This window comes from Cynocephalus volans, chromosome 8 (genome assembly GCF_027409185.1).
Source record: "Cynocephalus volans isolate mCynVol1 chromosome 8, mCynVol1.pri, whole genome shotgun sequence".
Lineage (NCBI taxonomy): Eukaryota > Metazoa > Chordata > Mammalia > Dermoptera > Cynocephalidae > Cynocephalus > Cynocephalus volans.
This window is the reverse complement of record NC_084467.1, coordinates 65,130,149-65,202,237: the sequence shown is the minus strand read 5'-3', so window position 1 is coordinate 65,202,237 and position 72,089 is coordinate 65,130,149. Positions and strand designations below refer to the sequence as shown.

The window sequence follows — 72,089 nt, the reverse complement described above, 5'->3', positions numbered from 1 at the left end:
TCTCTCCTCCACTCCACTGGCAAAGTTGCTGGCCAAGTCTTTCTCTCCTCATCCTCCCTTGCTCCACTGTGCCTGCCAACTAGAGGAGGCAAGTGTCTGACTCTCCAAGTGGACCCTTTAGAGCCCCCTTCCCTCAGATTGGGATGATGGAAAGAAAGGGATCTTTCAACACTTTCCCCAGAAGGTCTTTTCCAATCTCTAAACAACTTGAGCCTTTTATACCCTCTATGTTGCCAACAAGCCTTGTAATGATTTTTCAGCCATATGGTCTGTCTCACATTCATTTTGGAATGTGGCATCTATTGTCAACTGAAAATGAAATAAGAAGACTTCCATGTTAACACCCTATTACCCAAGGGAGGATTTTTTCAGATAAATAGTGCACTATTTATCATGCTGAATTGCAGGCTGGATTCATTTGGTAGTTTTCAAACTCTACTGTGGCCAAGTTTTGCAATTTTATGGCAATGCTTTGGGGGCTGTAGGTGGGGACAAGGGGGAAGCTTCAACTGATGCTCTGGCTCTTCTACCTTCCTTTCAACTGGAGCAGCTCCACTTTTGTTTTTTATGTGTTGAGTTTTTACAAAAGATTTCACTGGGAAAGGGTTATGCTGCCACAAAAAGTCACCTGGTAGAATCACCTTGACTGATGATTCCTTCACTCATTTGCCTACTCTGAGCAAGACACCAGTACAGGAACAGTTTCACTCTGATCCTAGGTGTTCAGAACTGCTATGGCAGCTAATCAGCAGAGTTTCCAATTACAATTTAAAATAGCTCTGTTTAGGTCAGCCACTTCCTCACTGGGGGAGCTTGAGTTACTGAACTTCTCTATATCTCAGTTTTGTCATGTGTTAAATTCCTATCTGGTAGTAGTGTTTTGAACTGTATATGTTAAGTGCCTAACATGGTACTGTAATCATTGTTGGCACTCAGGAAATCACAGCTATGTGGCCTTTCAAAGTTGCCTCCTAAGTTAATGAGCAAAGTTCCCAGAAGCCATCCTCTACTGTGTCGTTATTTTGAAGGACTGTGCTCTGGTGACACCTGTGACAAGGGGACACCATGTGCTTTCAAACCATTTCCTTCTCCTACTCTCTAAGAGAGAGATTAAAACAGAGAGTTTCCTTGAGCCTTTTATCATGGTTATGGGGCACAAAGGGCCCAGCTGGGCAGCTGTTCATAACCAGAATCCTGAGCAAACTTCAGTACTGGATAGCCCAGAGATGTCCTCCCCAACTTGAATGCAGACCAGCCACAAGGAATCAGAAGAAAGCTTTATGATGTTAAAAGCAATGAACTCTTATAGATTCTGTTTGGAAATTGCAGTCACCTCAAGTCTGCCCACTTCCAACATCTCTTAGAGCCTCTAGAAAGTAATTCCCAATGTCATAACTACCAGATGAAGGATGGATCCTGTGATGATTAATTTTATGCATTAACTTCGCTAGGCTATGGTGTCCAGTTGTTTATTCAAACACCAGTTTAGATGTTACTGAGAAGATGTTTTTACATGTGATTAAGATTTAATCGGCAGACTTTGAATAAAGCAGATTATTCTCCATAATGTGGGTGGGCCTCATCCAGTTGAAGGCCTTAGGAGCAAAAACTGAGGTTTCCTAGAGAAAGACTTTGGCTCAATACACAATATATAAATCCTGTCTGGGTTTTAGCCTGCCTGACCTGCCCTGCAGATTTAGATTCAACTCTAGGTAACATCAACTCTTACCTGAATTTCCACCCTGCCCTATAGATTTCAGACTTGCCAGCCCCTATTATCGCATGAGCCAATTCCTTAAAATAAAGCTATCTACATCTCTCTCTCTCTCTCTCTCTCTCTCTATATATATATATATATATATATATATATATCCTATTGGTTCTGTGAAAATCTTGGCTGATGAAGATCCCATCCTAGTACTCTTCACAGTACCCAAACAGTGCTACTGCCTTTTCTTGGACAGTATTGGTCATTCCTTGGACGTGAAATATAGCATAAATGGCCCCAAATAGGGCTCTATCTGGAAAAACTTTGTCCTAGGTTTGCACTGCCATTTACTGCCTGTACCAGGCTCATCCTTTGTGCTGTCCCAAATCTGCTTGGTCCTGCCTCCCCTCTCAGCCAGTAGCTCCACTTCCTGGCCTGAGTAACTTAGCAACGTAATGTCCAGGTCATTCCCTTCTGCCACCACCTGTGGTCTCTGCCCCCACTGAGCTGTCTGTAGCAGAAGCCACAATGACTCCAGCACTAAGGCCCAACTGATAGGACCTATGGAGACTCTGTCTTCCCAAAATGGTTGCTGACAGGGGACACAAACTGGAACTTCAGGAAAATTAACACCACATGGCACAGATGTTAATAAAAAGACAGGAGGTAAGAAGGAGCAGCAAATAAATTGCTCTCTCCCCCTCCCTCGGATGTGTCGTTCCTATGCACTGGGTCCACATGGATGTCTAGACTCTGCAGGGACATCCCATGTGACCAAGGAAACAGCTGTGTCTTCTGGAGAAGCCGTGACCAGCTCACAGCTTTTTGAATTTGCTTTTCCTCCCTTGCCTCGTTTCTCCTTTTCTTTCATTTTTGATTCTCTGGAATTGCAGGGAATTCCCCCCCCACCCCCCACCCCCCATAAAGTATTGGCACATAAGTTTTATCTAAGTTTTATTTTCTAAGGACCTGAGCTAAAACACTAGCTGTGTGACTTTGGTCAACCAATCTAAGCTCCAATTTCCTCACCTTTAACACGGAAACAGTAAGACACCTTCACAGGGTGGTTTTGAGGATTGGATGAGAATGCACAGAGAAGCTTGGGGGAGCTTTTGATCAGCAATGGATATTACTGCTGCTCCTCCATGAGTAAGTGTTACAGCGGCAGCCCCCACATGGGGGAGGGACTAAAGCTTTCCAGTGCTGCCTGTGAATGCAGTCTGTCTCATTCTGGAGCCCACTAATAGAAAGCCTGTTGCTGCTGCACACACAAGCCAAGTTCTCTAATTATGGAATGCCTGCTCCCCAAGAGCAGCTGGCTTCCAAGAGGAAGAGGAGTGAGGGGCTAACCATTCCCAGTGCTCCTCCTAACCTCACTCATCTACAATCTGTATGTCTGTACGGAAGAGCAAAGGGTGGGGCAGTCAGCCAGAAGTGTTTAGGGAAAATTCCTTCTCATGAAAACCAGAAGTAGTGAAGACATATTCCATCTGCTACCATACACTTAACCATGTTCTATCTTGAATAATGAATTGTTGGGTGTGGAGAGATTTCACTAGAGGAAATACCATCTATCCTGAAACAGGAAATAGGATGGATTTTGAAGCTGAGATTTCAGGTCTAGAAGGAACAGTTAGGTGAAGGAGCCCATTCTAGGCTACAGGCCCTTGCAGCCATATCTTGCGGGAAATGGCTGTGTGTGTGTGTGTTTGTAAAACAAAGGCCCTATAGAACTAAGCATATAAAATTATTGAGAGAATGGGTTTATGGGGATAGGGAGGAACTATAGCTGAGTATACCTAGGATGGGATCAGAAGAGAGACATCCTTCTCTATACCTGCAGAGCCCCAGCTGGACCAGAGGCAGGAGAAGGGGGCTGATGTTACCAGAGCCCTTCTGCAGTGGACAGGGGTTGTATCAGACTCCAGGATTGCAAGGCTGGGGGACAGGAGAGCATGGTCAAGTCACTAGGCTGCCAGCATTTTAGAGACATCATATGGCACAAGAGCCAAAAGAACTATGAGAGTCTTCAGCAGAACAAAAAGTATTCTCTCTTCAGGACCAAACTAATAAAGACCAGCTCCTTGGATTAAGGAAGAATAACCGGGATCCTAAAAGCTACCATGATAGGAAGGAAAAAGGATGCACTTGTCAGGATGAGGTTTCAGAGTTACTTCATTAGAATATTCAAAAAATCAAGTCCTTTTTTTATTCCCTGACTTGGTAAATTAAGATGGTTTCTTGATTACACCTTAGATTTTTGGGGATAGAATAGCATGATTAAGAGTATGTATTCTAAAGCTAAACTGCCTGGGTTTAAATCCTGGCTCTGGCACTTACAAGCTTTGTAACCGATGCTTCAGTCTCCTTGAATGTGAAATAGAGATGGTAATAACTCATGGGATGCAGCAGGATTAAAGGAAGTTAACACATGTAGAAGCACTTGGAACACTGCCTGGCGCATACTAAGTGTTCACTAAATGTCAGGTATTCATATTAATATTGCCTTGGTTTTTTTCCCTAGAGATCTTGCCTTCCCCAGTGAAGATGGAGGCTCCCAAAAGGCTTCTAGAACAGGATGAGCATACTCAGAACTTAATGACAGAGCCCTTTCTTCAAAAGAAAGAGACTGAGCTGAAAAGAAACAGAATGCCAGAATTCAGAGCTTGCTGTTAGGGTTTCTAGCTGAGAGTTATTTTAAGGTACAAGCAGGTAGTGTCACAAAGACTTGTGAGCAGCTCAGTAATCCCACAGAGAGACTCCACTGGCAAGCAAATCATTTACCAGAGCCCAGGGTGTTCCTAGGAGATTCAGGCAGGGGGCCCAAACTCGATTATTGCTGTTTCTATTTCTAAGGAGAAGCTGGGGGGGAATTTGGATTGAGAGAGTAAAAAAAAGAGGGAATTGGATGAGATGATCACTAAAGACTGACTGTTCCAGCATTCTGCAAGGCACTGAATCCATGAGCAGGATTAAAAGAAAAGAGATTAAAAAATATTCAAGGCAAGAGAATTCAGGCAGATACTCAGGAAAAAAATGTCTCAACCAAATTCCCCCTGAGCCTAAGAATACCCTGGTAAGGGAAATGATGTGAATTTCATACCTGGAGATATGGAAAATAAAATGAAGCACATAATGTTGGGGGAAAATCTTATACTGGCAGAGATATAAGCTTCTTTACCCAGCGAGTCTCTCATTTCACCATGGCTAGAAGTTAGGTTTTGTCAAAGGAAGCTTCAAAAGGATTTGAACAAACAAGTTCAACAGTGGCTACAATCAAATTATCCCTATTATCTTTTGAAATCTCCTATTTGAGCAATGGTTAATAGGCCCAGACTCACAAGGGCAAAATAACTCATGAATTATACGTGTGTGACTGTTCGAAGATCTCAGGATTAGTGTAATGGTCCCATATGTCTCTAAGAAGCAGTCCAAATAGTCGTGATATGCAGTAGGGTTTCTGTGTCACAAGGTCATGAAATCAGGCTGTAAAATGCCATTTGGTGAATAAGGATATTAAAACGGAATTAAAGTATTATTGAAAGTAAGGAATTCCTGTGCTTCAAGAGATGAAAGATGGGGGAAGCTTTGGCAAGAGCCGGGGATGAGACAAGCAGCTGTGGTGCAAATCTCTTTGCTGTTATTCCACCAGAGCATCCCTGAAGTTTCCAGCCCAGGATCTTTTGCCCTACACAAACACGGATCATTCTGCCATGATGTTGGCTTAGCATTCAATGTAGGGGCTGAAACCACCCTATTCTGTCCATCAGCAAAGCCTTGGGCTCACCATGCTCCTTCTCTCTCCACCATTCAGTCTCTAAGATGGCCTTTGTCACCCTGCTTATCACTTCTTCCTTGGTAGAAAGAAGAAAGGAAGGTCTGAGAAACTTTACAAGGCATCATCTGAAATCTGAGACGGCAGTCTCTCCCTGGTCCCTTCCTGCTAACCCCACGCTGCACCGTCTTAACAGAATAGGAGCATTCATGATATGGCTCTAGCATGGGCAATCTTCTCTTGAGGCACAGAGCACATGCCTATCAGCACTGACTACCTTCATCCCCCGCTGTCAGCTTCTTAGGAAAAGGGATTCTCATATGAGAATGACCTCTGACAACACCCTGTAGACAACACCAAGTATACTGTGTCCTTCCCATTTTGGAAGAAGCATTTGCATCTGTGCAGGTTAGCATATTGGGCAAAAAACAAAAACAAAACAAAAAAATACTCCCCTGCCCTCCCCCGCAAAAAGTTGGCCCCAAATTCCTGGTCACTCAGTGACTCAGATATTCTACTTGAAAATTAGAAAACTAGGCTCAAGCCAGTGTCTGTGACTAGCCAAAATGTCTGAATATTTGAAAATATGTGGATGTTAGGTACCAACTGCACTCATCCACATGAGTGACTCACATTTTGGCAACTGCATAATGCCAAATAGCACTTTGGTCAAAGATTTCATGGAATTAAAAAAAAAATCAGCCAAAGGAATTTTGGTGTAAATAAAATAGATCCAATTGTTTGTTATAATTTTTTGAAACCCCGTGGCTGTCTACTCTCTGAGTGTTGGTTTGCTCCCAGGCCACCTGCCTCGCTCTCAGCCTTCACTGTAACATATGCAGTGAAAGAGAAAAATCAAAGATCTGGGTTCAAATCACAGGCTATTAGGAAAATTATATGGCCACACTGAGCCTCAATTGCATCATCTGTAAAGTAGGAATGAGAATGATTTACCCTGTGTCATGGCTGTGAGGAGTAAATGCAGTACATTTAAAGCCTCTAGCTCACAACAGACTCTCAATAAATAAACAGTAGATTAATGAGGGCAAACACAGTGTGAATTAGCACCTGAAGAGGCAGTCATTTATCACAAAGCAGCTGTTTAAACTCCCTCCTACTGTCCCAGGGCTTCTCAAAGTGTGATCTCTGACCATTTGCTTCAGAATTCCTCCAGAGAGACTTCTAGTCCCCACCCCAGATGTGACAAATCAGAATCTCTGGGAATCACCATTTCTAACATCTCCCCAGTTGCTAGATGACTCTTAAGTATCTTTTTAATTTTAATTATTTAAACATAATTGAATTACACATATTTGTGAGATAAAGAGTTAAATATCAATACCTATGTACAATATGTAATGATCAAGTCAGGATAATTAGTATATTCATCATTACAAAATGTAATCATTCTTTGTGACCCTATACCTTTTTTTCTTTTTTTTTTAAATTGAAACATAGTTGACTGTACATATCTGTGGGGTACAGTTGAATAACAATACCTGTGTGCAATATGTGATGCTCAAATAAGGATAGTGTATTCAACAACATACAATATAATCATTTTTCATGGCCCTTTACCAATTCCTCCCTTTCCCTTTTCTCCCTCCTCCTTTCCCTCCTCTGGTAACCTCAGTTCTGTTCTCTCCTTTTGAAAGTTCAATGTATTATTGTGATTGTTGTATCTTATTTATTTATTTATTTATTTTAGTTCCTACTTATGAGTGAGGACATGTGGCATTTCTCTTTCTGTGCCTGGCTTATTTCACTTAACATAATTTTCTCCAAGTTCATCAATGTTGCTGCAAATGGCATAATTTCATTCTTATTTATAAATGAGTATCCCATTGTGTATATACATTTTCTTTATCCAGTTGTCCATTGGTGGATATTTTGGTTGGTTCCACATCTTGGCTGTTATATAGTTGCAATAAACATGGGAGTGCAGGTATTACTTTGACATGATGATTTTCATCCCTTTGGGTATACGCACAGCAGTGGGATTGCTGGATTGTATGGCAGTTCTACCTATAGTTGTCTGAGAAACCTCCATACTATTTTCTATAATGGCTGCACTAATTTACAATCTCACCAACTGTGTGGGAGGTTTCCCTTTTCTCTGCATTCTCGCCAGCATTTGTTATTCTGTCTTTTTAATAATAGTCTAACTGGTGTGAAATGATATCTCAATGTGGTGTTGATTTGCATTTCGCTGATGCTTATTGACATTGAGCATTTTTTCATGTCTGTCGGTCATTTGTACATCTTCCTTTGAGAAATATCTATTCAGCTCTTTTGCCCATTTTTTAATCAGGTTACTTATTTCTTCACTGTTTTTTAAATTCCTTGTACATTCTGATATTGGATGCATAGTTTGCAAATATTTTCTCCCACTCTGTAGGTTGTCTTTTCACTCTGTTGATTGTTTCTTTTGCTGTGCAAGAGCTTTTTAGTTTGATATAATACAACTTGTTTATTCTTTCTTTTGTTGCCTGTGCTTTTGAGGTCTCATTCATAAGTCTTTGACCAGTCCTACACTCTGAAGTGTTTCCCCTATGTTTCCTTCTAGGAGTTTTATAGCTTCCATTCTTATATTTAAGTCTTGAATCCATTTTGAGTTGACTTTGGTATATGGCAAGAGGTACGGGTCTAGTTTCATTCTTCTACACATGGATGTCCAGTTTTCCCAGCACCATTTATTGGAGAGGCTGTCTTTTCCCTAATGTATGTTTTTGGTACCTTTGTTAAAGATTAGTTGGCTGTAAGGACATGGAAGTATTTCTGGGTTCTGTATTGTGTTTCAATGGCTTGAGTGTCTGTTTTTATGCCAGTGTCATGCTGTTTTGATTACTATAGCTTTGTAGTATAGATATAATTTGAAGTCAGGTAGTGTAATGCCTCCAGCTTTATTTATTTATTTTTGCTCAGCATTGCTTTGGCTGTTTGGGGTCTTTTGTTGTTCCAGATGAATGTTAGGATTGTTTTTTCTATTTCTGTGAAGAATACCATTGATATTTTAATGGGGATTGCATTGAATCTGTAGATAGCTCTTCTATTTGACACAGTACTGGAAGTATTAGCCAGAACAATCAGGCAAGATAAAGAAATAAAGGGTGTCCAAATTAGAAAAGGCAAAGTCAAATTGTTCCAGTTTGCAGATGGCATGATCTTATATGTAGAAAAACCTAAAGACTCTATCAAAAAACTCTTAGAACTGATAAATGGCTTCAGTAAAGTTGCAGGATACAAAATCAACATGCAAAAATCAGTAGCATATTTATACTCCAACAACAAACTAGCAGAAAAGGAAATCAAGAAAGCAAGCCCATTTACAATAGCTGCCAAAAAAATAAAATACTTAGGAATTAATCTAACCAGGGAGGTTAAGATCTCTACAAGGAGAACTACAAAGAAATTAAAGAGGACACAAAAAAATGAAGAGACATTCCATGCTCATGGATTTGAAGAATTAACATTGTGACTCTTAAGTACCTTAAAATTTGAGAACCACTGAATTAGAGCACTACTTAAAACTATTACCGCATTTAGTCATTGGTTTGTAAAGAAATAGATGGCTCATATGTTTCAATGATTTTTAAGCACTCTCTGCAGTTCCTGAGTCCTGAATTCTACAGATCCTCTGGACAACTAGGCAATAGAGTCAATTTTTTATTTTTGTTTTTGATTTCGCTTGACATGCTAGACAACTGAGTGTTATTTAGGCCCAATTCCTTGAGCTATTAAACAGAATTTTATATTATTTACTCATCTAGTTTAACAAAACCCCAATTACCATAGAAGGTGTCTGGTCTGACATCCACTCATTCTTGTACTTGATAGTCCAAAAGAAACTCTTAACCCAGGAGCACTGAAGTCTTAGGCTTTCAGTTGAGTGGGGAAAAATTATTCAGAAGGCATGACACACTGGGCTTGTGTGGATACATATTAGCACAAAGGTAAGAATCCAAACAGCAAATGCTGGCCATTTCTTTGGCGATAGAGCCCTGGGGTACCTGCTGAAAAAGCAAAAATGGAGTTGGCAGAGCTGCCAGGCTGCCAGTGTTCATTTAGCAGTGAAACCAGGGAAGCCCTATGAAGCCTGACAAGTAAGTGAGCCAATTTCACTGGCAGAGATTGGGAGCTCCTCCTCAGCATTAGTGGAGACTTTCTTAAATGAGACCCATGGCTGAGTGGTAACATGGAGAACTTGGACAAGGGCCACAAAAGGCAATCAAGATCAATCAGGTTTCAGAGGAATAAACTCTTCGAGGGATTGGCTCCTTTAGACCAGAGCAACAGAGCTGTGCGCTGGGAGAGTGATGTGCAGGGGAGATTAACAGTGCATTTAGATGGCTAAGGGATAGGGATTTAAATCTCTCTGCTAAGAACATCAAAAGAAAAAGCTCAGGCTCAACTTCAGCAGAAACTGGGCTTGAAATTTAAGTCCTGGTTGTGAGGGAGAGGGTTATTCTGTTTTAGGGAAAGCTCCACGCTGCTTTCCCACTTCAGAGCACCCACTGCGCTCTGCCTCCTACTCTCCACACCCCCCTCACTCCAGCAGCCACCCCATCATGGTGTGGGGTTGACAATATGCCAGATACTACACTAACTGCTTTATGTGTAATACTCTTATTTAATCCTCAGGGTAGCCCTGCAAGGTAGGTAGTGGTGTGCTCATAAGAGAACAGGCTCAGTAAGATTAAGCAACAAGGGCACATGGTCAGAAAATGGCAGACCGGATCTGTCTCATTCCACATCTCATAAACTCTATTTTTCTGCCCACTCACCTGGCATCCAGAAAGCCAGTGTGGCTGGAAGTGAATGAGTGAGTGAGTAGGGGGGAAGGGGCAGAGATGAGGTCAGAGAGTAAAGGAGTGGAGGTGAGGGCTCCACCTATGGTGTTGCATTTACTTCTTAATATGAGGGGGAGCCACTAGGGGGTTTTGAGCAGAGAAGGCTAGCTTAGGTTTTTTTTTTTTTTTAATTTTATTTTGTCGATATACATTGTGGCTGATTATTGCTCCCCATCACCAAAACCTCCCTCCCTTCTCCCTCCCCCCATCCCCCCCAACAATGTCCTTTCTGTTTGCTTGTCGTATCAACTTCAAATAATTGTAGTTGTTATATCTTCTTCCCCCCCCCCCGGTTTGTGTGTGTGTGTGTGTGTGTGTGAATTTATATATTAATTTTTAGCTCCCACCAATAAGTGAGAACATGTGGTATTTCTCTTTCTGTGCCTGACTTGTTTCACTTAATATAATTCTCTCAAGGTCCATCCATGTTGTTGCAAATGGCAGTATTTCATTCGTTTTTATAGCTGAGTAGTATTCCATTGTGTAGATGTACCACATTTTCCGTATCCACTCATCCGATGATGGGCATTTGGGCTGGTTCCAACTCTTGGCTATTGTAAAGAGTGCTGCGATAAACATTGGGAAACAGGTATACCTTCCACTTGATGATTTCCATTCCTCTGGGTATATTCCCAACAGTGGGATAGCTGGGTCGTATGGTAGATCTATCTGCAATTGTTTGAGGAACCTCCATACCATTTTCCATAGAGGCTGCACCATTTTGCAGTCCCACCAACAATGTATGAGAGTTCCTTTTTCTCCGCAGCCTCGCCAGCATTTATCGTTCATAGTCTTTTGGATTTTAGCCATCCTAACTGGGGTTAGATGGTATCTCAATGTGGTTTTGATTTGCATTTCCCGGATGCTGAGTGATGTTGAGCACTTTTACATATGTCTGTTAGCCATTTGTATATCTTCCTTAGAGAAATGCCTACTTAGCTCTTTTGCCCATTTTTTAATTGGGTTGCTTGTTTTCTTCTTGTACAGTTGTTTGAGTTCCTTATATATTCTGGTTATTAATCCTTTGTCAGATATATATTTTGAAAATATTTTCTCTCACTCTGTTGGTTGTCTTTTAACTCTTTTAATTGTTTCTTTTGCTGTGCAGAAGCTTTTTAGTTTGATATAATCCCATTTGTTTATTTTTCCTTTGGTTGCCCGTGCTTTTGGGGTCGTATTCATGAACTCTGTGCCCAGTTCTATTTCCTGAAGTGTTTCTCCTATGTTTTCTTTAAGAAGTTTTATTGTTTCAGGGTGTATATTTAAATGCTTAATCCATTTTGAGTTGATTTTAGTATATGGTGAGAGGTATGGATCTAGTTTCATTCTCCTGCATATGGATATCCAGTTATCCCAGCACCATTTGCTGAAGAGGCAGTCCCTTCGCCACTGAATAGGCTTGGTGCCTTTGTCAAAGATCAGCTGACAGTAAGTGTGTGGGTTGATTTCTGGATTCTCTATTCTATTCCATTGGTCAGTGTGTCTGTTTTTATGCCAGTACCATACTGTTTTGGTTATTGTAGCTTTGTAGTATAGCTTAAAGTCAGGTAGTGTTATGCCTCCAGCTTTATTTTTTTTGCTCAGCATTGCTTTGGCTATGCGTGGTCTTTTATTGTTCCATATAAATGTCTGGAGAGTTTTTTCCATTTCTGAGAAAAATGTCTTTGGAATTTTGATGGGGATTGCATTGAATTTGTATATCACTTTGGGTAGTATGGACATTTTCACTATGTTGATTCTTCCAATCCAAGAGCATGGGATATCTTTCCATCTTCTTGTATCCTCTCTAATTTCTCTCAGCAGTGGTTTGTAGTTCTCATTATAGAGATTTTTCACCTCCTTGGTTAACTCAATTCCTAAGTATTTTATTTTTTTGGTGGCTATTGTAAATGGGCAGGCTTTCTTGATTTCTCTTTCTGCATGTTCACTATTGGAGAAAAGAAATGCTACTGATTTTTGTGTGTTGATTTTGTATCCTGCTACTGTGCTGAAATCATTTATCAATTCCAGCAGTTTTTTTGTAGAGGTTTTAGGCTGTTCGATATATAGGATCATGTCATCTGCAAACAGGGACAGTTTGACTTCATCTTTTCCAATCTGAATGCCCTTTATTTCCTTCTCTTCTCTGATTGCTCTGGCTAGTACTTCCAACACTATGTTGAATAGGAGTGGTGAGAGTGGGCATCCTTGTCTAGTTCCTGTTCTTAAAGGAAAAGCTTTCAGCTTTTCCCCATTCAGGATGATATTGGCTGTGGGTTTGGCATATATGGCTTTAATTATGTTGAGATACTTTCCCTCTATACCTAACTTATAGAGGGTCCTTGTCATGAATGAGTGCTGAACTTTATCAAATGCTTTTTCAGCATCTATAGAGATGATCATATGGTCCTTGTGTTTGAGTTTATTAATATGGTGTATCACATTTATTGATTTGCGTATGTTGAACCAACCTTGCATCCCTGGGATGAATCCCACTTGATCGTGATGAATAATTTTCTGTATGTGTTGCTGTATTCTGTTTGCTAGTATTTTAGTGAGGATTTTTGCATCTATATTCATCAAAGATATTGGCCCATAGTTTTCTTTTTTAGTTGTGTCTTTACCTGGTTTTGATATCAGGATGATGTTTGCTTCATAGAATGAGGTTGGAAGATTTGCCTCTGTTTCAATCTTTTGGAATAGTTTGTAAAGAATCGGTGTCAATTCCTCTTTGAATGTTTGGTAAAATTCTGCTGTGAATCCATTTGGTCCTGGGCTTTTCTTTGTTGGGAGCCTTCTGATAACAGCTTCAATCTCCTTTATTGTTATTGGTCTGTTCAAATTTTCTACGTCTTCACGGTTCAGTTTTGGGAGCTTGTGTGTGTCCAGAAATTTATCCATTTCCTCCAGATTTTCAAATTTGTTGGCGTATAGTTGTTTATAGTAGTCTCGAATGATTCCTTGTATTTCAGATGAATCAGTTGTAATATCGCCTTTTTCATTTCTAATTTTTGTTATTTGAGTCTTCTCTCTTCTTTTTTTTGTTAGCCATGCTAATGGTTTGTCAATTTTATTTATCTTTTCAAAAAACCAACTTTTTGATTCGTTGATCTTTTGAATTGTTTTTTGGTTTTCAATTTCATTCAGTTCTGCTCTGATCTTTTTTTTTTTTTTTGTCATTTTTCCGTGACCGGCACTCAGCCAGTGAGTGCACCAGTCATTCTTATATAGGATCCGAACCCGCGGCGGGAGCGTTGCCGTGCTCTCAGCGCAGCACTCTACCAAGTGCGCCACGGGCTCGGCCCTCTGATCTTAATGATTTCTTTCCGTCTGCTAACTTTAGGTTTGGATTGTTCTTGTTTTTCTAGTTCTTTAAGGTGAAGTGTTAGGTTGTTCACTTGCCATCTTTCTATTGTTCTGAAGTGAGCGTTTAATGCAATAAATTTTCCCCTCAATACTGCTTTTGCAGTATCCCACAGGTTTTGGTATGATGTATCATTGTTTTCATTAGTTTCAATAAATTTTTTGATTTCCTGCTTGATTTCTTCTTGGACCCATATGTCATTAAGTAGAATGCTGTTTAATTTCCATGTGTTTGTATAGTTTCCAGAGTTTCGTTTGTTATTAATTTCTAGTTTTAATCCACTGTGGTCTGAGAAGATACATGGGATAATTGCAATTTTTTTGAATTTATTGAGACTTGATTTGTGACCTAATATGTGATCTATCCTGGAGAATGATCCATGTGCTGCTGAGAAGAATGAATATTCTGAGGTTGTTGGGTGGAATGTTCTGTAGATATCTGCCAATTCCAATTGGTCTAGAGTCTTGTTTAGATCTTGTGTTTCTCTACTGATTCTTTGCCTAGATATTCTGTCTAATATTGACAGTGGGGTGTTCAGGTCCCCTGCTATTATGGTATTAGTGTCTATTTCCTTCTTTAGGTCTAATAGAGTTTGTTTTATAAATCTGGCTGCTCCAACATTGGGTGCATACATATTTATGATTGTTATGTCTTCTTGATGGATCAGTCCTTTTATCATTAAGTAGTGTCCCTCATTGTCTCTTTTTATGGTTTTTAGTTTAAAGTCTATTTTGTCAGATATAAGAATAGCTACTCCAGCTCGTTTTTCTTTTCTGTTTCCATGGTAAATCTTTTTCCATCCTTTCACTCTTAGTCTATGTGAATCTTTATGGGTGAGGTGGGTCTCTTGTAGGCAGCATATAGTTGGGTCCTGCTTTTTGATCCAGTCGGCCAGTCTGTGTCTTTTAATTGGGGAATTTAAGCCTTTTACATTAAGAGTTGTTATTGAAAGGTGTTGATTTATTCCTAGCATTTTATTGGTTGTTTGGTTGTCTTAGGTGTCTTTTGTTCCTTGCTTTCTGATTTACTGTTTGTTTTCTGTGTTTGTTTGTTCCTTAGGTTGTAGATAGTGTTTTTGTTAGCTTGTTTTCTCTTCATGAATGCCATTTTTATTATACTAGCGGGTTTAGATTTTTCTTGGGTTTTTATGGCAGTGGTAGTTATTTTTCAGGAACCAAACCCAGTACTCCCTTGAGGATTTCTTGTAAGGGTGGTCTTGTGGTAGTGAACTCCCACAGTTTTTGTTTGTCTGAGAAATATACTATTTGCCCCTCATTTCGGAAGGATAGCCTTGCAGGGTAGAGTATTCTTGGCTGGCAATCTTTGTCTTTTAGTATTTTGAAAATATCATCCCATTCCTTTCTAGCTTTTAGGGTTTGTGATGAAAAGTCTGATGTTAACCTGATTGGGGCTCCCTTATAGGTGATTTGACGCTTCTCTCTTGCAGCTTTTAAGATTCTCTCTTTATCTCTGAGTTTTGCCAATTTGACTATGACATGTCTTGGAGAAGGTCTTTTTGGGTTGAATACATTTGGAGATCGTTGAGCTTCCTGGATCTGAAGATCTGTGATTTTTCCTATACCTGGGAAGTTTTCTGCCACTATTTTGTTGAATATGTTTTCAACGGAATTTCCATTTTCCTCCCCTTCTGGAATACCCATGACTCGGATATTTGATCGCTTATGGTTGTCTGATATCTCTCTCAGATTTTCTTCAATGTCCTTGATTCTTTTTTCTTTCTTTTTGTCTGCTTGTGTTATTTCAAACAGCCCATCTTCAAGTTCAGAGGTTCTCTCTTCAACTTCGAAAAGCCTGCTGGTTAAACTCTCCGTTGTGTTTTTTATTTCGTTGAATAACTTCTTCAGTTCAGCAAGTTCTGCTACATCTTTTTTCAGGACATTGATTTTCTTGTACATTTCCTCTTTCAGATCTTGTATACTTTTCCTCATTTCATCATGATATCTAGCTGAGTTTTCTTGTATCTCATTCAGTTTCCTTAGAATTATCACTCGAAATTCCTTGTCAGTCATTTCAAGGGCTTCTTGTTCTATAGGATCTAGAGTATGAGATTTATTAACTTTTGGTGGTGTACTTTCTTGATTTTTTGTATTTCTGGTATCTTTTTCTTGGTGTTTATTCATTGTGGCCGGGGGTTTCACAGTTCACCGGTTTGATAATAATGACTAACTAGGATGTTGCTGTGGTTGCCAATTTCTTATGGCTCCCTCCGTGACTGCTCAGTTGGCCTCTAGTGCCTTGTGTGTGTGGTTGTCTCGGGTCTTGGGCTTCTCCGGGGAGCCACTTCTGGTCAGCTTGGACTCTGCTGGGCTGGTGGATCACGTACCACAGGGTGTGTGATCTCTGTTGAGCTTTCACTTCCTGTGCAGGACTTCTCCCTGTTCCGTGTGCTCTGGCCCAGGCTGTTAGATCGTGCAGTGGCGACTCCACCGGGTGTGTGGTTTCTGTCGAGTCTCCCCCTCCCTGGCCGCACGTCTCCCCACTCTGTGCGCACTGTGCTGGGCTGGGGCGTGTCTTCTGCACCCCTGTCTATCAGCTGGGCCTTCAAGACCCTGCTCGGCACCGCCTCGCCCAGGAAGTCTACCAGGTTTCTGCTGGGCACAGACGACTGGTCTCTCTGGGTGCCTTTGTAGCACTATGTAGATCTTTCTCGGGTCTTGTTCACCTTTGTATCCCCCCAGTATAAACCGAGTCTAGCTCCCACCTGCAGCTTGGTCTCCGGCAGGTTCAAGCGGACCTGGGAACTTTCTACCACACTATTCCCAACCAGACATTCGTTAGGCTTTTTTCCAAACTGGTGGCCGCAGAGATGGTATCTGCCTCCCAGTAACAGGGAGTTTACCTGGGGCCGGAGTCCAGGGTATGGTGGAGTGACAGTCGGCCCGCCCGTACTTCCTTGCCGTCCCGAGACTGGCCCGGGACACCCCCTCCACCAGCCCCGCCAGAGAACCGCGGAGGGAGTGGGAGCGGAGGCCCCCGCGCCAGGCCAAGCAAGTGGGAGGGCTCTAGCTTAGGTTTTAAACAGATATGTTTGAACTTATTTTGGGGTAGAAGGGTGCAAGCCAGGAAAGCAGTTGTGTAGCTATTTTCACTGTCCACATAAGAGATGTCAGCTGCACTAGGTATTAGTGGTAAAGATGGGGAAGTGGGTGTACTCTAGAGACATTGCAAGGGTAAAACAAACAGTATGTGTTGAATTGGTAAGTGATGTGCCCAAGGTCATAAGTAAGAGGTTGGGCTGGAATTGGAGCAAGGCTCTGCCTCCCTGGAATCAAACCTTGTGATCTTTCTACTAACTATAGGAAGCTGTGGTCACAGGTTACTGAGAAAGGGATTTCTGATGTCCTCAACCCAAGGCCAAAATATAAAAAGTTCCCAGCGTGTAAAACTTATGACTGAGTGTGTGTTTCCTGTATGTCCATGGCCTCTTTTCCTCTCATACCAAAAAGGGGAGTTGACAGCAGATTATCTAGAACACAAATAAATTGCTTACCCCTTTCCAAACATTTTGGCCCATTTTGAAGATTAATGGAGCGAGGTGAGCTGATGGCCTAGAACAGCTACTGGGGGCATGGTGAAAAGTAAATTTCATGTTTTAAGCTGCATTAGATAGAAAATGGGAGGAGCCACTCAACAGAAATGAAAAGACCCTGTGGCCTCATTTACACAGCAAAATCCAAATGGAAGGTTGAGCAATTACACAGTAACTGCAGGCTGGGGAGTCAGCCAATTTGGGTAACTCAGATAAAAACATGTGCTTTGGCTACTTCTCTCGCCTGAATTACTTGATAATGGCCCAACAGTCTGTTTTGCTTAGTTGAAGAGAACAAGAAATAGGTCTGTTTGAGGCAGAGACCTTCCATGGGCCATGGTTTAGTCCAGGCTGATAAGCCGGTGGGAAAATGCTGTCCCTAAGAGCCTACCTTCAAGCTGGTAAAGTGTAGTTAACCACGGTAAAGAGACTGCTTTGTCAGTGCCCTGTACCAGTTTTAGAGACCCTAAAATGAACAGTACCTGTTCTGATATTTCTCAACGTCTAGTCTGAAGACAAACTTGAGAAAGAAAAATTATAATAAAATCTGCTAAGTGCAGAGTCATTCTCTGAGGGAATGATAGAAACAATAAGGTGGCAACTAACTCATACTGCAGTGGGGAGGGGATGGGGGACAATCAGGGAAGGCTTCCTGGAGGAGATGGTATCTGAACTGGGTCTTGGATAGTGAGTAGTTATTAGCCAGGAAAAGAGAAATGGGGAAAGGAGAGGGAAGGCTAGTGAAGGACGATGGCATTTTTTTCCTCTGGTGGTAAAAGTTAGTTTACCATGGTACATTAATAGATAACATTAAGGGCTTATTGTGTACCAGACACCTTTCTAAGCACTTTATATGCACTACCTTATTGCATCATCACAATAACCTTTGGGAAAGGTGTTATTGTTCCATTTTAAGGGTGAGAAAACTGAGGCACAGAACAGTTCAATAACTTGCCCACAGTCACACCAGTGAAATATGGCAAAACCAAGACTCCAGACTATGACTTCAAAATCTTTGCAAAGCTTCTCCCTGTCTTGGTTTTGTCTGTAACACAGCTTTAGCCTTGGGTGCTGCCAGGTGGTCTCTGCAGGTGTCCAGGACAGATCAGAATAAACTCATGTTTTACAAAGGCTCTCAGAGTCTGCTGTCAGAGTAGAACTCTAGCAGGCCAATGACACTCAGAGGATGCAACTTTGCCTTTGACCTGCCTGCTCCTGTGCCAGCTCAGCACCACCTTGTCCCCTGCCCTACATGAGCTCAGTGCACTCCTCAGAGCCAGTGAATTCTCTGCAGACTGTGGCTGCCATGACTTAGTTTCACCATTGTCTCTCTCCTTCCATCCTCACAGGAGTGGAAGCCCACAATAGGGTTGGATCCATGTCTTTGTTAGAATTTTCCTAATCCCTCTCCCACCTTGCTTCCATTACTGACATCCTGCTAGTGCCAGGCTCTGCTGAGGAGCCTGTGAAGCTAGCTTTGGCCACCAACACTCCTAAGACATGTCTTTCTATTGTTATAAATGCACCAGGCTATGTTCTGAAAGATAAATGATGAACTAGGACAATTGCACATGGTCTTGCTTGGAGGATTTTCAACCAAAGATGAAATTTATGGTTCAGAACCATGCTGGCAAAGTAGCAGACTCTTTCCAGTACATCTGAAAGAAATGAGCTAATAATTTGTAGTGGTTCTCTGGAGACTTCACCCTGGTTCTGGGAAGTAAATATTTTGAAATTTAATTTGTAATAATGGTTTCCAATTTCAAATATGGCAAACATTCAAATTACCTCTGCAAGCTAAATTATATGGAGACTTTCTACACTTAAATCACAGAAGATGACACCTCTACTTGACTGCATAACTCTTTAAGATCTAGAAAGGAGTTTATGTAGACAGAAAATAAATGTTATCCACTTACACTGAGCCTGGAGTAAGAAAACTTCATTTGAAAATGTTGGACTCAGTTCTAGCACAGATGCTCCACTTCTGACTTCATTTAAAGAAATGGATAAAGTGCTGTGTTCCTGGGGTTACCTGGTATAGGGCAGTACTTGCCAGACACCAGCCCCACCCTCCTAAATGAATAGATCATAATTTTATCATGTCTTTTCCATTCGTCATCCCACTTCAGCCTCATAAAAAATCTTTTACTGTTGAAAAAACTGGCATCCAGGGAGGCTAAGTGTCCTTGTTATACAGTTAATTGGTGTCAGAGAATGTGCTAAAATCCAGGTGTCTTATATCCCATGATAAATGGTGTAAAAAGAATACAAATTGTCACAGGTATGTAAGACATTTGCTTAAGGAAGGGAAGGAGAGTATTTAAGAATTTGAGTAGAGCTCTTTTGGAATTTGAAGTTATCCTAGGATGATCAAGCAGGAGTATAATTCTGACCCTCATGCAATCAACTGAGTGCTTACCTGGTGCGTACTCTGTGGCAGGAACTGTTGAATGCAATGGAAAGCAAGAGAGATATTATCTCTATCCTTTCCAGGACTCACTACCCCTTCTTTAATTAACATCCTTCTTTCTTCCTCTGATACCCCCACCACACACACATGCACACACACACACGTATATGTACACAGTCCACCCCTAAACTCCACTCTTAGCCTATCAAGTTCAGATCCTTGGTAAATACTTGGTAAGTACTGTACTTGTTGACACTATTTAGAAAAGCAGGGGCTTTCCTACAGTGGTTTTCCCATCCTGTGGGCCTATGAAGTCCACCTTTTTCATTTTTCAGAATTTCTTACAAAACTCAACCAATTGGGACTCACTTATGAATTTAGTCTCCTGAGATCTCTATACATTTATAAAAATAAACAGGTGCTCTGGAGAACTCTTATATATTAAAACCAAAGGCCTAACTATGTTAAAGTTCTCTAAATTTGAATTCCCCCATCTGTTGAATGGGGATATGAGGATGTACAGAAAAGCACTTGAAAAGAGTTAAGGGCTAAGATACTGCTATCATCATCAATAAACCTAACAGAATGGTATAAAGTGTGCCACGTACTAAGGTAAATGAAACCTCAGCTGTCCAAATCCTAAAGAATGTTCACTTTTGCTAGATATGCAGAAAAACTAAAGGAAAAAAAGTCATGAAAGTGGCAGCTTATGTTTAATTTTGCCCCTTTTACAAGAACCTAGTTCTCAGAAATGCAAACTAAAATTTCATATCAGGTAACAAATGAAATATAAAGTTTTTAAAAAATTATCTTTTTGACTATAAAATTAGGAAAAAAGTAATTAAGATATTTACCACTGGTAGGCAGGATAGACAAGGGTCTGGAAATACTTCAAACACTGCTAGTGGGGATGTAATTTAGTGCAACGTTCTGGGGCAGTGAATGCATTTCAAGAATCTTAAAACTATGCGTGCACATACATTCCACTTCTAAGAATTCATATTAGGGAAATAAGGATGTGAATAAAAAGGTAGCTATGAAGATGCTCATCACAGTGTTGTTCAAAATAGAGAGTAAAGCACAGAGATTACGAGTGTGGTATCTGAAGTCACTGAATTGCTAGGTTCAAATCTTGTCTTTGTTACTTGTCACTGAGATACTGGACATATTAACTTTATTTACTTTTGGTGGCTGGCCAGTACAGGGATCTGAACCCTTGACCTTGGTGTTATCATTGCCATGCTCTACCAAGTGACCTAATCAGCCAGCCCTATATTCTTTTTAATTTCCACATTTGTAAAATAGAAATGATAATAGAACCTGTTTTGTGAGGTTGCTGTGAATGTTTAACAAAATATATCCAAGGCACTCAGAACATATTGAAAGTGCTCACAATGTTAGAGTATATTCATCACAATGAAAAATTAGATACAACCTACATATCCAACAAGTTATTTCATCCAAGCAATGTAATACTATATGTCTTAGTCCATTCAGGCTGCTTTAACAAAATATCTTAGACTGGGTAATTTGTAAACAATGGAAATTTATTGCTCACAGTTCTAGAGACTGGGAAGTCCAAGATCAAGGCACCAGCAGATTTGGTGTCTGGTGAGAGCTCATTCCTTGTATCTGGCACCTGCTATGTGTCCTCATATGGCAGAAGAGCAAAGGGACAAATAAGCTCCCTGAGGACTCTTTTATAAGGGCACTAATCCCATTCACAAAGACTTTGCCCTCATGACCTAGTCACCTCCCCAAAGCTCTACCTCTTAATACCATCACATTGCAGATATTTCAACATATTAATTTGGGTGTACACATTCAGATCACAGCACTATGTATCAATTAAAATGATGTTGTAGATGAATATTTGACTTGGAAAAATGTGTATTAAATGGGAAAAGCAAGCTATAGGACAGTATTTACTATGTGATTAGATGTTTATTAGACGTTATCCAGTACACCTGAACTTGTTTTAAATTCAAATCCATTTCTCTAAAAATTTAGTTGTATTTCAAAAAAGCAAAAATCAAATAGTACCAATTTCATTTCCATTACCTCCTGGGATGAGCACCATTTAGAATTTTTCCTGTCTAATATACTTTTGATGCTTAGTACATTGCACCCTAAATGACTTCTGTTCTAAATAAAATAGAAGCATTTCTTTTCCTAACTGGTAAAGTCCTCCATGCCATAACAAAAGTCCCAAGATCCCACCTACTCTCATAATGCTACTAAAGTAATTATATACATAATGTGCCAAGAAATACTACTGCTATCAACTTTCAAATGCTTGTAACAAATTTTAAAAGCATGAATTATGATTCTACCTAACAGTGTTTATCATGGGATACTCAACAGATGTACTTTTGATTTATAATAAGTAATGTGGAATTTTAACAGTGACATTTGTAAAATGTAAAATTACTGCTAAGTGTTAATGCAACCTTGTCTTACCAACAAGAATCACGTAAGGAGTATTCACTTAGTGTGACCTTAGTTTCAATGTTTGAATAGGATTCTTGATTTGCATTGCAAAAAACTTATCCTACCCTCTCACAACCCAAGAATCCCTTAACACCTAAGCAATAACTACTTGTTACCCAGGTCTTAGCTACTCCAACAATAAAAGGTTTTCTTCCTCTAATCCTCACAAAAAACTGTATGACCACCCCCAATTTCAAGCAAATAAGCATAGTACCCACATGCTTACACTGAATATTACTAGCCTGGAAATACTTCAGTTCTTTCCTAATTTTAAGTTTTAAATTAGGATCTCTGACTTCCACAAATAGAAATGAGAGCATGGCCATATGCCTGTTATCACATTTTTTAGTATTTTCATCTCTCTATTCATTATTAACCATTTTATATGCAAGATATATAAATCACATCAATTTCAATAGCTTTGAATCTCTGTTATGAAAGTTTTACTTCAACTTTGGGTATTCATCTTTGGAACTAAAAAGGGTAGTGATGTGGTTTGTAAAAACTGTACAGAGTCAGAGGGCAGTAAGCACAGGAAAAAAAGGGCAGAGAGAAAATGAATACTCACTACGAGGCACCTCCTAAACTAAAGGATGCCAATTAGATCCAGCTGGGAAATGTTATAAGCTGCTAACAGTGTAGAGCTTGGCTAGACTACAAGATCTTTCCTTGACATCTGATAAAGGTAAAGCTGACCTCACCACTTCATGCCTGTGACAGGTAGACAAAAACCCGGGGAGATTAACATCAATCTCATAACATCAGATAGAGTGACTTTTGGCTATGTTTTTTGTTTTTGGTCAAAGGAATTCTAAATGGAGTACCAGATTTTTTTTTAAAAAAAATTCTTTTTCCTTCTTTCTTCCATAGTGAAGCTTAGGTTTGTTGCCTCTGGTTTGAGGCAGATAGTAAGTTACTTATGTCCACATGATTGCTCTCTGGTTGCATATGTGATTACTAGAATAGAATTAAAAATACTTCAATATTACTTCCAGTCCTCAGCCAGATGTAAATCTCACAAAGACTTAAGATTTTCAAAATTTTTTCTCATTACCTTTTCTCCCCCACCCCCCCACTGGTATATGAAAGATAACTGAATACTGATTAAGTTCTTTAAATCTAAAAATTAGTGAGGGTGTACTATTCACTTTTGTAATTCAGAGACAAGTGTTTACTGTCACATAGGATAAAGTCCTGAGGTTTACATTTCAGCTGTCAGAATCACAATCCCTATAAGGTATTCACTAGGAAGAAAAAACAGAGTTCTTGCTCTAGAAACCTCCCTGATAAACTCCAAATGCTTATAGTTCTCCTTTTTCACCCATGAAGAAATAAATTCTTATGGCCATACTTTATTTCTGGCTTGGGACACCCCAAAGGTGATTGTGAAAAGTGTTCTGCCTTTTCTTTCATGTTAATTTTATTAGCTTGTCCAAAAGAGATTATCTGCCAAATTAGATATTTTCATGTTTTTTTGTTAAGTGCAATCATCTACAAATAAGTTTCCTATTCAAATGTACTAACAACACAGCTCAAAACAGTGACTTTTTAAAATAAAAAGTTGTTAGATTCTAAAGAGACTAATGTTAACTTACTGCTGAAAACACACAAAAAGGACAAATTGGTAGAAACTTTCACAAGAATGGAAAATGTTTAATAAACCTAAAATGGTGGGCTTATTAAACTATAGTGTTATTTACAGCCATAATTCAAACACAAACACAATGTGTTTGCATGGCATGCTACAACAGAAGCTTTATTCAGTTCATTCAGAAAACATTGGCAAAATAAATTTCAGTTGCAAATTCACAGATACAAGCTTCAAAGTATAAAGTTGTATATAACAAAAAATACAGATAATATTTATAACAATAACTTACAGATACAAACTAATGATAAACTACAATTTCACGAAAGATTGTAAACATTTTGTACACTTGTCAGTCCTTTCTTTTAGGCAAAGTGCTCTTTCGATGACAAATAAATTAACAGATACACACTAGAGTGAACTATCCCCAGACAATACAAAAAAAAAAAAAGGTTTTGATTTGTTTTTTTCTTGTAAACATAAGTTTTACAAAAAATGAAGAATCAATAAAAGTGTCTTGCAGGCCAACTAGAGATACATACCTGGGCAGCAAAGTGATGTTGGAAATGCTTTGGGTGTTAAATAAAAAATTAACAGTAATATCTTTTGAATGGTATTTTATACATAATAAATGACAAGTTTATATTTTAAATCATTTCTATCCCTGAAAAAAAGAATTAGGTATGACTTATTGGCAGTTGTGTCATTGAATGGGGTAACAAGGGCTGGAGTCCAAGAGTTGTTGGTGAATGAGCTACAAAATAGAAAGAAATTTGTGCATCAGTCTTGTGGGGTGAATAAAACTGATTTAAAAACAAACAAAAACAATCCAAAGCAATATGATTTCAACACTCACTATAGCTCACTATAATGAGTGTATAAGTTACACTCATTCCACTGACCTCAGCAGGTGTATTAACTTATTCAGCATAGTAAGAATAGAATCTGGGAGTGGTTGTATCCTCCTAAATCTTTACTGAGGGCCACAAACTTTTGCCACTTTAATGTCCTCCATCCATACCCTATTCACTGTACAGCACCCTGCAGCTAGAAAGACATGGGAGCATTGTCTGCAGATATAGTGATAGCTTTCACATGAAGGTGTCTGTGTAAGAATGATCTCCCTCCACCAAGTTCTTTTTATAAATGCTTAACTAGCCCCTCCCTAAATACACATCAATACACATTTGACTCAGGCAACACTCCAGGCTTTCATGTGAACACAAACAATTTTGATACTAGTGTAAGTAAATAGCAACACAGGCTCTTTTTAAAAATATATATATATATTTTATTTAAAACTTAAAATGAAGCTTCTGCTTTCAGCAAGGGCTATGTTGCTTCAAACCAAGCCTCCCTCTGAGAGCAACTAGGAAAGCTAGACAACATTTTTAAAAAATCTCCAGGAAGCCATCTGAAAGATATCAAAGTAGTGAGCATTTGCAAAATCAAGTCCCAGAGGGGAGGGAAGGAAAATGAGGTTGCTTTTCCCCCACAAGGATAGTGATAATTTTAAAACAAAAGGAATGTTTGGCAGGCTGAGAAGTTTAGAAGATCTTTCAGAAGTTAGACTTTGGGTGGTTGGGGAACAAAAATTACAGATAAGGGCCCACCGAAGAGGAGAAATCTTGGTTAAAAACACCACCACCACCACCACCACATTTTCATTTGGGATCCCCAAGGGTTAAATCCAAGGAGTAGGGAAACAAAAATATACCAGCCCTCATGAAGACTGATACATAATTGGATTAAGTTCATCTTCCTCCTAGCATAACTCCCTGCCATTGGTAAAATTAAATCCTCTTTGTGGAAGATATCACCTAGAACTAAATTAAATTAGTTTTAATTTTTCATATCCAACATCTGACATGCCATAAAAAAAATGAGGCAAATTAAAAGATGTGACTGAAAACAAAGAGGAGAAAACAGTGAAACAGAACAGACCCACAAAAGATCCAGATATTGGAGTAACCAGACATGACTTTTAGTATAGCTATGGTTTCAGCATAGAAATGAAGATTTTAAAACTGGAAAACACAATAACAAATTAAGAAATTAATGGATAAGTTTTATAGGATTATTAGATACAGAAAAAATTAGTTAACTAAAATATAGGTCAGAAGAAATATCTAGAATGAATGAAGCATGTAAGGTCAAAAGGCTGGATAATATGAAAAATTTTTTTCAAAGCAGCAGAAACAATATTTGAAGAGACAAAAGCTGAGGATTTTCCATAATGAAAGACACCAAACTACATATTCAAGAGCACACCTAGGCACATTATAATAAGACATTTTAAAACCAAACACAAAGAGAAAAGTTGGGGGGAAGAAGTCATTCACTTTCAAAGAAGCAAGAAGATCAACAGCTGACTTCAACAAGAAATGTTGCCAGGTCTATTAGCTATCCATACATGAAGCAACAGAAACAATGGAAGTCAGGAGACAAAGTAATCACATGTTCAAAGTGACGAAAGAAAGTAACTGTCACTCTAGATTTCTACACACAGAGAAAATACCATGTACAACTGCATCAAAAGAAATACTTAGGAATAAATTTAACAAAAGATGTGGGAGACTGCTAAACATAAAACTCTAAAATATAAAAGAGAATTTAAAGATGACCTAAATAAATGAAAAGACATACTAAAGTTCATGGTATGAAAGAAAATATTAAGATGGTAGTGTCCTAAAATTGGTCTGTACATTTACTGTAATAAATTGTATCAAAATATTGTTTTCCCTTTTTTGGGTGGAAATTGACAAGCTGGTAAAATTTATGAAAATACAAATGGTTAAGTATAGGCAATACTAACTTGAATAACAACAAGGTAAGAAGACATACTACTGAATATCAAGACTAATAGACTCAGCATAATTAATATGGTTAGCTGCTAATATAAATAAATAGATTGATAAAACAGAATAGAGGGTACAGAAATTGACACATACAATATGTGCACACTTGACATGACAATGTGGCTCTGCAGAGGAGCTGGGAAATTTGCATTTTCATCACTATAACAGAAAATCCTATCTCACACCACACACAAAATTCAATTCCAGATGCACCATAAATCTAAATGTCAAGGGTAAAACAAAGTTTCTAGAAGATAAAATAGGAATCATTATCTTTAAGTAAGAACAATTTCTTGAACGGGTCACCAAAAAAGCACTGCCGGTGAAGGAAAAAGAAAACTGATGAAATGAACTACATTAAAATTAGGAACTTTCACTCAAAAAAACATTCCATTAAGAGAGTAGAAAAAGGCAAGCCACTGAGAAGATATTTTCAACACATATCATTATCAAAAAGCTTCATATGCAGATTACATCAAGAACTAAAATCAATAAAAGACAAGCCAATAGACCAACAGGCAAAAAACATGTACAGGCTCTTACAAAAGAGGATATACAAACGCCCAATTTTTATATGCTCAATCTCATCAGTCATGAGGGAAAAGCAAATTAAAATAATGAGTTAGAGGTACACAATCATTAAATTGGCTAAAACTAGGAAGTTATACCATACCAAGTGTTGGCGAGGACATGGAACACCTTGAATACTCACATGTTGCTGGTCAAAGTGTGAACTGGTTCAACCACTAAACTGTTTGGCAAAACTGACTAAAGCTATAGCCTATGACCCTATGTTCCACTCCCAGGTATATATAAAACTGTGAGTTAATATATGCCAATAGGCATGTACAATAAGGTCCATAGCAGCATGTCCAGAAAAGCTCAAACTGGAAAAATGCAAATGTCTATCAACCATGAAATGGATAAATTATGGTATATTCCCATATTACAATAAAACAAATCTCTGATTCCTGCAACAATACAGATGAATCTCAAATAATAAAATTGAAAGAAGTGAGAGATACAAGAATACATTCTCCATGGTTCAATTTACACAAAGCTCAAAAATAAGGCAGAACTAAAACATGGTTTTAGAAGTCAGGGCTAAGTTGTTTGGAAGAAAAGGATAATAATTGGTTGGAGATATAAGAGAGGCTTCTGGGAGGCTAATTATGTTATACTACTTCATCTGGGTAGAATTTATACAGATATGTTCACTTTATTAAGTTCATCAAGCTGCATACTTATTATGTGTGCACTTTTCTATATGTATAATCTGCTTCAATAAAGAATTTTCTTTAACAAAACTTCGTAAATATCAGGGCTGGCTGCTTAGCTCAGTTGGTTAGAGCGTGGTGCAGATAACACCAAGCTCAAGCGTTCAATTCCTGTACCCTCCAGCACCAAAAAACAAACAAAAACAATGACAACAAAAACTTAGTAAACCCCAATCTAAGGATCTGTGTGTGAATACTTTCTGTTTATAGGGAAATAAATTATTTAAATATTTATCATCAGGCGAAAACCAAAACATTTTTTTGTAAGTAAAAATCAAGCACTCAGTCATTATTATGAATATTTGTATTTAGTTGTAAAGTGGTGTTAAACTTTTTCCTTAAAATGTAATCAGAAATAAGAATACATAGTTTTGCTCACTACTGCACCCTCCACAATATTTTTCAGCTACTACTGAAGTAATATTTCAAAATGTGAGTCAAATCAATAACCTAATATTAGAAGTTACCAGTTACTGATTGCTTGGTAGATAATTGTTAAATGTTGGTGTACCTACCATCCATATAACTATGCAGCGCAGTTAACATCGTCCCATCCTGGGGCACGTAGGCCGAATAAGCCATTTCTTCTAACATAGGTGGAGACAGCCTGGAGGGTGGGACTGCTGTGACTGGGGCAGAGGAGGAGTGATTAGGACTGACATGTTTCTTGTGGCGTGCTCTACAATTCTGAAACCACACCTGATGGGGAGAAAGGCAAGGGAACTAGGTCACACCTCAGTTTCTGAGTACATTACCAACTCGATTTAAAAATGAATGCAATCTCAATCACTCTACCACACAAGCACAGTACAATTGAAAATAACCTTTTTAAAAAGTTCTGTAGAGAGAAGAAAAACATTTTAGCCCAAATAACAATGGTCATTGATCTTGCTCAGATAATAGCTCTCTAGCGATTTACTTAAAAGCCCAATTCTATACTAAACCAGTGTCTTCCATAAAAAAAAAATGGGGGTAGGGGGGGATAAGGGCTCAAGAATTCCAGAGAAGTCTCCTTGGCTTTACTACAGGCATTTGGAATAAAAAGAAAAACAGAAGAAGCCCTTTTAGTCAGAACATTAAATACGTACACACCTAAATGTATGCTTAGACACCTGCTAGACTTATGTCAAATCCTTGCTCAAATGACTAAAATCCCTGCTGAGAACTTAAAGCTTTCTACAAACCTCTTGATTCAGTTATTCCAGTCACATTTTAACCTGCTGAGTTCAATTCCTCTTAGTAAGTGCATGTAGGCTATTCCCCAAGAAGCATGTTAAGGTCATGTAATAACAAAAAACTCATAATATTTAAGTAGAATTAAATACAAACACCTATTGGTGAAAGAGTTCACCAAATGTAAAGTGCTAACCACCCTCTTGTCCACTCTGTTGCAGAAATAAAGAAAGCAAATTGAGGGCAAGCACGACTTTACATCCAGGTAAGGGTAAGGCAAATTGGACTGCCCAGAATGCTTCCAGTAACTAACCTGCCTAAACCTGCCTGTGTTTGAATTCTCTGCCATGAGACAAAACTTGACCATAGAGTGTTCCTTGATAAAAATATTATATCACTTATTTTCCATCACTCCAAATGATTCTGTCCTTTAGAAGAAAGAGAAGTGAAGGGATAAAAACATTAAGGGAATTAGGACAAGAACATTTTGAGATCAGGGGAGAGGGGAAAGGTCAGGGACATAAGTCTCTGTTAAAGGCTGATGGGTGGTAACTTGATGGCACAAAGGAATCAGGGCTGACTAATGGGGAACAGAAAGAAGCTGCAAAGAATTTATAAGATAAAGTTGGCCTGAGTTCAGCAACACACCCTGCCCCCGGGACTCAAAAATAGAGCTGGCAAAGTATAAACTCAAGTGATTAAAACTAAATGAATAAAAATTAACAATTTAATGGGTTATTCAGCCCTGATCAGGTGGCTGAAAGGTAGCACCTAAGGAATGTTCAAAAATATCTTTTTTATATATAAATTATATATTGGATGGAACCTACTCCATTCAACCTACTCCACTGTTTGTAAAAAACAAAACAAAAAAACCCCAAAAATACCATTCAGACTCTGCATATAAATACTAAGATGTGACATAAAGAGCAGAATAACTACTTTCATACTCATTCAAATAGCTTCTTGGAAAGATCATCTACAAGTAATCATGCAGAGAGAGGTTTGCAAACACAAGATGTCATGTACTTGCACAGCAAAATATAGCTGAGGATTCCACATATTAGAAAACAAATTTTAAGGGCTGGCTGGTTAGCTCAGTTGATTAGAGCGTGGCCTTGTAACACTAAGGTCAAGGGTTTGGTTCCCTATATCAGCCAGTAGCGCCCATTCCCTGCCCCCCCGCAAAAAGAAAAGAACTTGACATAAATACTATTCAGCTTCAGAATTCAAATACAAGTCCTCTTAGCTCCCCTCCCTGACTTAAAGTTTTCTCCTTAACTTTGCAAACCTTCGACAGGAGTTAAAATTTTCTCTGAGTAGCATACTTTAAAATTTTTGAGTTCTAAATTATGAATTACATAAGCTGAAAGCAGGTCATGTAGACATATTGGAAATGAAAAAAAACCAAACATAAAATGAAACCTTTGGAAAGTCCAGACAAAAAGCCAAATAAAAATTTAGTGCATAAAAAAATAGAATTTTAAAATATTGGGAAAGCATGGCTTACTGATTTAGGGAAAACTGGTTAATCATTGGAGAGAAAAAAATTAGAGAAATCCCCACCTCATTGGAATCAATCCAGACAAATTAAAGTTTAGGTGTAAATAATTAAAACCGTAAATGTTTAAGTAACAAAAGCCAATATTGACATGTTATTTAGACAGAGAAGCATAACGAAGGCCAAAATTAGCAAAAGATTGAGATACCTGAATACATAAAAATATGAAAGTTCTATGTGGAAAAAATAAATGAAAAGGAAATTGATGAACCATAAAAATTTGATAGATAGGATTAATAAAATCCATGAAGATAGAAAAGAAATAACCCAACAGAAAAGTGGGCTACAAACATACAGTTTTTTAAATTATAAAATAAGCAAACATATTCAAGTTAGTTGATTATAAAAGAAAGAAATAAACACAATAAGATTTTCTTTTCTGACTACCAAATTGGAAAGGATGTAAAAGAATGACAGTATTCAGGATTCTTGAGTTGAAGAAAAAAGAACTCCTGCATGTACCTACTGGCAGAACAAATTGGTATAAACTTTCTAGAAGGCAATTTTTGTATAAAGGCCCTAAAAATGTTTTATCTTTTGATTCAACAGTCTCGTTTCCAGAAATCTATGCTAAGGAAACTATTGAACTAGCATGATAGATACGTTGCTCATGGCCTTGTTTCTATAACAGTGAAAAATTGCAAACTAAATAACTTGCTAATCTCAATATATGCACCCATATAGAAATAATGTAAATCTTGGGCCGAGCCCGTGGCGCACTCGGTAGAGTGCTGCGCTGGGAGCGCCGCGACGCTCCCGCCGCGGGTTCGGATCCTATATAGGAATGACCGGTGCACTCACTGGCTGAGTGCCGGTCACAAAAAAACGACAAAAAAAAAAAAAAAAAAAAAAAGAAATAATGTAAATCTTAATATTGAAGGGTATTCCCAGCATACTGACTGGAAAAAATAGCAATGTTTTACTTTGTTTCTGTAAAACATACAACTCATAATTCTTAAAGGACATGTGATCAATTATTTTATTTGGATGCAGAGTATTAAAGAAAGGTAAAATCACCCATCTTTTCTTTGACTTCAGTACAATGAAAATCTGTTCTGTTACAAATGTCTCACTAAGCAGACTTGCAGCTAATAAAAATGAGACTTTCCACTGTTTCCACCTAATCTTTGGGTGACCTAGTTTGCATATCAGAATTGAGGCCTAATAATCAAAACTCTTCTCTTTAACCTTTCTGAACTGTTGTGCCTACACTAGGAAGGAGGTTAGGGGAAAGAGGTTATGATTACTATATGAAATCCCAGTAATTAATTCTTCAAAAATACTATGAAGGGCTATATATTTAAATTACATACACATATGTGCATATATATGAATAATATACATTTGTATGCTAGTACTCCTTTGTCATCAAAAATATTTAACATTTATTTACTTATTCAGAAAAGCATTTTTTTTTATTGGTTATGCAGAAGAATGAAACTAGATATGCACCTCTCGCCATATACTAAAATCAACTCAAAATGGATTAAAGACTTAAGTATATAACCTGAAACTGTAAAATTACTAAGGGAAAATATAGGTGAAACACTTCAGGAACTAGGTCTGAGCACAGACCTTATGAACATGAGCCCGAAAGCATAAACCACAAAAGAAAAAATAAACAAATGGGACTACATCAAATTAAAAAGCTTCTGCACGGCAAAGGAAACCATCAACAGAGTGAAACAACAACCTACAGAGTGGGAGAAAATTTTTGCCAACTATACATCCAACAAGGGATTAATATCTATAATATACAAGGTCCTCAAGCAATAACACAGTAAAAAATGAATAATCCAATTAAAAAATATTTAATATTTAATCTTCACATATCAAAAGCCAACATCCAAAAATATATTCTCCAAGTTTTACTGCTTGGGATCAAGTTAACCTGCTCATAATACTAGTGACCTAAATACCTGGAAATTACATGACAGATGTCTGTTTGGGGTCCTTACTCCTTCAAATAATAAGAAAAGCTCTAAGAAACCCCTCCATTCTCCTTTGTTTCCAACTTCAAAATAGTCTAAAATGTAGTAGTCATGGATCTGACTTACGTACAGCCATCACTGCCATGAATGTACACAGGCTTATATTTGAAGGAACCCTCAGCCCATTGAATCTGAACTACCTCACCAATGAGACTCCACTTCCAGGCACAGGAAACTCACTATCTTCAATGGTAGTCCATGCCATTTTTGTAGCTTTTCATACTGAGAAAGTTCATTGAATGAACACCAGTGCCTTTTCCTATGTTCCCTTGCAGGATAGCCTTTTGCACATATGTAAAAACACCTACTCGGTATATACAATTCCTTTCCTAACCATGTCCTGGCCTTACCTCTGGATAAATATCCCTATTCCTTTAATAATAGGACGTGATTTCTAGATCTTTCATGACCTTAGTAGTCTTTCTTTAAAGGCAGCACTCTTTTTAGATTGGTTCCTTCTTAGTCCCTTTCTAAAATTTTGCCCTCTGAAATAAACACAATACCCTGGACATCCGGAAAGTGCTGAGCTGAGCTGGTGGGACTGGCCTCCTAAGAGAGCCTCATTACACTTCAGTCAACCAAAACCACTGGGAGCTTAGGACTCAGGAGAAGCTGCAGTACCATCAGGCTTTTCGCATCAGCTTCTTTGTGTAGATGACTGGTTAATAATGAACTACTTCAAGCTTAAAGAATAAACACCTGGGTGTCAACCGCCCAACTTAAGAAACAAAATATATGTACACTGAAGAAATTTACCTTTTTCCCCCACTGAATTTTATCTTGCTTGTTATGATTACTTTCATTCCTTAAACTTTTTTTGAACCTTGATCATTATTTAAAATTATTTTCCACTTCCCTGGTCTCTTCATAACATCTTGACACAGCTGGCCACCTCCTTCTTGAATCCACCCCAGTTCTTTGGGCTCCATGCTGCTTCTTCACCAGATTCCTTCCTTGAATCTAGCTTTGACTATGTCCCACTCAAATAGAACCTCTTACCTTGCTTTCTTCCCGAAATCCATTCTTCACTTTTTGCACTCTATGATCTCTCTCTAAAAGATCTTACCCAAATTTCATAGCATTGGATCTCTTTGCTTGAGTCCTTCCAAATACCCGTTTACATATTCAACTACCACTATCACTGCATGATGAATGCTAAAAGGATTTCATTCTCCTCCCAACCACCAATCCAGCTTTCTTCTGACTTTATTTCTGCCAATGGCATCATTCCTATGGATACTTTGACTATGAATCTGAGTCATCTTTGACCCCTCTCTGTTTTCCCTTTACAGTCTCCAGGTCCTTTTCTGGTCTGTCTAGCAACCGGTACCTGCCATCAGTGTGCAGTCCATAAAGTGTTTCTGGAATGATTTCTAGGTCTACCACCCCACTTAAGTCTCAAGAAATCAGGACTTTGGTGAGCATCCTTACTAAGCTGTGTACTTCTATCTAGCCTTTCCCAACTCCAATTCTTCCTATGTACTGTCACTAGCCTTTTCTTCCTAAAATCACATCATGGCTTTCTTCTGCTTAGGAGAGAACTCTGCATTCATAGGCCTCTCTGACTTCAACTCCAACAATTTCATTTCCCACGCTTTCCAAACATAAATTCTACATTCCCAACAAATTTGCTGTAACTCATCTCTCCCTACCTTTGTTCACACCACACCCTCTTCCTGGATCTTTAGCGAAGGCCATCAACACCCCCCTACACACACACACGCACACGCACACGCACACACACACACCCCAACACCTCCTACACACTCTCATACACACACTCGCTCTCTCTAGTAGGAAAAAAAAAAAAAGCACTGATCTCTGAACCAGATTTAGCTTGGAACTGCACTTGTCTTTTTTTAGCCTGAGGATCTTAGAGTTGCTGTGAGTATTAAATGAAGTAAGATGTGCAAGGAGTCATTTGACAAATTGCAGCCTAGCCCAAGCAAGCCAATTCTCAGGTTTTTAAAAACCAATTTAGAGTGTGAAGAGACCTAAAATGAGAAGCTAATGTTTTGACATTTCTTCACAAAAAACAATGTACACTCATAAAGATCCAGAATTTAAACTTTGAATAACTCTTGATTGACCTTTAAAATAATCACCTGTATCACACGTCTGCTCAAGCCTGTCCTTTCTGCCAGTTTTTGGAGGGTCTGTGCATCTGGGTTGTTGTCCTGAGCAAATTGTGCTTGCATAACCTGTTTTATAAAAAATACAGGTAGTAAATAGCTAAAGATAAGCAGCTCAGTGGTTCTGTATTTTCATAACAGGAGAAATAAGACATGCACAAGAAAATGGGCACTTGTATTTTATTACTTACAAATATAGAAAAGTATGTGTAAATGAAATAGAGTGCCTACTTTATAAATTTACATGCAAGTTGCTATGCTGAAATCTTTTTTAAAAATCCATTTCAACATAAATCTTTGCCTCTCAACTATGCCATTAAAAATAAGCTCACCTTTTCCTTTCTTCCATTCTTATAACACACAAATGAAATATATAAATAGTATGAGTCTTATCTATTATTTTTTCCATTTTTGCTAAAATTGCCAGCATTAGAATATTTAATGAAATACAAAAATTATATCACATTTATCTCCAGTCTCTACTGATCAGGTTCAAGGTCCCTAGTACAATTTCATTGGTCTGCGTACACAGCTCAACTGATGGATTCCACTTAATTGTAATGACTCCATAATTTTTCTGAGTACTTGCTCTATTTAAAAGAATATCTGGGATCTTAAAAAGAGACACCCATCAGCCCCCTGAATAAGAATTTACCAAGGTCTAAATATCTATATACTGAAAAAGCTCACAGGTGATTCTGATGTGAACCTTTGGATTGGAACCATTGTGCCACATGCTATACATACAAACTACTATACATAAACTGTCCCTGGTCTTAATTTTCTGGGAGAAAGATACAGACATGTTAGTAACTACCTACAACAAAAGGTAAAGGGAGAAGAGTAGGGGAGGAGAGGCAGTACCAGAATAAAAGCACAAGCCAAGGGCTTTGGATTCTTTCAGGAAAGGAATCATTATGGGAATGAAATGAGATACTTAAATTTTATTACTAAAAGTCAATCAATGCAGGGAAGTAGTAAAAAACATAAAGTTTGTATTATAAAGAATGAGGGAGGGCAGTTGGGCATCCAACATGACTGTACTTGTTGTTCAGAGGCATGGGATGTGGGTAACCAACCTACTTAAAGACCTAGAGCACTGCTGGTCTCTACACCCTTTCCAACAGGCAAAACTCACTGCATTCTCCACTATGGTCCTCATATAATACTGTCTTCTGCCACTGCACTTGTCACAGGGTGGCTAAATAATTCATTTGCAAGTTTACTCTCCGTAGCAGAAAGTGAGTTCCTTGAGGGGAAGGGGGATGTCTTATTCTTCATACACCTAGGGGTTAAGCTCCCTTCCTGTCACATAATATGCTCTTAAGGAAACTTGACAATGTGAGGAAAATCTGAAAAAAGTGTAGAGAAAAAGGCCAATGTCGTTCCAGGAAACATTATGAAATTTACAAATTATATTTTCAGTTAAGTTCTCTCTGATTAGTGACTCTTAGAATTAAACATTCCTGGCTTCCCATCTGGCTATGTTATATTGACATACTCACTGTAAACAGAACATAGATTTTTACTTTTAAAAATGGACAAAACTGGCTTAAAAGTTTATAATCTCACTCAGTTCACTTCATTCTTCCTTTCCTACTCCAAATGTGTTATTTAATATCTTCCAGTGCAAACAGAGTTGTGTTTATAAGTAGTTGAACATGTAACATCCCAAAGAAAACAGAATATGCAAATAATGCCTTTGTTTCTTAATTTTCAAAATAGAAAAACTTGTAGTGTCATTATCGGTCATTTATAGAACAAAAACAGCATGCTTTTCACAAATGCATTTCAGATTCACAAATTTAATAAGGGATTTCTCATCAAGGAATAAAGCAAAACTGATAATTTAGAATCGGAATATTCTAAAGGAAAAGATGTGTTCATCGATCTTTAATAGTATCAGTATTTAGTCCCACCAAAAAAAAAAAAAAAAGAAAGAAAGTGACCCTTTTTTAAAAATTTAATTTCACTATTCTCCAGTTACTAATACTGCTGAAATCCAGCTCACTCCTTTTCCAAGCTCCTCTAACATGGTCAAGGAGTGAGCCTCTGTAGACAGTCATCATTTTAAGGCCAGGAAATCTACCAGAAATGTCAGGAGTCTGCAGAGTAGCAGCTGACCAACGTGATCTGAAAACAGATTAAAGTAGGAGCTAACTTTGGCATGTTTAATATTAATAATCATTGAGCAAGTACTCCTAATTGTAAAAACCAAACCATAATATTGCCAGAAACTTCTAAAATATAGTTCCTAAAAATGGGACAATATTTGAAATATATTTACTAACACATCCTCTGGGTCTTAATTTTTTCTTCCCATAAGCTTCTAAAGAAGAATTTCTGAAAATCATCTTACATATTCCTTTAACTCTCCTCTGTCTAAAGCAGGCACTACATGGATAATCTTGACTTACTCACTGGTCACCTATAATATTTTATTATTTTGCTGAATTCAAGCACTATGTGAATATATTCAGCTTTCTGAAAGGTAGGACAATTTGACAATGAGTATATATTCCCTGATTTATTATATGGTCTGGCGAAAATAAGTGATTAAAGGTTTTTTAAAAAAACTTTACATGTATCCCAGATTCCTAAATTATAAAGAACCACTTGAGGTCAAGGATTGTATTTCATCTGTTTTAGCCATCTCTGGCATAAGATAAATGTTACTAAATATTGAATAAATAAAGACATGCTTTGAAAGCGTATCGCTGATACTTTCATTTTTTAAAACCTATGATTCTGATACACATTTTTAAAAACATGATTCAGATCACATTTTCATACAGTAATGCATAGATTAAATATTTTATGTGCCTTTGCAATTTAAAACTGTAAGGCAATCTACAACATTCAGAATTTCACTCTTTTGTTTTAGCTGCTGCCACTGCCATTAAGCGGAATTTTGCTAAGGCATAGTTCAACTCATGATCTCCTGGGAGGCCAAGCAAAATGCAAAGACCAGAGGTTTGGGGAGCAGGGTACAAATCTCCCTTCTGCCATTCCTTGATGGTCTGCCTTGAGAGGAATTCCTGCATCTCTTGGATGAGGCAACCTACATCAAGGAATTATTGTTAAGAGTTAAAGGAGATAATGTAGACAAAATGCCTGGCACAGGTCTTGGCACACAAAGATCTCCACAAATAATATTCCCATTTTGTTTAATTAGTATCTATAATTATCTTTCTATAGGATATTGTATATCTACCTACAGTGATTTCAAATTTTAACAACTATAGTTTTAGTAATAAATTTTTACATCAAATTAAAGTTATCAATCTTGTCATTATTAAAATTATAACCAGTGCTTCATGGAAACAGCCTGTTTCAAAAACAGAATATATTTATACTAGAGATTTTATTTTAACCCAGACACCTTACTGCAACTAGGTGTTTTTCCAGGTTTCCCACAAGTACTCACATCCTCTACCTTAGGGCATTGTGTGATCTTCATTACAACCCAGTGAAGCACCCAGAAAAGCAAGGTTCAAAACAGAGATATTTCTTTCAATTGCCTAATCTTTCATTTATTACTTATTGACCATGTGCTTTATGCCTAAATTAAGAAATCCAATACAATCATCTATTTGGATAATTTTTCAGAATGGGTCTAGGTTTTAATGCTAGAGTGCTTTCCAATGCCAAGTTCCCTTGGAATGTTTGTGTCACATCAAGGTATCTTTCTTAATCATTCTCAAAAATTTTTGGACCACTTTTATTGTATCCATCTTAACTACTGGCAGGTCTTAGAAATATTCCCCCCCCCAAAAAAATCACTTTCATTTGTTAACATTGCATAAATGTCCTTTAAATTCTGAACTAAAATGGACACTATGTGTAAAGCACCCAGCAGTACATGGTAGGTGCATAATAAATGTTACTTTACCTTAACAGAAAACAAATACCTCAGCCACATTAATCTTTTAGAAAACATGATTTTGTTATGTGAAAAAATGCCAGAAAGAAATGTATATGTGTAGACTTAAACATAAAGGAAGGAGTAATTATTTTCTTGATAATTTGTATAAATCATGCTTACAACAATTACATTTAGGTCAACTTAACTGAAAATAATCCCTCCTTTTTTAGGGGACATAACCTTTAGCATCAAATTATAGAATTACTCCCTCCACCCGCTTTAAAACAAGAAAAGGTCCACTCGATTGTAGTCAATCAGCAGATTCTTGTTTACATTAAGGTATTTCCAATTATGTCCTACTCAAAAACATACAATATTGTCTACCAAAAGGCTCATTATGGTTTGTTAAAGATAAACACATTAGTGTCCCATATATCCACATACTGTATATGTCTCTTTCTGTTAAGAGTCTCAAAATATTTTGTCTTCCATTGCAATTATATATAGTAATATAAATGCCTGGGTTAGATTGATGTTATCAGGAAATTAGGACAGATCAACATTTTGTCTCTACTCTGATGTTGATACCAATGCTTGAATGACTAGTTAATATCACATCATGATGCTGGAAATACTGCTAAACATTTAGGGCAATAAGTATGTTTTTTATACATTCACCAAGTTAGTTTTCACAAAAAGCATAGGCCAATTTTTAAAAAAATATATATAAATGCTCTTAGGCAGCATGGAGATTGTTTATTTCCTTTTTTTTCTTTGGCAGAGAGAGGCTTCAAAAGTCATAAATTAATTTCATATCTACCTGGAGTTGATCTGCTGTAAAGCTGGTCCGAGCTCTTTTTGCTGGTTTTGGATGATTAACATCTTGCTCTGTGAGGAGGGCGCCTTCCACACTAATCCCATTACCTGCATTTAAAAAACATACTATACATGTTGGTAACTCAAATGGATCCACCCATCTTGCAATAATAGGTTTCTTGCATCTCTCGGCTTATTGTGAAACTGTATACATTTTCTAGATTGCAAAACCCCTTGAGTTAAGTTTTAAAACACCCTATAAATATATTGTACAAGCAATATTCCATTTATAGGCTTGTATATTTAGTCAAACGTGCAAAAAGAAGTGCACATCTAAGGCCCATCCTTAGAAAGGCAAATACAGGGAAACAACTATTTACAAAAAGAATAGCAGAACCTTAACTCAAGGCTGCTGCCTGAGAATATGGCACAAAGCTAACACATACACCATGGCTTTCCCTATAAATAAACAGACGGAGACTGTCACTAACGGTAGAGTGCTTAATGAGTTTTACTACAATTACACTTTGCACAAAATAATGAATTAAGATGACCTTAGTAAAAATCATGTTCATCCCTGTATTCACTGCCCCCAAAGTCTCAAAAGTACTTTAAGTACATATTTACCATTTTCCACTTCTCTTTTTAAATTATCCAGCATGCAGTCATAATGCACTCTGCAGAGGACTTTTTCTTCCACCAAAGCAAACTCCTCTCCTGTGGAAAGTTGCCTTTTGCAAGAGAAGCAGGCAAAGCACGCTAAGTGATAGACATTCCCCTTGGCCCTCCGGACCCAGTCAGTAGAATGGATGTGCCTTCCACAACGAGAGCAGCGAGTTCCATACCTTCTACAGAAAACAGAAGGGCATGAGGTGAAGATTTTAATGCATGGTGAGCTATTCATCAGTCTAAGGTTAAACTAACACATTATGTTACTCCACTGGAATAATTTAAGTATTTAAATATTTCAAAAACAAATCAATTATTTTTCTAAAAGTCAATATAGTAAGGAATCAAGACTTGAGATGGTCACAATTCAAACCCGTTTATAAAAATAAAGACTTCCCATTGTTCCTTGTAAAGAAGATTGAATTTTTCTTTTAAAATAAATGAGAAATGAGTTTCTATATCCCTCTTGTATCAAATATGAATGCATTTATATATTTAGGTAGAGACTCAAGAAAGAAACGTACACTCTCCAGACTGAAAACCTACACCAACTGAAGATATAAGTAATGACTTCTTAAAACCAAGTTGAGGTTATTAGAAAATGCTTTAAATATTTTTTAAAATGTTAAAACTCTTAAAATGAAAATGATCAAAGAATGTGTAGAACAGAAATTTTTTACCCTGGTGGGTGAGGAAGGAAAACTCAGAAATGTTTCCCTTGGAGAAAAAGCTATTACATTGCTATGCACAGGAGAGAGAAAATATTATCTAGAACGTTCAGAGACATATCTGGACATTTAATGCAGTTCAACCTTCACAAAATGCCAAAGCTAGATGTAAATATTTTTCTTCTTCCAGTCTAAATGACAGGACACTGTTTGCCACATCTCCTGCGACAATCACGGTAATGTCCTGGCATGCCCAGATCACACTAGATTAGCATATGTGTCTATGCCTATTCATCAAGAGATACATCTTTAGAGGTATTGCCAGCTTGATTTTTAAAGTTACTCTCGAAAACTAAATCCTAAAAATAAAGTTCAGAACATAATAAAATATGAAGTATTAAAAAAATCCTAAAGAACTAGACTTTCAGTAAATCTTTAAAACTAAATCTTTCAAAGAGTCTTGAGTTACCATAAAAATTAAGATTAGCATATCCTAAGTAAAAGAGAAAGCACATTGTTACTATTGTTGAAGAAATAGAAAGGAAGCTGAATGAGAAATGTACATTTTTGGTAATTATAAAATTCTGTGATTTTATAAAATAAAGGTCTCTGGATTTCATGAAGTGCTTTAAATGACCCAGAAATTTTATTCAAATCTATCACTAAACTCTCTGAAAACACTTTTTGAAATGGATTATAAACATAATTACTATTACAAATTTCATTGTATAGTTTTAATTTCCTAGTTTCACAATGAACATTTTTTCTTCATTTAGAAATGTAAATAAAGAAAAAAGTATGATAATTTTTAAAGTCATACTTAAGAATGATTTTCAATTTTTGGACAGCTGCTCATAAAGAACTGAATCATATTCTAGAAGAAACCTCACATTTAAACAATTATAAAGAGACTATGCAGAGTAAATGTTACATTTAATATCTTATGCAAATATAATCTTTAAAGACCAAAAAGACAAAAGAAATAAGATTTTTAGGCAAAGTAATTAGATTTAGTATACTTATGATATTGGAATTGTCAATTCTTCAGAATAATATGGTTTAGAACAGTCTCCAAACTCCTGACATCTTATAGGTGTATGCTAAGGGTCATTCTATGGTAAATTGGCAAAAGCTTACCAAAACCTTGATTTATTTTCCCCCATAATGATTTTATTTCATCTTCCCAAACAAAGGGCTTTGTCACAATAAGTCATCTTGTATTTCATACTTTATACCTATGCTCGGCAAAAAAAGTTCCTTGTTTTCAATACCTAAAACTTTTAAAGTGGAAGTATTATTTACAATTAACTTTTATATACTGAATCCCTAAATGAGGCAAACACACTTATTTTGTTTTAATATTCATTATACCTCAAAAATATGAAAGCATTCTCATTCTGAAATCTACTACATAAGAAAAACTGGGCTTCAATAAATAAAACTGGACAAGAAAAAGCTTATCGCAAAATTCTTTTGCATAGTAATTTCTTGAAGTGTCTATTTTATTAAGAAAAATCTTCATAGTGTACCTGAAATAATCAAGTTTGCAGAAAATGTCTTTGTCTTTAATATAACAGCTGGTGTGCCTTCCTAAGGAGGTTCTGCAGACGCTGCAGGAGAGACACCGGACATGCCAGCACAGGTCATTCACCTGTGAAGGGAAGAGGGGCAGGGTGAGGCACCATTCTAATACCACACTAAGGACAGTATTCACTGGTTTTGTGTATGAGATAATTTAAAAAGCTGACCCCTTAATATTTTAATACACCTTCTGAATGTTTTCATCCAAGGGGTGTCATTTATATAAATATGCATCTGGATATATTCTCTTTTAATTATAACCAGAAAATCATAATGGTATATGCCTCATTTTGTGTTTATCTTTTCTTTTTTTTTAATTCCTTGGGAAAATTCAAGTTTTGTTTTGTTTTGTTTTTTTTCTTTTTTTCTTAAATTGAACCTCTATAAACACAAGGGAAATTTTGGTCACTTTAAAGTCCTACATACAGGTTTTTTGTTTGTTTTCTTTTACCAAATTCTTCCCATGGTGAAACCTGTTATAGAAATCAAGACACACAACTTCTCAGCTTACTTTTTGGTCAAACAATTATAAATTGTACACCCATTACATAGAGCAATAAAGAAACTGAAAAAGTAGCTTTGTAAGATATTTTTCCTTATAAAGAAACTAGGTAATCCATTTCCCTTACAAAACATAAATTGCTAAGGTAGATTCAAATGTTGACACAGCTACAAAAACACTAGAATCAAAGAATAAAGTACTGATACACCTACTTAATGATTTGACTACTGGAGAAAAAAAAATCAATCTGATTATAAATAGTTCTAAAAAGGCACCCAAGCATTGCTTTCTGTTTATACTTCAAGTAGTAAGGCATAAAATGGTGTTTAATAAAGCACAGCACTTTATACTTAAGTAGGAACGTGAAATATTGTCATTTCAGGAAACAAATTATAATTACTCTGACCTTAAACTGTTGCCATCATACTATAAGCACCACAACTTTAGCTTTCGAGAATGAGGATATATATTGGTCTGCAATGTAGGCTCCTAAAGTTTGCTCTTCTTAAATGGATACAAGGACTAGGTTTATGCATAATTAAATTTCATGTAAAAGAACAGCAATATGCATCAACACTAGTTACACTCTACAAATGGATCTAATGACTAAAATAGGAAAGTAAATGACTGAGAGATATGGTTTTTGCTACACTATTTCATAATAAACACTATCCAGTGATTCTATCAGATTAGAACTACTGTTGAACATGTTATTCTGTGAAATGAAATATAAAAGGTACTTCAAAGCTGATAGAAAATGTTTTACTAGCTTCTAATTATACTTATGTGCCTCATTCCAAAGCATTAATGAGAGTCTCATTTTTGATGAAATTTAAAAATTTTAAGTTTTGGTCTTTTTACAAAAGAACTACATGCTAACAATTAAAAAAAAACATTGAAAACAGCAAAGAAATAATAGAAAAAATTTGAGGAAACAAAAAATATTAACAATGGTGAATACCGTACTGGAAATAAAGATGTATTTTCTTTACTTTTTTCCCTAAAATGGATCCAACTAGTATAACGTTTAGAAATACAGGCTTCCTTTAGGATTCTACTGTTTAGAGCCTTTGGTATTTCAATCTTACCTCTGGTTTTCTTTTTTTTTTTTTTTTCCCAAAGCAAGGCTCTAGGCAAAGCCATGGCCTCCCTCTCTCTCCTAAATGGCTGGTTTGCCACCTTTCCCCAAAATTTACGTTCTCCCCCAAAATACTCCTTAATTTTCCATTTCTTTGCCAGCGAGTAAAGCAAGGTGAAGAGAGAAGATTCAAGAGACTATAAACCTTCCCTGATGGCTGGTATTGATCCCCAGTCTGTTTGAATATATGCCTGAACATATGGTTAGAACCAAGCAAGAAAACTACCCAAATGACAGGACACCGAAGCATTAGATGGGGCAATACATCTCACTTCCCTCATCCTTTCCATTTTAACTTCATTTAACTTGCCTGTTGAGCTGTTTTTCTATTTTAGCTATACACTCAAATGCTATTTCTTTACTAGGCCTAACTATTTTTCTTACCAGTGACTCAAATTGAATTCAAACTTATCTGAAAGAATAAGTACTCAAAATGGAAAATAAAAAGTTAAGAACTCAGAGTTTTTAATATAATGATATAGTACCAAACTTCAGTTAGAGCTAATGTACACGAATTGGTAATATGTAGAAGACTTCATTGGGATGACTCCTGTTTTTTATATAACTCACTTAGACAACTTAGATATTTTATGTACTACAAAGACATAATATATAAACACATTTTAATTTATACAAGATTACCACTAGAAACTATTTCAGAGGATATGTTGTGTCACTTCCCCATAACATTTTTTCTATATCTTCTATGCTATGAAGTTAGACTTTATAAATCTATTCAGAAACATTCTTAAAGATTAAGCTAATTATCGAGAGGGTTCATTGAAAAGTAAGCAGCTATTTTTGATCCCAAAGAGCATTTTGAAATATCCAAAAGACTCAGGTTTAGCAATATTGAAAATGGAATCTTAAGAATGCAGATTTAAAGAGAAAGCCATGTTAATTTACCAGCTTTAAGAATCAACCACCAAGTAAAATTAACTTAGTCATTTTTTAGTGTTTTCACCAAAACTTCTTTTGGTGCTTTATCCGGGTTGTATCCATAGGGTATCATTCCCATTTTACAGAAGCAGCAGCTTCGTATGTTGAGGTAGAAACTTAAAGAAACCCACTAACTCCCTTTTTGAACTTATACTCTCCATGATTCTTTTTAAAACCTAAGCAGAGTGGAGAGGGAATAGAAAGTGAACTGGTTTGCTACTAATTCATTGTAGGAGAGTCCATTATTTTAAATAGTGTTTTAAAAAAGCTATTGAAGCTGAAAACCCATGGTATTAGGATTACAACACATGGGACCATGATCCTGCCTACAATGACATGGAAAACTGTGGCCTGCCAGAATTTCTACTCCAAAATTCTCTCACAATATTCTAAGAGAAAAGTGAAACAAATTAAGACAGTCAACTCTCAAAGCAGTACTTAATGCACTTCATCCCAGGCATTGATGCGTTCGTTTGTGTGTGTGACTTTAAATAAATTTCCATTTTTTTCCCCAAGCACTGGAAAGTACAAGCACTGGGTGGCCTTAAAGTATTAAGCCTTCATAAGAGCAGGAAGGTATATGAAGCGGTTTTTATTTAAATGCACCTATGAACTTTTACTTTGGAAAAGCCTCAGATAACTGCAAATAAGAATAAGACTGTACGTGTGTGTGTGTAATTATTATTTTAATTGGTCCAGAAAAGATCCTTTATGGCACTTTACAGTGGCTGTCCCCAAAAGAGACGTTGGGAAGGAGAATCAGTTGACATACACCGACCTGGAATTCTTCTAAGCAGACAGGAGCGTGGCGTTAATGGAGTGGAGGGACCAGTCAGTTTGGAGGGGACAAAGATTTTTAAGAAAGTAATAACCCAGGGCTCGGTAAAAACCGCTCGGGCAGGTTTCTGTTACAGAGCGGGTAAGAGTTTCTCTACTTCCCTTCCTCTACAAGTCTGTGACTGAATCCAGTACATCCACCCGGGGGAATGGCATTCTAGACCACGATGTGTCACACATACCCTGTTCTGCGAGAATACTGGAGATTCTAAGATTTCTTTCCACACTTTGTCCCACCTCATGAGTTGCCCTAGACTGGGCTGGTTTACTGAGAAAGCCTACAACCTCGATCGAGAACGTGGGTGGAAGAGAGTGAGGGAAACTTTTCTCCTTTCCCAGAGTTCGCGCCCGCGGCCCCGTCCTACCTTGAGAAGGTATTTGTCCACGATCTCCAGGCCGCAGCTGTTGCACACACACTTGCCAGGGGGGCAGCCGGAACCCGAGGCCATGGACCGGGGCGACGACGAGGGGGACAGCGGGGCCGAAGAGGAGCACGAGTCCTCGTCCCCCGCTCCCTCGGGGCTCACCTGCAGGAAGCCGCGAGGCGCAGGCGATTCTAGACCCCTCCTCCCCTTCGCATCCCACCTCCCCACAGGGACGCCCCCGTCGCCTCCCCTCCCTTCCCTCAGGATTCCCCCCCCCGCCCCCCCGCTCCGTGAGGTCTCGCTTCTCGCCCTTTCCGGCGAGTCCAAGCTCTGGCCACGCACCCGGCACCCGCCGGGGCTGCCGAACCTGACCTCCAGGAACCCGGGAACCTTGCGGCCCTGACCGCTACACCGGCCAGCTAAGTTTCCCACTCCGCCCCGCCTTCCACCCGCTCCCGGAGGAGCCAGTTGGACCCGGGAAGAAGCGCGGGGACAGCGGCCCCCAGTCCTGAGCCGCCTCCCCACTCACCAGTCCCTCTTCCCCCGGGCCTTTTCGAGTCCTCCCGGCCGCCAGGGCTGCTGTCCGCCCGCAGTCCTCCGACATGAGCCCCGCGCACTGCGGGATAGCAGTGGGGAAAGTGGGGGAGAAACAGAGATTACAAGTTCAGAGCGTGCACGCGCGGCCCGGAGCCTCGACACGGGGTGGGGGTGGGGGTGGGGGAGAGCGCATGAAGGCCCCCGGCGCGCGGGGCAGCGCGTGCGGCGCTCACGGCGCCTGAGCCCGGGCTCCGCGGGCGGGAGGGCGCGCAGCCTCCGTCGCCCGCTGCCACCCGAGCGCCGAGGGCTCGGCCGGCGCGCTGCTGCGCTCCGGGTCTCCAGCGCTCACCGGAGCACGTCGGTTCCCCGCCCCCCACGCCGGGGATAACTAGTTAATAACAATCGTCCCCGCACAAAGCGTTTTCTTTCTAGACGTCAATCACCGCGAAGCCGGGAACACCGGGCTAACGGGGGTGCGGGGCGGGGGGAGGTGGAGTGGGAAAGAAGAAAAGAGAATTGAGGAGGGGGTGGGGAAAGAAACTTGATTTCTTTAATAACCTCAATTAAAAGAGCAAGACACATATATATTTTTTAAAGGGGGCTTTTTGAATAGGATAACCCAAAAGGTGAAGAGGTTTAATAGGATACTTGAAAGCTAATTACAGCAGGATTTAAGAAGCCTGGTGTTTGTTCCGATGACAATTTGAATGAAAATGCTTCAGATTAAACCGAGCCAGCAGCTCTTTCGTAAACTTACAGCAATTAGAACCACGAGTGATTTACACTCGTTTCTTTAAGGTGTAAATTGCCACTTCTCGCTCAGTAAGTCAACATTTGAGCTACTAAAGGATTATTTTAAACCAGCGCAAAAAGCGGGTCGAATAATGGAAAATATCCAGCTGAATTTAATTTGTGCCATTAAAAAAACTCACCCAGCCTCGGTCAAAATGTTTTAAAGCAACAATGCGCGTGACTCAAGTGTTTCCAAGCCTTTGCTGCAGTTTTGTTCTTAAACGAAAACGCGGTCTTCTCTGCGCTTTCTCTGCCTTCGTTTCTGAGAACTCTAGCTTACGGGCGGCTGGGTCCCCCGAACTCCAGCAGCCTACACCTCTGCATTTCTGACTCTTCACCTCCCCTTTTCCTTCCTCTGGAAAAAGGCAGATACGGCCCGAACCTGGGGGTCTCCTAGACCCACTGCACTGAGGCCGTGTCTTCGCATACACAAAGGGTTTAAGCAGAAAAACTGCGCGTTCGCCGGGTGCTCCCAGCCAGCGCTGGAGCACAGTCAGCGGTGCACGGTGCGGGGTCTGCTCAGGCCCTCAGACAGGCTGCAGATGATTTTCAAACTCAAAGCACGAGACACGCACGGGCTCTGCCTCCAGAGTGAGGAGACAGCTTGTCAGGCTCCCTCTATCTACTCAGACGCAACGCGTGACTCCTTTTGTGCCCTGGGGTTCGCTTTTGATATTTTAAGTAAAACGGCCCTGCTGGCCTGCCCTGGCATCCCGGAGGCCTTCCTGGAGCCACGTCTCCCTCTTTCTCGCTGTGTGCCCGCGGCAGCGCGGATCGCCCTGCGGCGGGAGGCGCGCCCTGGGCCAGCGAGTGTCCGCGGGCAGCGGAGCGCCGGCAGCTGAGCCTCTGTTTGTTTCCACCCGTCAGCCGCCCGGGCCTCGCGACCCGCTCTCCCGACCGCCACGATCACCACGGCAAATAAAACGAAAGCATGACTCACATGGACCCGAGAGCGCCTTAGGCTCGAGGCTTCGTCTCCCAAATTACAGTCTCCATGCCTCAGGTTAAGTGAACTTGTGGGGGGGGGGGGGGGCAATGATTACTAACGCTACTACGTAATAAAAAAAAAAAAAAAAAAAATTGCCAGGTCTGAAGATGAGGCCGTTACAGGTAGTTTCTGAACCTCGTTTAGGAGCACAAACAACTCGAGTTTCAAGAAAATGCGATTCAGCTGGTCTGGCCAGGCGTGGGCTCGCTCACCTTCTCAGGGGCAACCGCCAGCTCCGGCACGTCCTTTTCTTCTAGTTTACACACAAACATCTGATCGCTCTTCCAATACATGGCACTGCTAGGGCTGCTTATCACATATCAACTCCAGAGGGTCAGAGGCTGTCCGTGCCTGCCGGTCTCCCCTCCCCTCCCCTTCCCCAATGCACTGATAAAAGCTGACACCGAGAAGGATAGGAATGCTACAAGTGAGTCTTCGTCCTGAGGCGGCTGTGGCCGTGACCACCGTCTCATGGACTGCTCTTGAGATGCATTTCCCAACTTCGCCGAGGTCTGTCCCTCCAGGAAAAGGAAAAAAAAAAAAGTTTTGTTTTCCAGAGGGTGGAACCTTACGTAGGGGAGGGGGGTGTGGGGGATGTCTTCCTGGAGGAATAGCCTCACCTCCTTAAGAAAAACCCGCCTTCTCAACATGTTAAGATCTTTATCAGGACAAGCTAACTTACTCTAGGTTTAGTATTGAAAAAACAAAACAAACGAAACCGTCGTTAACCGCCTGTTAACTGGACTTTGAAAAAAATCTGCTTTCTGCATTTGCCTTGGCTTTTAAATTCTCGCTCCCCAACCAGAACCTAAACAAAGATTCAAGTTACATCTCTTTCTGCAGCGAGCAGAAGGGGAAGCGGAGGTCTGGGTGACTTGAACGTTTTAGTCAGACTCTTGAAACGCGCAGCTCTCGCGTCCAGCAGAGGATCGCGACCGCTCCCTAGCATCCTGGGGTCTGACTTGTTTAGCGGTTCGCGCTCCCTTTGCTAAAAGTTTTCTCATTAAGATAAAGAAGGAACATCTGAGCAGCACAAAAGCTGTGATTTGCGACTAGATTTGAAATCAAGGCTACGAGAAAGACGAAAGTATGTTGCTAATGAGTATTGCTCTTTCATCCCGTCCTAGACAAAACTTAAGCCCTAGAAGCGGCCAGCTGCTGCCTCAAATTCTGGCTGACGACTGGGGGTGGGGTGTGGGAAGGGAGGTACTCGGCAAACTAATTTTGACTAGGATCGGAGGGTGTGTTTGTATAAACAGCTTCTTCCTGGGATAAATTTTACTTCATTATTTAGTGTACAAAGAAGAATTTGGTGAGATTTTAAAGAAAATTTTTATTTCCAATTTCCCCTTTTTAAGAAACAAAAATCTTCTGAAACATAAGTAATGTAAGAATATCTGGGAATCTCTTTCTTAAAGGCCTTTAACAAAATCATGTGATGTTGCTTCAATTAGACAGAAATATATAAGAGTATATATAAAACATATATATATATGTGTGTGTTTATATACACACACATACATATAATCTTATCTCCTTGCCTTATTTGTCTAAAGGAAGATTAAAGTGATCTTGCCCAGACTGGTTAGCTGAAGGCTGTTTAACAGAGGAGAGAGGTAGAATCCTCTGTGGAGTGAGCCTATGTAACAGTCTGGGGCTGAGTAACAGCAAATTTTTCTCAGTTGCATTTTTCTCTCATAAACATGAAGGTCTTCAGAGCATTATCCTATCGCCATTCTTTTCCTTTTCAGGCAGCTGTGCACAAATTAATATTAGCCATCCCCCTGCCAGTCCTCTCTCAGAAATCTTGCTTAAATCTGTGGAGTGGAGGGAGGGGATCGCAATGATTAATCTGTGCCCTGTTAGAGAATTGAAAGCTTGGGGTGGACGGCTTCTCATAAAGCTAACTTGTGTATGGGGACCAGGAAGACTTGTGTTTTTCATCATGTGCAAAAATCAGTATTTGGGGGGGAAATCCACATAATGCATTTTCCATGAAATAGCATTGGTTTCGAGATAGCTCTTCCGAATGGAAAGACAGAATTGTGCAGAATGTTTGGCGCCATTAGGCCATGTATAGAGCAGGATTCCATTGAAAGTGGAATTAGAAATAAAGATCCAATAAAGGAGATTTAATTACAGTTTCTTTGCGTTAGGGTTTGCAAAGTGAATCTGGGTTACTGTTTGGCTACTATAGAGGAGAATTAATCGCGCGGGTCATTTGGAGATCCGGAGAGCGCTGGATGGGCTTGGGGAAGTAGGGCGGGGGCGCGGGCGTTTATGCGGTCTTTCCACCCACCCTCGCCTAATCAGGCGGCTCTCAATCAGGTTTTCAAAATACTAATCTTGATCTAAGAGCTCCTATCTCTGCATAAGTAGAGGAAATGATTCATTTTTTCAGAGGCTTCTGGGCTTGAGGAGGAAGAATGGTCGTCAGATCTAAGCAGAAGACCTAAAAGACTGGCGGGACACAGATGTTTCCCGCGATATAATTGCGTGCGCCGAGCCTTGCGGTGAGTCAATTTGTGTCCCGGGTGGTGTAAGACTTTGGCTGGGTTTGCGTGTGGAGGTGGGAGGAGTGGGATGTGCTGGTAGTTGCTATGAATGTGGGGCTGTGCACTTCGCCGGTCTTGGTCCGAATGACCTCCTGACCCCTTGTCAGAGGCTACCTTACTGAGGTTTAGCTCCTGCATAGTGGTACCGCTCCTTGGAGCTCGCGTCAGACCTCTTACCCACGCTGCTCCTCGGCCTGAGCAAAGGAAAAAGTTCACCTGCTGCTTTGCAGAGTACCCCTCTTCCTACCTTAGGTGCTTGGGCTAAAAATCAAAAGGGGTGTGTGTATGTGTGTGTGTCTTGGGCTAAAAATCAAAAGGTGAGTGTGTATGTTGTCTTCTTAAGGGGTGGGGGTGAGCTCAAAGTCCAATTGAGACCGATTTGGGGCGAACAAGGACAGACCATAAAACATCATCTTACGTGTCTGCAGATGGGACAGGAATCGCCAGCATCGTGGCAATTCTTTCCTACAAAATCGAAATTTCTAGATGGCCACCTCTCCTTAAAATCAGAGACCACAGGCCCATCAGGGGGACTACCAACACCCTTGGACCACAGGGCTCTTTGCAAGACGGGGTGAAAGAGCCAGAGACATCGAAGTTCGTTTTGTCCCCGGCTGTGCTCCTCCCCACCGACTGGAACTCTGCTCAGTGTGTCTCCCTAAAACCCGAGGGGGGCGGAAAAGGGGTTTAGATAACGTAAAGCCAGGACTTGATTGGAGGTCCAGGGCTAGAGAGAGGGAACACCAACCCTCCCTGACCCCCGCAGCTTCCACTCACCGTGAAAAACTGCCTAATTGGGCTGCAAGCAGCTGCGAAATTTGTAATCGTCTAATAAGCCTTCCACCTCGGTAATTCTTATCAAAAGGCATAAAACTGATATTTTCACACTCAGCTTGCACGGCAGGCGCCGTTTATAAACATCCTTCATCAGTGGGATGAAATTAAGCCTGCATTGACAGAGGTCTCTGGAACTCGATATTTAAAAGCAATAGATCCGAATTAGCAAATTATTAGTTTAAGTAAGGAAAGTCCCCACCAACTTGACTATTGAACTCTTTGCCTCTGAGCACCTCGCGGTGAATAACCATATGTTTGAGGGAACTTAATCTGGAGGTTTCGCGGTGCTCAGGCAATCTTAGGAGTCTCGGCTCCCTGAATCGCTGCCTGTTTCGGCTTCTATACCTCCAGGCTGCCTGCGAGGACTCTCCTGGGTCAGACCTGTGGAGACCTGGGCGAGGCACAGCTGGGACTTGGGAGCAAACGTGGTAAAACGGGGCGCATCCAGGACTCTCGGGCCCGCAGGCGCAGCACCAGCGCACGCCCTTTTCGGCCCAGCGCTTTTCCCGGCCCACGGCCCTAGGCCCTCGGTGTCCACTTCCCGGGTACTGGAGCCTGGGGCATAGTTGGCCCGGGGACGGCCGGGGGAAGTGGAGGTGGGGGAGACCTCCGCGCCCGTAACAAAGTGCAGCTTTTGGCTGATTCTGGTGGCGACTTCTGAAGGTGACAACTCAGCCAAGACCACTCTGAAACTGGAGATGTCACACTTAGTTCAGGGTTAGGAGAGGGTATCTTTGGATTTTTCCCTACCCTTTCTAACCATTATTAATATTAAGCTGGAAAGGGACTGAAGGAGATAGCTTCTAGAGGTTCTTTACACAAACTTGGGCTGCTCAGAATCCGCGTCACTACTCAGAGCAGCAGCTGGAAAAGCGCTCACTTTGGGACTTACTAGTCCCAAACTCCTTGGACTTCGTCACCCACAGTTTCCGAGGGAACGAGAGGGGAGCGTGTATTCACTCTAGCGGAGGTTGCGGAAATGTGGCAAGGGCCTCAGTCCGGGCCAAGATTGAGGCATTACGGGCTTCTTCGCTAGGCGAGCGCGCTCTGCGCAAGACGCCCGGGAACGCACCCGCGCGCAGACCCGGCCTCCGCCACCCTGCCCCGCCGGGCGCCTGCATCGCTAACTGCGGTCGGTTGCGCCAGCTGGAGCCTGTTGTGTCCAGCAGTTTTGGAAGACCCAACAGCGGAAAACCAAGTTCTGCGCTCGAGAGCGTGTACGTATGAACTCGGTGTTTCCTTTCAGCTGGCGTGCTCACCCGGCAGAGCTCAGGTAAACTTTCCCAGTTCGCAGCAGGAGTGAGGGGAAGTGTTTCCCGTTTGATAGGAGAAAGGGTGGGAGAGTTAAAATTAGGAGCCACAAGGATCCCCAAATTAGGAAAGGGGCAGTTTGGAACACTCCCGAGCGACACGCTACTGCGCAATACGCCAACTCCATCACACGGTTTACACATTGTGACATTTCCAATCTGACAATCTCGCTTTAAGCATGCTTATGGTTTGGAGCTATCGGTATTATAGGCTTTTTATCGTTTAGAATGAGCAACAAAGCAGCACCGACCGAAACCTGATTCTAATCTCTTACTATAGAGCTCTATCCTCACAACTCTGTAAAAGCCAAAGTACAAGGTGGAGAAAAAGAAAAATCCAACTCTTTAATTGCTTGCCCATCCCGCTTTCCTCACCTAGGCGCACCAGGCTGATCTAGCCAGGAGCTCAGTAATCTAGAAAGACGAAGGAAACCCAATCCCCACAGGCTTCTCCTCCACTTTCCCATCCCCACTTTCCCATCCCCCCTTTCCCCCAGGGATCCCTGAAAGCAGAACTAAGACATGGCCAGGGTAGAGGGAAAGCCAAACATGATGTGAGTGCAAAGACGCGGGCGCCAGTGTTTCTCGGGTTTCTGGGGGGAGGGGAGAGATGGGGCTGTGTGGTTGAGGTTTTGATAAGGGAACACGCAGCTCCGGTTGTTAGCCGGTGTGATTGCTCCCCACACAAGCCCGCGACGTCCCGCCCTCAACTTTGGTGTTTTCGGTTCTCCTCGGGGACACTTACATGTCCCGTCGTTGCTTATGCGGTGTATCTTGTAAAATGATGCTTTTACAAAAATGTCTGTGAAATGATCTTGAGCCATAACTTTTAAAATATCATTTTACATGGGTTTCTGCTACGGGTGACTGTGGCAGTGTTTTCTTTTTCTTTCTTTCCCCTCCCCCCTTCTCTTTTCCTCTTTCCGTACTTGCTTGCCTTCCTTCCTTTTTTCCTTCCTTCGTGGGAGTTCGGGTTTAAGAACTAAGCAACGTGTTATTTGTTATAGTAAGAGCACAGGATTTGAAGTTAGTCAAGCCTGTAATGGAATTTCGATCGATATAACTTCTCCACACCTCGTATTGCTCATCTGTAAAACGGAGGTGATACCACTTAGAAATTGCCATAATCGCCATGATATTGAAATAAGTCTTCACCGACACAGTAGACTCTAAATGAATACAATCCTCCCCTGCTCCTCCTGCATTCTCCTTCGCCTCCCTAGAGAGGTCTGGATGTAGAGGTGTCACCAAAGGTCTCTTTTCCCAGGTAAAGGGGGCAGGCCAATTCTCTTGGGTGTCGATCTTGATTCCGGTTGATCATTTCTGGTGCTGATGCCCGACGCGCCTCGCTGGGCTGCGGAGGCTCCGGAGAAGTGCGGCGCAGCCTATAACCACCTCTATCGCGGCAACTCGGCCCAAGGATGCACAACGAACAACTTTCCTTTCTCGTTTATCACTTTTTTGGGGGGGGGGGGTGGTAGTTTGGCTATTTAAATGCTTGGCACCCTGACTTCTGTCAGTTTGAGCAACCTTCTGAATATTGCGAAAGTGGCAGTAGTCATAGCCAGTTGCTTATTACTTGTCAAACGCCCCACTGACGCTGTGACATACACCCCTACTTAAACTTGTACAAGGCCATATTTTATCAGGCCGGGTCAGAATTCGAACCTAGAACCCCGAAGCAGAGGTCATACTTTTAACCATTCCGCTACGATGCCCTCTTTACAATGAGTTCTGAAACAGACACTTTCAGTTAATGGATTCATGAGACGGTTCTTTACAGAGTCCCTTCGACCTGGGTTGCGGCCCCAGCACAGGTGGTCCAGCCGCCAGCGTCTTGCCTCTGCTGTCTCCCGGTTGAGCTGCAGGCTGCTGGGCATCTTTTACTCCGTGGGGAAGAGCGCCTCCTTCCCACTTCTACACTCTCTCTGGGCCGAGGTTAAATAGAATAGAATGGGTTGTAGTAAAACACAAAAGGAATCGAAAATTTAAATCGGCGGTAAAGCCTTTCTCCTCCTTTTCTTTGCAGATGACAGAACCGATGTCTAATAATCAGCGAGGATCAAAACCCGGATTCAACAAGCAACGATTCGATCTCTGTACTGCCTGAGGTCCAAAGGCCTGCTCTCACCTGCGGAACTTTCTTTTCAACGCTGACCAAAACTCCAGTTACTGTGTCGAGTCCACAGAGGCTTTGGTGCCTGGCTCAGGCTGTGCCCAGGTCATCGCATCTTGCTCTCTGTCACCATTTGGGAGAAGTCCAGAAACAGTTTTCCCGAAACAACAGGTGAATAAAGTCGACCCCAACAGGTCTTCCCACAGCTCTAGGCTACTGGCACCCTGGATGCAGGAACCCTGCACTGTTCAGACTCTCTGAAAGTTAGTCAGTGCCTGGCACCAAAAAATAATGGTTTGCTTTTTGAGTGAGAGAAAGAAAGTATGTGCTGGCAGGCACAGAGGGTTTCATACCTTTCTCTGCCTTCTTAGTTCTAGCTTGTCCTACTTCTTTGCACTGGCATCTTCTTGCCCAGGACCTGCATCTTTTTAATCCCTTGAAGAGCTTAGGCAAGGAAGGGTGCAGAAATCTTGACATAATAATGGAGGGAATTCCAGGGCTTTTTACCTAGGGTGAGGGGCTTATAACCTTAGGTGGATCATCTGGCGTCCTGGTTCATTTGGGTCTCTCCCACAAGTTCTTCAGACCTCAGTGTTTGCAATTAACTTGGAAAACCTGCTGTGGGTGCTTAAAAGTCCATCAGGGCCTGGCCTTAATTTACGGAGACTATCTGGGACCGAAGTAGGGATTGGGAGAAGCCTGGATAAGATTCCATGAACCCACTCTGTGCACATGGAAATGCTGTGTGTGTTGGCCGGAAGTTGACATAGGTTTTGGCTTGCTCCAGCGTAAGAAGGTGACACAGGATGGACAGTCAGGATGGGAGTCGAGGTCATTCGAAGCCAGGCGCAGCTGCACACGGTCTTCTTGTCCAGGAAATGAGATGCGCCCTCGTTTGTAGTCCACGAAATGAAGGAGAACTCGGAGGAAACGCACCGACTGTAGATGGAATTTTACTTCTTAAAGGCCGACAGGTGCCTGCCCTGTCTCTTAGGTGCCTTGGTGGCTCCGCCCAAACTCTCCCCAGACCCAGCTTATCCTGAGCAGGAACAGGTCCTTGTCCTGGACTCCCCATGCGACTCGATTGCTGGGTTCCCGGAGTCCTGGAAAAGGGCTGGAAGAGGCCTCGAGACCAGGAATGGTCGCATCAGCCCCTGCGGTGTTGAATTTACTCAATAATAAGAGGGAAAGAAAGCACTGGGGCTTTATCTTAAAGGCTCGGGATTCTTGGCAGACGCACCAAGATTTTCAAACTGAGTCACAGCAACTCCAGGCTCACAAACGTGTCAAACATCATTTTAGAAGTGGTGAACCCCACTCGGTTCTCTTAAATAGCCGTCCTTTCCTTAAGAGAGACTCCTAAGGGCGTTTTTAAAAAGGACGTCTTCAGTTGCACCACCTTTCAGGGATAACTTCCTGACCCAGCTCAGTGCTTTACAGTTTACACCATTATTGCTTTTGAGTCCCAAAGTCATGAGAAACAATAGGCAACAGTTCCTTCTGAAGCTTTTAATATACACGATGCCTTTTCAAGGTTTCTCCTTCCCCACTCCCCATATTTCTGCCCTGTTTCAGTAATTTTAGGGATATGATGGGGGGGGGGGCTCTCGTTAAACAAACAAAAAACTGGATCAATCCAAGTAAATCTGTCTTTTAAAGATCAGGATTAAAAAAATAGGCAAGTAGTAAACCAAGCCATAATTTCTACTTCTTTAAACCGCTCCTCCCCCAAGGCTGAGATAACATTTCCTCTAAAAACACTATTTTTAGAGATTAATGTGCATCCTTTTATAAGTACCATCCATTGTTTAGCATTACTCAGCTTTCACACATGTCAAATATATTCCCCACAATGCCCGATTTACAGATGGAGAACCTGAAGCTCAGAGAGACTACCCAAATTCTCACAACAAATTAGCGACAGAGGCTGGACGCAAACCCATTCCAAGGTCTTAATCATTGTGCATACAGTATATAAACAGTATTTTGTGAGCCTTGCATGGTATGAAGCAAAGTCTCCCTTCCTGGCTGTTTGGCTGCGTGGCTTCTCCCTTTCTCCTGGAGTAAATATCTTGGGTGTGGCGGGACTGGAAGGGGTCGGGGGAAGGAAGGGAGGGCTGAGGGAGGGACGGGTGAGGCGTGAGGGACCTGAGCTGTCAGTTGTGTAGGAGCTCAGACGCACGTGTGGAGCCCGGGACTGGGCGCTGGGAGAACGGGCTCGAGGGATGGCAAGCTGCCAGGGGAGGGGGTAAGATCGCGTGCTGGACCAACACTTTCTCATCGCCTGCTAGTTATAAATATTGTTGCATTTCCTTGGTAACCCCCACGCCCGAGGCGCGGAGGCCTGCAGGCCACCTCCTGTGGGAGCTGAGGCCTTTCCTCACGCCCGGAGCCTGCCTTTGGAGGTGACCTGGGAGAAATGCCCTAGAGCCGCGCAGGTCCCCCAGACTTTCCGGCCCCTGTCATCGACCCCCGTCATCAACTACCTTAGCCTTTACCCCAGCCGGGGGCAGCCGCGGGGCAAGCCGGGAGCACGCCCTCCGCGCGGTGCACTATGGGAGGCGCCGAGGCCTATGGGTACAGGCCCGGGAGACTAGGGCTAGCGCCCCGGAAGCATGCTCTGGTCCGAAAGCAGCCTGGGGACCCTGCGTGAGCCCCCCCCCCCACCTTATCACCAATCCAAACTCAGGGATGGTGGCCGCGGCTCCGAGCGCCCGGATGTCTGTCCCAGGCCAGGCTCTGAGTCAGGCTGGTCGCGTCGCCCTGGTGGTTTGACAGCCGCCCTCCTCGCGCCCTTTTCCCTGGGCGACCCCAGGGCGGAGGTTTGGGTTTCAAATGGGAAACATTTGTCTCCTGGAATCAAATCTGGCTTCCAGAGGATGTTAAGATTTTTCTTTCCTGAGAAAGTCAGCGACTGGAGCAAGACCAAGCCCTTCTTTCCCTCAGCTGTATCTGCCTGTAAATAGGTAGGTAATTCTTGCTCAGCACTTCAAAAGCCCCAGAGTGTACATCCTAGTACCCCACAGAAAACTGTTCAAAGAAGAGGGAAAGCCAAAAACCCAAGCCAACGCCAAATAACAATGCCAGGGTTGTCAAGGCCTGACGAGGCCGGAACAACGTATGCGTGAGCTGCCCCGTAAAACACACAGGCTCGGGATCCCGGAGTCGAGCGGGAGAGACAGGGCTCGGGAGACGGGATGCGGATTCTGACTAGCGTTGCGGACTCTCCTTCCTCCAGGCGCTGTGTCTACGCAGGCAGGAGGCAGTGCCCTGGAGGGCGAGGCGCGGGGGGCATTGGGCCTGACCATCACTCCGGAGGGGCGCGGTTACAGCCTCAGGAAGGGCCTCAGCAGGGACCCGAGTTTCTTTTACTCCGCCTTAGTTCCTGTGCCAGCCAGAGCCGCTTGGCCTTTGGTACTTTTAATGCTGTTGTGCAGTGCTTGGGCAAATACTTGTAAGTGATCAAGCACGTGGGTACAGCTCTTCTAAAAGGTGTGTGTGTGATTGTTCTGGGCTGATAAGAATATTTTCCTTCTAAATGATGGATGGGGGGGGGGGGGGGGGCGGTCCTTAGATGCCCTGAATTTCTTATGTTAAATCAAGGACTTATTTTCTTTTCATATGATTAGTTTTTTTGAACGTGCATAAAATTTATATTCTTAATTTTGCACCTTGGTAGAAGTTTAATATCAACGCATAAGAGGAATCCAAAGGGAAAATGTTTGTATGCCAACTTTAGTCGGAAAAATATCAGTAGCATCTCTTATTTGACAAGGACACGCTTTTATTCATTTTCTTCCCCAGTTGGCAAAGGGCATCATTTTAAATGTATATCTCATGTTTATTGTTTTTGTTTGGTACTTTGGTCATTTGGAGCACATCTGTTTCTGATATTGTTCCTGTGTTAAGCACACACTATTGGGTTTGCAAGATTTTACACCATCTGTTTAAGAAAATTCTTGCCAGTGTTATTTGATGCCCAGTTGAACTTTAGCCAAACGTCTTCATTTTATAATGTTCTCTCAGTCCTGAGCATATATTATACTCTTTAATGAAATTATGCTTTTGTATTGTTGACAGTCATCAGAAACACATTTGTCCAGGTTAACAGCAGTTCTGCTAAGTGTTAGATGGGAGGAGCAATATTAAATGGTAAAAATGTTGAAAAAGAAAAGTTTTTGGAAACAAAACTATTAAATTAAAGTCAAATAATCACCCAAATAAACAGCTGCTCCACACTTACACAGACACAAACACATGCAAGTGAAAAGAATTTGGATGTAGCTATTGGGAGTTCATGTGTAGTTTTTATTTATGTATTTTTTCATTATATATATTAAATTTAGGAATTGATATTTTCAACATTATTCCAAGGGTATAATAACTGGTTTAAAAAATAATAAAGTAGAATAACATTGTACTGTGGTTGTATAAAATATATTTTAAATGTGACATTTATAGATAATCATTGAGCCTTATCTATAGTTTTTTTTTTTTAAATCTTGTGGCCACTCATAAAGGTTTTCCACCATGTTATCAAAAGCTAACACAGGCAATGTTGCCCACTTCTGAGCCCTTTGTGACAATTCAAAAAATATTCAAGTATCTATTTATTGATGCTTAAGCATATATATATATATATATATATATATATATATATATATATATATATATAAATGGAATAACTTCAAGGCTGGAGTTACCTAGAAAAAGTGAGTATTGGCTGTGTGTTTTTAAATATCTTCTGGAGAACCCAATACTTCAGTAGATACATTGACCTATTTTGTTTAAACCCAATGTGTGTATGCCAGTGTAAAGCTTTAAAAATGCTAATTTCTAAAGATATTTTAATTATAAGCCCAGAAATATCAACCTTGACACTTGGGTTAATAAGCTTCTGACATTCATTCCTGGAAATCAGTATTCTTCAATTGACAAAGGAGTTTCTTTTGATTGAGATCTACCAAAAACTGGTTGTCATATTCTTTCAGTTGTTACCTGGACAGACTGCTTTTATTACTGTTTAATCAGATGCTATGATTAAAGATGTGTCTATTAAATAAACACTTAGGGATGTATAGTCATACTTTCTATTTGTTTAAGAAAACATATCTTTTTTTAGTGTATTTAATTTCTAAATAAAATGTATCCATGGTCATGTGGGTAATTGACATTATTTATGGAAGGCATTTGGAAGTGAGTATCTTGTTATTGTGAGATAAATCTAGTTACGTAAAGGGAATGAGTCAACATTTTTGCCTATGTATACTTATTAAAAATTATCAAGATCTATATTTTTCTTAAACTATTAGTTTGTGTTGAAATGTAATCTATAAATTTCTTTTTAAATAACTGATGTTACTAAAAAGCAAACCTTATGAATCTTCACATGTCTGGTTCCAGTTAATCTGCTTAGACTATTTAATGGATAAAATAACAAACCTGATTTAGTCAATCTGGAGTTCTGCAACAATTTTCTATGTGCCTCTTTAAGGTCTAATGCCTTTTCCTGCACATATTTAGTTCATGGTAATACTCTTGCAAAATCTGGGATCGGAAGAATAATTAACTAGATGCATTTTCTTAAAAAGAATCTTCTCCAATTACATCTATGTAAAAGGGAGTATAAAAATGAGTGTCAATGATTATTAAAAGAAAACTATACGTTTTCTTGAGTTCAGTTTATCAAGCATATGTTGAGCACCTATGATGTACTGGATGCTGGGGATACAACGAAGAATAAGACATGGGTGGTGATCTCATCACAATTCTTTGTATATATTTTAAAAAGTTTAATGGCTGTCATTGTATGAAAAAAAAGCAAACTACCCTACAAGGCTATTGGTCATTAATTTGTGGCTTTTGAAATAACCTACATTTTCTGTACTATTTCAGGTGTGGAAAGGGGACAGCATTAACTTGCTGTTCCTGAAACAGCTCAATTGTGTTGAGTCTTGTGTCACAATTATTCCTTTAATCTGTTGTAGAATCTATTGAATGAGTAGTGATTGGGTGCAGTACTGAGGCTAGATAATTTTTTGGTTCGTTAAATTTTAAAATCTGAAACAGAGCAAGCTTCATAACACCAAGGTCAAGGGTTCGGATCTCTGGACTGGCCACTTGCCAAAAAAAAAAAAAGAAGAAGAAAAAATCTGAAACGGCTCTTTTCCTTCCATCCTCTTACAAAATAATTTTATATTTTTATTACTAAGAAATTTTACAGATGATTGGGGAAGGAGAAGAGGATTCTACAGAAATTGTCATTCAAGTCTGTAGATGATTGAAGTCATTATTTGCTGTTTTATCCCCCATATATTTGTTAGCTTTGGGAATTAATTATCCCAAAACTACAAGGCTGAATTTATTTTTCACACCAACAACTTGGGCTTAAACTGTTTAGTAGATGCTTTTTAAAAAGTTGGAAGTTTTTTTTTTTTTGATACAAATTTTGGGAATTTAGAGTAACAAATGTAGGTGATATAGGTGTAAAGTTTTTTTAGCACCTGTAAGAACTACAGCAAAGTTAAGTTTTATCTTTACTATCTTTAGTAATTTTAGAGATCAAAGTATAATTTTCTTTTTCTATACATCAGTGGAAAATATCAGGAGAGAAAGGAGCAATCATTTGATTGAATTAATTGAATGCCTTTTACCCTTGAGGAAACATTGCATTTTAATTGTCTTCTGTTTTATTATGGTTTTTGGAGTAAGTCCATATTGTGCTTTCCTTTTAGAGGATATGGTGTCTCATTTTGCCTAACCATAATTACAGATCTGTTTGCATGATCAGTTGATTCCTACTGGCTGTGTAACACATTTTATTTCTGATTTTCTCCATTTTCTTCAATTCCTTGTTTCTTGAAAGGCAGAATGCTGAAGTGAAAGCTGTTGGAGTCTGCTGACTGTATTTCAGTTTCAGCTCCTTTTGTTTTTAGTTGTGTGATGACCTTGGGGAAGTCACTTAACTTTCTGAGCCCCAGTTTCCCCGTCATTTTGGGAGATAAGGGTCATCAGAATATGTTACCATTACCCTTTGAAAATCTTTCTTTTTGTGGTAAAACACTATTCACAGATTTTCAAGAGCTTTTCTCAAACCAGCTTGAAATCTTATTTATGACATACCTTCAGAGGGAAATTTTTCTTCAGTTTATATCCCTGTTGTTAGAGTACCAGCATGTCATAGTTTATTTGCTGAAACAAAGTTAAAGTTGAAGTCTGGTCTCTAGACTAGCAGGAGTTTCTTCTTCAAAGCTAGTCAAAATTGTCTTAAGAGGAGTTAACTCTGACTCTGGCTTAGAGTATGAATGCAGATCTAACAAAATGAGAAATGGTGATTGAGCCTTAGAGTTTGGTGTTTAATAAACCCCACTAATGATGCTAATGAGGCAGAGCTAGAAACTGGTAACATGATCTAGAGGTCATTTGTTAATAAGCTCATTATATTCTATTTTGTGTCCTTTATTTCAAGGAGACTTCTCACTTATCATGAATATGACACATAGACTCATATAGAATTGTATATAAATTGATCTAATTGATTATCCACACCTATCACCAAAATATTAATAGATAAGTGTAATAAGTGAGAGCATTTTTGTTTATTTGTTTTCTGACAGTCATAGTGGATTTGGACTGAAATGGCTATTCTCTATACAGGTCTCCTTAGTGGATATTTACATGGGAGTAAACTAAAGTCATGGATTAAGGCTGTGGCCATGGAAGAAACTAAAGAGAACTGGTTCTCTCTATAAGCTTGGTCTGGAGTATGATGATATTTTACTTTCCAAAAATATATGGTTTTTAAAAAAGTTTTGTAACGTATTTCCTGACATTAATTATGGTGATAAAAACATTGGCATGCTAATGTTTTTTTAGGTGGTTGGCATTTCAGTAGCAGCTGGGTAGAATAGAAGTCTTATCATCCTGTCTGTGGCTGGGATCTGTGACCCATTTTATGACTATAGAGAATTACTTCCATACTCCCCAAGGTATAGGTTATCTCCATGTAAAACACTTCTGTATATATCTTTTTTCAACTCATATAGAATTATGTATAAATTGATCTAATAGATTATCAACACTCATCACCCATCACCTATATTAACAGGTGAGAGTAATAAACATTGCAGTTGTGTCACCAACATCCATTCTGTTCCTTGCACCATTGTGTAGTAGCCATGTGGTTTGACTGGGACTGACCCTAACCCTAGGTCTAGGCATGGCAAACTAATGGATAAATCAATTCTGCATTTCACTATGATTGATTCTGGGATGGTCACAGGAACTTAAGCTCCATAAGGATAATGTTATGGGTTGAATGTTTTTACCCTCCAGAGCTTTTGTTGAAACTTGGTCCCCAATATGGTATTTGAAAGGTGGGGCCTTTGAGAGGTAACTGGATTGTGAGGGTCATACCCTCATGAATAGATTAATCTGTTCATTGATTGATGGGATAATAGATTAGTGGATTACCATAAGAGGAGACTGGTGGCTTTATAAGGAAAGAAAGAAGAATGTTAATGTGCTCTTGCTCAGCCCTCTCAATTTGATTCCCTGTGTCAGCATGGGACTCTTTAGAGTCTCCACAAAGAATAAGTTCCTCGCTAGATGTGCCCCCTGGACCTTGAACTTCGCAACCAATGAACTGTAAGATATAAATTCTGTTTTTTTGTAAATTACCCAGTTTTAGATATTCTGTTATAAGAAACAGAAGACTGTCTGGTACAGATAGGGACTCTGCTTTGTTCATGGCTGTATTCCCAAGAATAGTACCTGACATAAAGTAATCAATAAAGAAGAGAATAAATAAATAAATATTTGTTGAAAGAATTAATGAACCAAGATTGTGTGGGTAAAATGATCACCCAAAGTTTTATTTAGCTCCTCAGGATGTTGGAGAGTTTATTTTCCCTAGATATAAATGAGGGAGAATGTAGCAAACGTAGCCATCTTGTGGCTGTGAAGGAAATGGCCAAGGATGAAACTGACACATGGAAGAGGAAGGAAGATAAAGTTGAGAAAATGAGTGAGAAACAGAACCTTTGTGTTAACCTGTACCTCTGCATTACCTTTATGATTTAAACTACCTTGAATTAGATTTTTTTTTTGTTCTGCCAAGAGCATCTTAAATTATATACGGAGAATGGTCCAAATGTATATTAGAGAACAATTAGCACCTTCATTAGCTCTTTTTCTATACATACTGATTGTTGAGGCTCAGAGTTTAAAGACTTGATTATAAAACTATTACATCACAGTCTTGGACTGAGTTAGGGTTTCTGTTGCAAACTCCAAGATGTGAAATCCAAATGGTTTTCGTGTTGTATTGAGTCAGAGCCCCTTTAACAAATCAACAAATTGTTTAAAACATATAATTGTTTTTCTCTTAGTAAGTATTAGGTAATACATAGAAAACTTGATATGTTCCTTTTAGGTAAATTTTGGTTATATGGCTTTTCATCTTCCCTGAGTTTGATATATTAAGAGCATGTGTATTTAGAACACAGTGGTATACATGGACATTCTAAATGCAAACAAACAACAAAAAGCCACAGAGATAAGAGCTCATTAGCACTTAGGGACCATAATGAGGAAGTCTGATAATGGTTTCTATTGTAATTCCTATCTAAATTCAGGTGGTTTGATTTTGGTAGATAATGTGGTACCAGAGATTAGAACTGTTGGGGACTTTTTAAAGACTTTATAAGATGAGGTCCAAAAACACTTCCTACACATTGGGAAGACCTGGTGGAATAGCAAATGGGACAGAAACTGCTTGAAATAGAAAGTTACATGCTTACAGCAATTAACTGTGTTTCTTGGAACCAATTTGTCCTAATTGTTGGTCTTGTCTTCACAGGCAAACCTTTAGGAAAAGGAAGTCTAAAATCCTTCTATGCGGAAGGAAAAAGCTGTGACACTAAGGTTTTTCTTCCCCAAAGAAGGAGTACATAGACAGAACTTGTTTTAAAAATACAGAGTATTGATAACCTGAATGATGAGCAGAGCAGCAGGAGAACCTTTCTTCTGACAACAAGAGAATGGAAAAAATGGCCTGTGGATATTCATTCAATACATATTTATTTATTTATTTATTTATTTATTTATTTATTTATTTATTTATTTATTTATTTATTTATTTTTGGTTGGAACAGATTTTATTTATTTTTATTTATTTTTTTTAAATTTTATTTTGTCGATATACATTGTAGCTGATTAATGCTCCCCATCACCAAAATCTCCCTCCCTTCTCCCTCCCCCCTCCCCCCTCCCCCCCAACAATGTCCTTTCTGTTTGTTTGTTGTATCAACTTCAAATAATTGTGGTTGTTATATCTTCTTCCCCCCCCCGTTTGTGTGTGTGTGTGTGTATGTGTGTGTGTGAATTTATATATTAATTTTTAGCTCCCTCCAATAAGTGAGAACATGTGGTATTTCTCTTTCTGTGCCTGACTTGTTTCACTTAATATAATTCTCTCAAGGTCCATCCATGTTGTTGCAAATGGCAGTATTTCATTCGTTTTTATAGCTGAGTAGTATTCCATTGTGTAGATGTACCACATTTTCCGTATCCACTCATCTGATGATGGGCATTTGGGCTGGTTCCAACTCTTGGCTATTGTAAAGAGTGCTGCGATGAACATTGGGGAACAGGTATACCTTCGACTTGATGATTTCCATTCCTCTGGGTATATTCCCAACAGTGGGATGGCTGGGTCGTATGGTAGATCTATTTGCAATTGTTTAAGGAACCTCCATACCATTTTCCATAGAGGCTGCACCATTTTGCAGTCCCACCAACAATGTATGAGAGTTCCTTTTTCTCCGCAGCCTCGCCAGCATTTATCGTTCAGGGTCTTTTGGATTTTAGCCATCCTAACTGGGGTTAGATGGTATCTCAATGTGGTTTTGATTTGCATTTCCCGGATGCTGAGTGATGTTGAGCATTTTTTCATATGTCTGTTGGCCATTTGGATATCTTCCTTAGAGAAATGCCTACTTAGCTCTTTTGCCCATTTTTTAATTGGGTTGCTTGTTTTCTTCTTGTAAAGTTGTTTGAGTTCCTTATATATTCTGGATATTAATCCTTTGTCAGATGTATATTTTGCAAATATTTTCTCCCACTCTGTTGGTTGTCTTTTAACTCTGTTAATTGTTTCTTTTGCTGTGCAGAAGCTTTTTAGTTTGATATAATCCCATTTGTTTATTTTTCCTTTGGTTGCCCATGCTTTTGGGGTCGTATTCATGAAGTCTGTGCCCAGTCCTATTTCCTGAAGTGTTTCCCCTATGTTTTCTTTAAGAAGTTTTATTGTCTCAGGGTGTATATTTAAATCCTTAATCCATTTTGAGTTGATTTTAGTATACAGTGAGAGGTATGGATCTAGTTTCATTCTCCTGCATATCGATATCCAGTTATCCCAGCACCATTTGCTGAAGAGGCAGTCCCTTCCCCAGTGAATAGGCTTGGTGCCTTTGTCAAAGATCAGATGGCAGTAAGTGTGTGGGTTGATTTCTGGATTCTCTATTCTATTCCATTGGTCAGTGTGTCTGTTTTTATGCCAGTACCATACTGTTTTGGTTATTATAGCTTTGTAGTATAGCTTAAAGTCAGGTAGTGTTATGCCTCCAGCTTTATTTTTTTTGCTGAGCATTGCTTTGGCTATTCGTGGTCTTTTATTGTTCCATATAAATGTCTGAATAGTTTTTTCCATTTCTGAGAAAAATGTCTTTGGAATTTTGATGGGGATTGCATTGAATTTGTATATCACTTTGGGTAGTATGGACATTTTCACTATGTTGATTCTTCCAATCCAAGAGCATGGAATATCTTTCCATCTTCTTGTATCCTCTCTAATTTCTCTCAGCAGTGGTTTGTAGTTCTCATTATAGAGATTTTTCACCTCCTTGGTTAACTCAATTCCTAAGTATTTTATTTTTTTGGTGGCTATTGTAAATGGGCAGGCTTTCTTGATTTCTCTTTCTGCATGTTCACTATTGGAGAAAAGAAATGCTACTGATTTTTGTGTGTTGATTTTGTATCCTGCTACTGTGCTGAAATCATTTATCACTTCCAACAGTTTTTTTGTAGAGGTTTTAGGCTGTTCGATATATAGGATCATGTCATCTGCAAACAGGGACAGTTTGACTTCATCTTTTCCAATCTGGATGCCCTTTATTTCCTTCTCTTCTCTGATTGCTCTGGCTAGTACTTCCAACACTATGTTGAATAGGAGTGGTGAGAGTGGGCATCCTTGTCTAGTTCCTGTTCTTAAAGGAAAAGCTTTCAGCTTTTCCCCATTCAGGATGATATTGGCAGTGGGTTTGGCATATATGGCTTTAATTATGTTGAGATACTTTCCTTCTATACCTAACTTATAGAGGGTCTTTGTCATGAATGAGTGCTGAACTTTATCAAATGCTTTTTCAGCATCTATAGAGATGATCATATGGTCCTTGTGTTTGAGATTATTAATATGGCGTATCACATTTATTGATTTGCGTATGTTGAACCAACCTTGCATCCCTGGGATGAATCCCACTTGATCGTGATGAATAATTTTTCGTATGTGTTGCTGTATTCTGTTTGCTAGTATTTTAGTGAGGATTTTTGCATCTATATTCATCACGGATATTGGCCTGTAGTTTTCTTTTTTGGTTATATCTTTACCTGGTTTTGGTATCAGGATGATGTTTGCTTCATAGAATGAGTTTGGGAGATTTGCGTCCGTTTCAATCTTTTGGAATAGTTTGTAAAGAATCGGTGTCAATTCCTCTTTGAATGTTTGGTAAAATTCTGCTGTGAATCCATCTGGTCCTGGGCTTTTCTTTGTTGGGAGCCTTCTGATATTGGCAGTCAATACATATTTATTGATCCCTGCTATGTGCCAAGCACCATGACAAGCACTAGGGAAACACTCTGATGAACAGAACAGACACAGTTCTTCCTCATCCCTTGATGCTTACAGGCAGGTGGCTGAGATAGACATTAAGCACCTACTCTACAAGTAATTTTTCCCACGGATGAGAATAGATGATAATACAAAAATATTTATAAACTAGTTCTCCAATATAGAATAATACTATTTTTTCATCTGTTATCTCAAAACCAATTTCTTACATTCTTCAAAATAAATGTTAAAATGCTTCTTTGCCATATTCTTCAAGGTTACTACTAAGTCTGATTGTTTATGATGTAGAATTTAATTCAACTCTGAAAATTCTCCAAAATCTCAAAGTAAATAAAGCAAATAATTAAAAGCAAAAGAAATAAGAACAAAAACAAAATATTATAAGTATTTTAATAATATACTTCTTCCAAATTTTTTAATTTAATAAATCAGTGATTTTTTTTATTGGTGAAAAGCCTATTAAAACAGATTTTTTCTTATGTCTTATTCTTATCTCATTTTTTAATAGATGCTCAATAAATGTTTGTTACATAATTGAATAATGTTCAGATCCTAAAGGGTATGAAACAATATAATGTATATGGGGGGGTAGATTTTACTTTTCTCCTATAGACTATGACCCTATGGAGCCGATGACTGTACTTTTAATTTAAAAAAACAGCACAAAAACTTGATAGTAACAGGGTAGGAAGAATTAGGGGGAACAAAAAACCAAAGGCAAATAAACACTAGAAGTTGCTGGCTTTAGTGTCAGTTGTAAATCTCAGAATGTTTAATCCTAGGTATTTACCTATCTCACTTTCAGCACAAACATGCTCTTTATAAAACTGTTTTACAAAGAGGTTTTCCACATCTGTCAATTATATTTCTAGGTATTAGCTAATCTGGTAGTTTAGATCAGAGAAGAATAATTAATCTGGCTTGCTTGTCATGATGTAGCTGAAGCTTCCATTTTTAGCATATTATTTTCCTACAAAGTACTTCTAATTCACCATCAAATCACCAATTCCACCATTTTTTACTATTCAAAATATTTTTGAATGTTTTGTTGGGAATGTAACTGAGTCATTAAGAGTGGTAAAGAATTTAAACATTCTTTTTTGCTAAACTTTAAACTCTCCTAAATATTTCTGAGAATTCGCTTCGGGGTATTGCCTTTTTTCTCCACGTTGTTACTGTTCACTTGTTTTGCTTATGTTATCCAATTTGTGTATTTATGTGGGACGAATATGAGGGGTCTTCAAAAATTTGTGAAAAAATGAAATTAAAAGATAAAAATAAAAGAATATAAACTTTATTTCTCAACATGAGCTTCATCAAGACACTTTTGTAAGCAATGATACCAGCCATTAGGTCCATTGCCTGAGGATCCTGGGAATTTAACCATGTCAATGCAGTCTTTTCTACATTATTGAGTGAAGAAAATGGGTGCCTTTTAAAATATTTTTTTAAGATTAGGAAACAAAAAGAAGTCAAAAGGAGCCAAATCACGACTGTAAGGTGGATGCTTAATGATTTCCCATCGAAACTTTAAAAATTGCCCTTGTTTGGTGAGAGAAATGACCAGGAGCACTGTCGTGGTGGAGCAGGACTTGCTGGTGAAGATTTCCCAGGCATTTTTCTGCTAAAGCATTGGCTAACTTTCTTCAAACACTTTCATAATAAGGGGAGGTTAATGTTCTTTGGAACTTTAGAAAGTCAACAAGCGGAATAACTTGAGCATCTCCCAAAACTGTTGCCATAACCTTGCTCTTGACCAGTCTGCTTTTGCTTTGACTGAACTGCTACCACCTCTTGGTAGCCATTGCTTTGATGGTGTTTTGTCTTCAGGATCATACTGGTAAAGCCATGTTTCATCTCCTATTACAGTTCTTTGAATAAATACTTCAGGATCTTCATCTTGTTTAAAATTTTCATTGAAAGCTCTGCTCTTGTCTGCAGGTGATCTGGGCACAACAGTTTTAGTACCCACTGTGCAGAAAGTTCACTCAACTGTAATTTTCTAGTCAGAATCATGTAAGCTGAACCAATTCAGATGTCTGTGGTATTGGGTGTTGTTTCTGCTGTTAATTGTCAGTCCTCTTCACTTAGGGCATGAGCAAGATGAATTTTTTCCTTGCAAATTGATGTGGATGGCCTGCCATTGAGGACTTCATCTCTGACATCTTCTCATCCACCCCTGCCGCTCCTTTTTTTTTTTGTTGCAGCTAGCCTATTCAGGGATCTGAACCCTCGACCTCGATGTTACAACACCACGCAGTAACCAACTGAGCTAACTGGCCAGCCCCTCTTGTCCCTTCTTAAAACAAGTTATCCACTTGTAACTTGCAGATTTCTTTGGGGCATTGTCCCCATGAACTTTTCATAAAGCATGAATAATTTCATTCTTCTACCCAAGCTTCACTGTAAATTTGATGTTTGTTCTTGTTTCAATTTTAGCAGAATTCATATTGCTCTGATAGGGGCTCTTTTCAAACTGATGTCTTATCCTTTTAGTGCCTCAAACTAGGTCCTGTTCAGACATGCTGTAACGAGTTAATGAGTTATTCTGGTGCAAACTTTTTTGAAATCCATGCATAGTTTTTTCATAATATGCATTTTCCATGAAATTTGTGAAGACCTCTCGTACTCCTCGTAGATTATTTTTTCCCCTGGTTTTTAATAAATAATGAATATTTTAAAATAAATTTTGATATGTTAATAAATTTTGATGCTGTAAAAGAAAAATTATGGAAATTTGTCTTAAAGTAAAGCTTAGTTATCTCTTATTTTTGTAAAGTCTTAGAATTTTCATTTGCCCTAAACAGTAAAGAAGAAATTAAAAACTCTGACTTTAGAGCTTTTGAAAATGATAAAATTCAGGGGTAACTATATCTTACTGATATTTGACAGCCAGAAATTCAGAACTAGTCATGCTTCACCTCTGCTAGTTGAGACTTTCTAACTATTATATGAGAGTACTTCAAAAAGTCCATGGAGAGATTTGTATTCTAATTCTATTTTTTCCTCAAAATTGTTGAGGTACCCTGATATGTTCCATTTTTCTTGCCCTTTCTCACTATTTTAATTACTGGTGGGGGGTGGTGCATTTTAAAAACTTTGCAATAAATGTTTCGTGTCTTCAGGTATTTGCTTCTCTTTGTCTTAGACTCTGGTTTTGAAAAGTTTTTAGTGGGGAGGTTAAGCGGGGAAGTCTGAAGTTCTTCTCTAGCATGGGGAATGAGTTCTAGAACATATAATTAGGGTGAAGGACTTTCCTGGACTTATATGGCACCTTTTTTTTTTTTTTTGGTTTAGGTTCTTTTCATAATTTACTGTTATAAGTCTTACCAGCTGTCAGTCTCTTCTGAGTAAGCTCTCTTGGTCAGCAGTTGTGGTAATAGATAATTGATCAAAGGCATATATATTAGTAATTCTAGAGACTTTCTAGAATACTGGTTGTTTTTAAAGTGAAGTCGTTACTGGCAAATACATGCAGGTTTAAGCATGTTCAGTGCCAATCTTTTAGGATAGTAGGATAGAGCTGTGGTATCTTTTTTCCTATTTTTTTGTACTAGTAAAACCTTAAGTATAGGAAAATGGTTTATTTCAAATCTAGCAATTTATAAGTAAATATTTTATTTGACATATTTAAAGTGTTCACAAGTAATTAATTAGTTCACATCTTTAAAGTTCAATGAAAATGTAATGGGTCAAGTGCCATTATTATTTGTCTTTCAGTCAGATAATTAGATCTGCTGTTAGATATACCTAGGATGTTATAGTTTAATCAGCATTTTTATTTTGGAAAGGATTTCTAGGGAATCTGAGGGAGAGGGGAAATAAAATAAAAGCATTCAAGTATAACTTATTTTGATTGTCTTGCTAGTATATCTATTGTTAAAGGTTTTTTTTTTTTCTTTTTTTTTTTTTAAAAGAGAACACCAACCCAATGAGAACATCAGCAAGATTTAAATTA

The 72,089-nt window shown here is 39.4% G+C and overlaps 1 protein-coding gene across 1 annotated transcript; it reads right to left on the bottom strand.

Moving 5' to 3' along the window:
- Positions 1 to 24,394: 24,394 nt before the first annotated feature.
- LHX8 (LIM homeobox 8) lies at positions 24,395 to 46,702 on the bottom strand. Its single transcript, XM_063106578.1, has 8 exons — positions 46,619 to 46,702; positions 46,090 to 46,251; positions 42,257 to 42,378; positions 40,018 to 40,238; positions 39,395 to 39,498; positions 34,683 to 34,778; positions 28,368 to 28,551; positions 24,395 to 24,471 (listed from the first exon to the last, which is right to left on the bottom strand). The coding sequence occupies exons 1-8, from the start codon at positions 46,691 to 46,693 to the stop codon at positions 24,395 to 24,397; spliced, it is 1,041 nt and encodes a 346-aa protein (XP_062962648.1). The 5' UTR covers positions 46,694 to 46,702.
- Between the last annotated feature and the right edge of the window lie 25,387 nt (positions 46,703 to 72,089).

Bases quoted from the DNA above. Each gene is read 5' to 3' on its own strand.
- LHX8 (XM_063106578.1), bottom strand. From the start codon at position 46,693: ATGTCGGAGGACTGCGGGCGGACAGCAGCCCTGGCGGCCGGGAGGACT. The intron at 40,239-42,256 runs GTACACTATGAA...TGTTTTCTGTAG, and splicing joins TGCAAACTTGATTATTTCAG to AAGGTATGGAACTCGCTGCT. The intron at 39,499-40,017 runs GTAAATATGTAC...TTTTAAATGCAG, and splicing joins AAAAAGAGAAGTGGAAAATG to GTAATGGGATTAGTGTGGAA.